This window comes from Gasterosteus aculeatus, chromosome 12 (assembly GCF_964276395.1).
Source record: "Gasterosteus aculeatus chromosome 12, fGasAcu3.hap1.1, whole genome shotgun sequence".
Taxonomy (NCBI): Eukaryota; Metazoa; Chordata; class Actinopteri; order Perciformes; family Gasterosteidae; genus Gasterosteus; species Gasterosteus aculeatus.
The window spans coordinates 22,301,269-22,373,357 of record NC_135700.1 but is presented as its reverse complement, the minus strand read 5'-3'; the positions used below and the strand labels follow the sequence as shown (position 1 = coordinate 22,373,357).

Below are 72,089 nucleotides of genomic sequence, written 5' to 3'. Positions count from 1 at the left end.
GGAACATAATATTTCAAGAAGGTCAACATTTTCCTGTTTTCAGCTTTGCGGCGCTATCATCCAACAGGTGCAGCCGATAACATCGTCCTGCCGGGCAGCACATCGCTCGCCCCCCCCCGGTTCCCCCTCCGGTAAACACGGTTAGCTCTGCCAGCACTTTTACTGTTGTCTCCCTTCAGGAACTTGTCTTAGGCTCTTTCCCTTCTCTCATCCTACCTTGATGGCCACACCTACCGGGTAACCTGGATCTGTGTCGGAACCATGTCCTCCTACTACTGTAGTTCCTCAGGGTTCCGTCCTGGGTCCCCTCCTCTTCTGGCTCTACACCGACTCTCTCGGCTTTGTCATTCGCTCGCATGGCTTCTCCTACCACAGCTACGCCGATGACACCCAACTACTCGCTCTGCATCTGATAAACTGCTTGTTCCTCCCTCACTGAGAGCAAAACACTCGACTAGATCACGACTCTTTGCTGTCCTTGCTCCTAAATGGTGGAACGAGCTCTCTGATGGAGTCGCAGAGAGTCTTCACATCTTCCGCCGCAAACTAAAGACACACCTCTTCAGACTCTACCTCGACTAAAAACACACACAAATACACAACACAACAAATTATACCACTTAAATTGTACTTATAACGCCACTTATCTATAGCAAGTTGTAAATTGGCTTACTTGATGAAATTGCACTTTCTTGTTTCTTGCTCTTCTGAGTTTGTATCCCTATGGTTGAATGCACTTATTGTAAGTCACTTTGGATAAAAGCGTCAGCTAAATGACATGTAATGTAATGTCTGCGCTGTTAGCACTGCAAGCATCTCCAGCTACATTGAGGGGGGGAATGGAAAAGCATTGAGCATTTCTCTCTGTGCCGTGTCGTTTTCTCTCTGCTCTTTCTCTCATTCACGGCCGGGCTCATTTGCTGATTGGCGGCTGTGAGGTCCAGACGGACCACCTCGGGGGCCGAGCGGCAGCGACGAGCTGTGTTTGTTGGCGTGGTGATCTCCTCTGATCACCATCTCACCTTTCGTTGTGTTTCCTAGGGTGGTGTTTTGAGTCAACCTATTACTGCCGTCAATTAGTGTTGCATTCCTGCGTGCAAAAGCTTTCAGTTGTTGCCTCGCGAGCAGTTCCAGTTTACCAATAAAACATCCCTTTTGTTCATTTATCCGTTTCACACGATTGTTCACAGTGTGGTTTGTACACAATGTTGCTTCCTTCATCCCGTGGACCCTAATTGGGGAACGTAACAATCTCCTTTAAAGTTATTTTTCAAACAAAGAATAAAAGGCCCAATTGATCGCTGCATGGTTCCAGCTTCTCCAATTTCATCTTTAGCTGCGTCTAAATTGTTGACTGTGAATAATACGGCAAAACAAAACATCGGGTGACGTCACACTTGGTCTAAGATTTGTTTGTTTTTTAAATGATTTTTACGCATATTGATCATTTAATAAAACAATCGGCAGATTAATTGATACAAGCAGTAGCACGTTGCTGCAAATGTCCTGCATATCTTGTAACGGTAGTAATTGTGATCATATAGCACAAAAAGAACCGCAGTAAAGGCCTGCTGTGGCGGCCCAAATTGAAAGAAAGGAGAAAGAATGAATCCTGGCAGGCGAATTTCCTTCCGTGTGGGTCTGCCTGTGAGGAAGGAGGTGGACACGTATTAGGACTCAGCAGTAAATTAAGCCGATTCTACTTACTCTTGGTTCTTCCTACACTCGGCTTACTCCTCTTTCTCACGAGATCAAACTGTAGTAGTTTGTCCCTGACACTTTCTCCGCTCACCTCTCATTCCGTTGCAGGAAGGCATCGCCGCTGTTCATCAAGGGCACCGTGAGCGTTCATCAGACGGCTGATTATTCCTCTATTCTCCCATTCCTGTCCTTCTCATTTGATTTCCATCAGTGAGGTCTTGTTCTCCCGCTCTCTCTGTCCCCCTCTTAATTAGCCTCCAAAAGCAGACACAAAGACAGAGCTGTGATAATGAAGCAAGGAGAAGAGAGATGCAGCTAAACCTCCAGAGACTCACTATTCCTAAATCATCCTCCCAAGGCCACGCTGGAAGTTTCCCTTCAACCACCTTCAGGCGTACGCATTCAAAATCTAAAGGCCTATGGTATCATTTTCATAAAGGTTATTATTATATTAAATTTCTGAAAAAAACTCATATGCAAGTACACCTGTTTTACGGTATAATGCTGGAAGAATAAGTTGATTGACAGAAATATTTAATGCTCTGTCTTCTCATACGTGCAGATGTGATGCTTTTCTCTGTATTAGTGATTCAACAAAAACTACTTGAAAAGATCTTCAGTTGGCCCTTTCTGAAAAAAAGGTAAACTTAGTAGTGACGGGGCGAAAATGAAATGTCATGCCAGTCCTAAGGGAGCGGACAGGAAGCTGCTCGTGCTAATGCTAATGCTAACACTACTCTAACAGGATTTGTTCTATTCAAATTAAATGATTTCTCGACAATAACATGATGGACGAAAATGACACTAAAATGATGCGTACAGAAAAACAAGACCGAAACGTTTTTCTTATCTAAAACTTGGTAACACTCAGATGTATACAAACATCAACCAATTAATTGTAGTAATTGTTGGTTAAAGCAGTAAAAGATCCGGAATCACGACATTCTGGTCCCACAATTTAAGAATGTCTGATTTGATAAAAAATATTGTCTCGTCTATCAACCCTTTGAACGGCTTTTTTGTAATCGTCTTCGGGCCTTTCCAATACTGCAGAATATCTTCATCAACTAGATTAATATGTCTCCAAACATGCTGCATGGATTAGCCAGAGCACTTCCATTCACTTCGGGCAAGGCAGTGAATGGGTGATTGCAATCCCTGGGGAGACAAAAGGATAAGAGGATTGATTGACAGTTCAGTGGGTGCTGCTACGGCATAATTTGTCTCCCAAAGGGAGTTCAGATTGAGGGGAGATAATGTCATTTTGCGCTTAATAAGCTAATGGATCCCAAATCCATTTTGTAGCGCCCATATGAGCTGAACGCCATTACCCTAATAGTGATGCACAGACTAGGAGATGGAGAGGACGGCAGTGAATGTTATTTGAGTTTAAATCCACTCCAACATGTGGTGGACGGATTATCACGGCCGTGGTATTCAGAGGGATTAGATCATATTTACTGGAATTAAGACACTAAGTAGTTGAATAACAAATAAACATATACATATGTAAATATATATATATATATAAAGATATATATATATATCTTTTCATATATATATATATCTTTTCATACAAGCCCTGTGTACAATTTTGTGGTTGCTAGTTTAAAAACACATTATATAATAGCAACATTTCTTCAAGTACTTGTTAGATTCCCAACAGCAGCTGGCAAAAATGTATGTTAATGACTTCCCGAGGGCCCAGCAGGGTCTAGCTGGCTCTGCAAAGGTGTTAATGGGGTCAATGACCAGCTTTCTCATGTGGACAATGTGTACGGGCAAAGACGAGGTGGCACACAGGGGTTTCTCTGTCAATACAAAGGGACGGATTTTATAAACAGACCTGGTGGGCGAAAGTGGGAATTTTTGCACCTCTTACCATTAATTATCAATACAAACACTTTCATTTTTAGATTTTTAAAACTAGCTGAGCTCATTATTGCACGTGCTGCCCCCTTATAGCCGCTTAGTCAACTTATCGGTCATTTCGGTCCTTAAGTTTCTTTCGTCAAATCTTATTTTGAATGCTACTTTTTATGCTAAAAGAATTTTGTAAATCAGCTTGTTTGATGAAAAAAATGACGTGTAATAAGAAAAGTATGAGCACACCTCTGTTGAATACTGTTTATTTACTATGGTGTTTTCGTGTACTTCACTGCGGAGAAACCCCGTTTCACAGATGTGTCGTCCGTTAAATCATCTAATGGATTGGTCGACAACAAAACATTAATCTAAAGAATGTATTAGGTCAAGGGCAGCCCTAATGAACCCTGACCATTAATGCCCCCGACACCTCCTGCATCGTGTCAGCAAGAGTATTCAGGAAAATACATTTCTAAAAAATAATTCATATAATACTCTCTCACATAAACCAACGGTTATGGTTATGTCCCAACCAGCAGATGTTCCGATGAGACGTGTTGTTCCGGTCCTTTTCCAGTTGGCACCTTTTTGAGACAGCCGTCTTTTGAAGAAGCGATTCGTCTTGGCGTTGCCCGTTGTCCCCCCCGCCCCGATGCCCAACGTCACGACGCGGCCCTTCACGAAGCCCATCTGCTGATGCTCACCTGTGCTTGTTGTGACGCTAGTGCCGCGACAAACACACAAGAGCTCCACTCGGCATGTGAAACACAGTGCGGAGAACGACTATTTGATACACTGCCGGTTTTGCGGGTTTTCCCACTTACAAAGCATGTAGCATTTTCTCATTTTTATCACATCAACTGTGAGTGACGCAATCTAAAACAAATCCAGAAAATCATATCGTATGAATTAAAATATATACATTTTGCAGTTTATTGCGTGACATCAGTATTTGATCACCTACCAACCAGTAAGAATTGCGGCTCTCACAGACCTGTTGGTTTGACTTTAGGAAGCTCTCCTGTTCCCCACTCATTACCTGTATTAACTGCACCTCTAAAAGACACCTGTCCACACACGCAATCAAACAGACTCCAACTGCGCTACGATGGCCAAGAGAGAGCTGTGTAAGGACATCGGGGACAGAATTGTAGACCTGCACAAGGCTGGGATGGGCTACAGTATGCAAGCAGCTTGGTGAGAAGGCAACAACTGTTGGCTCAATTATTGGAAAATGGAAGAAGTTCAAGATTACCGTCAATCTCTCTCGGTCTGGGGAAAGATCTCACCTCGTGGAGCATCAATGATCATGAGGAAGGTGAGGGTCCAGAACTGCATGGCAGGACCTGGTCAATGACCTGAAGAGAGCTGGGACCACAGTCTCAAAGAAAACCATTAGTGACACCAACGCTGGCATGGATTAAGATTTTGCAGCGCACGCAAGGTCCCTCTGCTGAAGCCAGCGCATGTCCAGGCCCGTCTGAAGTTTGCCAATAACCATCTGGATGATACAGAGGAGCTACGGGAGAAGGTCATGTGGTCTGATGAGACGAAAATAGAGCTCGCCCAGTGGAGTGGACCAGCCAGTCTCCAGACCTAAACCCAATAGAACATCTTTGGAGGGAGCTGAAAGTCTGTGTTGCCCACAACCGCCCCGAAACCTGTAGGATCTGGAGAAGATGGAGGAGTTGGCCAAAATCCCTGCTTAATGTCATTTTCTGGTTTTGTTTTAGATTCAGTCGCTCAGTTGAAAAGTACCTATGATTTTAAAAAAAATAGACTCCTACGTGCTTTGTAAGTGGGGAAAACGTGCAAAAATGGCAGTGTATCAAATACTTCTACTTCTAATACTTACGGAGTGGCAGGAAAGGGTGGTGGTACGCAGAGGTATCGCAGAGGGAGCGTTTATTTTGGCATGGTGTAAAACAGGTTTGGGTCTTTTTGTTCCTGGTGTTGTTGGAGGGCTTCATGGGGAGTTCGCACATCCAGTCCACCAGTGTTTGGGGGACCCGGAGACGGCTCGCAGCCAGGCCCCGCGGGTAGTCCTGAGGATATTCGTATACCAAGTTCATTAATACGATACTTCTCGAGGGAAGGGATCTAGCCACGACCTCCGCCCGCTGAGGGCGGGATGACCTTCTGAGGTGGATTGGCTGACGCGACGGTACGTTGAGACGTCTGCGCTCAGTGCTGAGCCACATGAAGTGGAGGCGATGATGATCCAATCAGCCCTTTGAAGGTTAGACCGGATCAGCAAGTCAATGGTGAGCGTGTTTTCGTCTCTGACCGCGCAATCACTGCTCAGAGCGGTGCTGTTGATGTCCTATTAAACGGGCGGTTTCTATAGGGTCGAGTAGATTCAACGGCGCCTTGTCGAGCACCCTCCGCGGTGCACATCTGAATTCAGAGCACAGAGGTGCAGAGACGAGGGGCTGGAACCTCATCCATATTCTATATGAAAAAGAATATTTTAAATTAGCTTTATACGCTGTTTAAACATTCATCAAGAGGAGGCTAGCTGCTTCTTTCTATCCCTGGATTTAATCAGTCAGTCATTTGTTGTTTTTTAAAGGCAGCGGCTCTAATGTTAGTTGATTTGGTTTTTTATAAAGGAAGCTATAGGAGATGGAAGCTGCGAACGGAGGTCAAGAGGCGCTGTGCACTTTGAAAAGAAAATCTCCCAGGATTTCTTGGAAGCGGTACGCACACACATGGAATGTAAGAGAGAAACAGATTTTACAATGAAGTTTGAGACGTTTTATCTTGACAGGAAAAATGAAAATCTGTGGAACAGTGACTCAATTGCTACTTCATTCCATCACAATACATTCTCCAAACCTTTTAAGATGAATCATGTGGCTTTGAAATAATAAAAGTATTGTGATGTCATGGTTCAGGAGAGGCTGTTTTTCATAAATTCTTTATTCTATTTCTTTTCAGGAGAGGCTGAACACTCTTCAAATAATCAGGAATGCTGTCACAATAGAGACCAAGCAAAGCCCAAAGCCACTACAACCGCTTTGAGGAACTCTGTGTGAAATGATTCTGAAGGGAATTCGGGTGGGTTGGAAGATAACCGCAGAGCGCGGGTTCAGCAGGGATCATTTTCCGCATGAGCACCTTAAGGCCACAACGTTCAGCAGCAGAAATAGATCCACCGTGCTGAAAACAGATCCAAATAAATCTGTTCTAAACGAGGTTTCATTTGAGCATGAGATTGGGAATGAATTCACATCAAAGTTTTGTGAATGGACTCAAACCAAGTACGTGTTCACATGTAAGTCTTTCATATGATAAAATCAGGTATTCAACATTCCTTCAAAGGGCCAGTGTGTAGCGTTTAAGGAGATCTATTAGCAGCAATGGAATATACTACTGATAACTGCACGGGCGGGACTTCACCCTGATTGCACTTCAACATCTGCCCAGTGTGCACAGCTGCCTTCCATCAGATCATCTATATCGTTGTAAAAGCCGCCGTATTCCTGGATGAGTTTATTTCGGCTGCGCTGCATTAATTATATTATAAAGTATAACTCGACAAGCGATTTAGTTCATTGGTGTAGTTTTCTGGCCCAAGACCTTGACGTGTTGATTCAGCTTTCTCTGCATTGTTTCCAAACACTAAACGGCGTCCAGTCGGTGACCAGCCAGTGAAGCGTAGAGCGGCTATAAAGACAAATATACATTTCTCAGGACCCACAGATGGGTCGAGAAAACTTTTTGGCTGTTTCATTTAATGAGAACTTAAACCAGTTAAGATAAGAGGTGACCCGGCATCGGTGTAATTAAGGGAAAAGACAGTTATTCAATCAATGTTGAGCCAGAATGCTGTTAAAATCTCTCACTTGATGCAACAAACACTGATGGGGCGTCTCTCTGCGCCTCGTTCTCTCTCCCACCCACACACAAAGTTCCACGTTAGGTGGAGCTTAATTACCTCATCTATACACCTCATTAACGCGGCATTCATAAATTATCATTTGCAAACGGAAATTTAATTTCCTCGTGCTGCTCAGGTCCAAATTTCTCTGTAGGCTTTACTCTGATTGCGAATCGTTTTAAACTGGAAATTGTTCTTCCCATGACTCGATAACATGAGTCATTTAATTTCGACGCTGGTATTGCACCTCGCAGCCGTCACTGCACGATTTGGGCTTTTATGTTTACTTTTGAAACTAATTCAACTGCCAAACGATTCATTATATGTGAGATTAAGATACCAGCAGTCATTGTATATTAAACTGGCGTCCCAGCTGTGATTCATGAACTTGAACTTGTCGGCGACCTCACTCGATGACTTTGAAGGCCTCTTAACTCTCCCCACTGGCGGTAAGTGTTCTTTGTGTGCCAAAAATATAAACTTCGCTTTCAAAGAAGTGAGTCATAGCTATAGGAGAACTCATTTGTAACGTAGATTTCCGTTGGGTTTTCCGGGTTCTGATTCAAGGTTGTAATGCATCAAAATAGGAAGAAGGAGAAGTTTGCAGTAAAGTTGCAAAGAGGTGAAACGTGCAAGTAATATTCAGCAGAGATTTTTGGGTCAACATCACCCGGCCCTTTTTCCCTCTTTCGCCCCCTTTCCGGTCATGCTGTAGCTTTATTAATCACACCATTAACATATCATGGTAATAATAGTGAGAAAATCACTACATTATTAATCACATTTATCAGATGACAACTGAGCGCTTTGAGTCAGTAAATGCACATCTACTTTTAATGCACATCAACACAAGACTAGAATAATAATAAACGCAATTTCCTAAATATAAAAGCTTGTAAAAGAGATGTAGTTTAACTCACAGGGGGAAGGGCTGGTCGAGACGTTTCTATCCAATGAGGTAAAACATCATAATATTGAGACCAATACCTATATATATATATATCTTCACTACTGGTAAGTAGGATGTCAAATGCAGCGTGTCAAAGCAAAAATAGGATGTCTCACTGCATCTGGTTTCAGTTCATAGAACGCACGCTAGCATGCTATAATGGCCTCGGTTGCTGGTCAGATTTCAGGGTTTAATCCCATGAGATGGTAATGAATCAATCTTTTGGTCATGATTTACGTCTGATGCCAATTTGAAAGGCTGTCGATGATGTTCCGATATCTAAATGTATCCATGGCCCTCACGGCCGTCCAATCGAGCGGCTGTGGACGTATGGATTGGATTTAGAAGCATTGTTGTCATTGAGGTTTAGACAATGTCAGCTATTCTGAATCAGTCCCTTGATTTCACCATGCGTCTCAAACCTGTCGCACCAGGCTGGAAGACGGAGCTGCACAGGAATTCCCATTTTGCAGTCGTCACGCATGTAGACAGGCATCACTTGAATTGGAGGCCAGAAACGACCCAATTAGCAGTTGTCACAAATTTATTTAATACATTGGTAATAAATTAATTAGAAAATGCAGAGCGCGGGGGGGGCATCTGTCACTTTCCAAAATCATCATCATGCTCATCGACATTACACAGTGATAACTTTTGTCATGAATTATACAAAGTAAAATTACATTAAGCCATCAAGACTCAGTCACATTCATTCCGAATAATGTTCAGGGGCCATGAAGCAGACATTTCCAAATGTTCTATGCCTATAGGTCATAACAAATTAGGAATGCTGTCATTCACTAAGCAAACTTTATTTACAGCTTTTCCCTCTGGAAATAAATCATGGTGTAATTAATTGTGCTCCCGAGCTAGTGCATGTTGTCTTTACCAGACAGCACAGCGGTAGAATGAGATAGATGCACTTGGTGGCAGACTCTCTTCATTCCAGTAGATTCTTTATTAGATTGTATACTTTCATTTCCTCTGTTGAAGCAAGAGTGGACAGCATCAGTGGTTTCTTACCAGTGAGTGCAGCATAGTATTGTATTTGTAGACGTTTGTGCACAAAAATTTTAATGCAGCAGATGATTAAAATGATGAGACTGTGTTGAATCTGGTAACCACATAGCGATATGCATCACAATATTGTCATGAGATTGCATGCTCCTGCACTGCTCTTTGAGATTCATGCACAATCATCTGCGAGATATGAGCCATGTTTACTAAACAAGATGTAACTCAATTTGAGTTTACATAAGAGTCAGGAAATCGGGAGAAAATCAAATATCACAATGCTTTAACCAAATAGCTCGATGTAGGGCTAATTATTGGTGCTGTCACGTATCTACGCGTTTACACTAAAGTATGTTGGATCAATTGCTACAGAAACGTGGAAACAATGATATAGTCGAGGAAATTAACAGAACAGCTTGTTACTTTGCTATAATACCGTGTAAAAATGTACAGGATGAAATTCTGGTTTACATGAATCCAGAGCAATAATAGAGCAGCAAACTACCATTTAAAAAAAGTAAGGATATCAAAGAGTAATTCACCGCACCGTTAGCGCCATTAGCTGCTGGATTAGCCGCTGCCATGTTGAGAGCCGCGTGGACGCACTGCACGTGACTTTAGGCCCTTTTGACGGGTGAAACAAGGATTGAAGGGATAACGCGCATCGAGCATCTTTGTATTTCATTCTGTTTAGTGAGCAGCGAAGCCAGCTGTGAAACCTCAGCCTGTCGTTCCTTTGAAGAGGTCAGGGTTCATTGTTTAGCGACTTAATGGATGATAGCGCGCTCTACCCATTCTTCTTTGGTTGATTGTCGGTGGGACATTGGCTTCCAAGATGTACTGACATTTTATTTAGAATCCATTCTCAGCCTCTAACCATGTAAGATTTGGTAAGACGTGTTCTTCTAAATGTTCCCAACACTGTGGTAAACTGGTGTGTTCAATCCCACAGCACCTACGAGGTTCATGCTGGTGGAGAGTAATGTCACTGTTGTATTTTCTGCGGCTTTCCGAGGCTTTTCCAGTTCATTTCACAACAAGACTCATCACTTCTCTCGCAATAATTCCCAAAATGGGTGTTGATTAATCCATCAGCGATACCGCAATTACTATATTACCTGTAGTTATTAGTGTGAAATCCTCCCTCAGAGGCCACGGCAGATATCATCGCTTTCGAGATATATTCACTGACGTTTAGGAGTTATTTCGCGACGAACTGATTTATTTAAATTGAGTAATTTAATTTTGTGGTACACCCCCTTCCCCTCGACCCGGCAGACGAACTGCTTCTTCATTTTGTGATTTCCTTTGTCACCCGCAACGACCGAACAACCTGCAGAGAAAGGGTGCATGAACCCATTACTTTTGATCAAAGGTGGGCGTAAAAGAATATAAATGTCTCGCCAATGAGGTCTCGAACAGAGGGGCGAGTCTGTGATTGCGGTTGAGCCCCTCACTGAAACGTCTAGTGGCTGCATTGCCCCAGCTCTGCTGGGGCTCCTGTCGGTGGAGGAATGACTCTTCCTACCAGGTCCCATGTGGATATTTTGTGTTGGCCTCACAAAGAGTCAGCCTAAAAACTAATTACAATTTCGGCAAGAAGCATTTTCTTATAATATGCTTTGATTTCATCAGTCGGCTACTTATCACTGTCAAGCAGATGTAGAAATACATCCGTTTATGTACTTTCTCCATACTGCAGACATTAACCCTGGACCCAGAGCTGTCTTTTGTCATCATAATTTGATGGCTGTTACGTGACTGTCTGCGCCGATTTCAATCTGTGGCCGATCAATCATTCCATCTCTTTTTAATTCACACAGGGATTAGACCATTTTTTTTTATTATCGACATATATTAAATTACTTATTTGGGGATGGAAGGCTTCGACCATATCGCCTCATCATAATAGTGATACCTTGTTTAATGAGCACAGGTGGTATGGAGTTTTTACTTTTGTTTGGATGGGAAAAGGCTCCTGCTTCGCTGCCGTTTCACAAAACCTTTGTTTGGTGAAATTTGGTGTCATCAGCACACAAAGCTCGGGGAAAAGAATAGCGATACCCGCGGGGTTGCTTATGTCTCACATTCACCGCACACAGATATATTAAACTGTGAGGGCTTTTTAGAAAGCAGGCACGCTCCCCCATGTGCAACACAATCAAATACACCCTTGACGCGTGTGCTCAGACACACACACACACACACACACGGCTTCTTTTCCTGACGAAGGAGCACTCACTTAGCGTAGCGGTGGAGTGCAAAGATTGAAAACCCAGCAAGTGGTAGGAAACCCGTCGTATGGAATGAGAAGACGTTTGATGTTAACAGAAAACTCCGTCTGCACAGTACAGGCACTTTGCTGTTAAGACTGATTGGCACTCGAGAGATTGCATCAAATTAGATTCTATTTTGGGGCAGCTGGTTCCCACATAGTATTTACCCTGCGCGTGTATTTTGGGGGATTATGTTTTGTGTGTCTGAAGGAAGTGGTGTGTACTAAACCTCTTCAGTTCTGCTGGACCCACCACTGGTTGCATTGCATAAAGCTTCTCAAATGTAGGATATTAGCCTGTGCTTAAATTACATTCTTGATATATATAATTTACTACATATAGAGGAAGTAAGTATGGTGGTTTCTCCAGAGTCATCGGAAGAAAGGCTCTTTTATGTTATTTCATTTCAAGCCACCTAGTGCCAACACTTACCATTAAAACATGAGGAAACATAACATATTTTATAATATTTTGACTTTTTTTTCCATGACATTTTTGACCTAATTTATTTTCACTTTCACTGTTTTATTCCATTTTTTTAAAAAACATTTGTGATACAATTTTATTTAATTTCCATAATTTTACTGTTTGACAATTTTTGTCATGACATTATTCGACTTAATACTTTTTAGACACCCGGTTCAAAATTGGTAAAGAGATTAAATCAACATATTGTTGAGTATTCCAGAATAATAATAAGAAGCCATTTTACACATACAAGAAATGCATTTAACCCACCGCCGTAAAGGCGCCCAGGCAGCATTTAGGGGTCTTGCTCAGGGACACTTCAACGTGGGTTCGAACCACCAACCCTGCGGTTCCTGGCCCACTCATTCTACTCCATGCGCCACGGTCGCCCCAGTAGCGTCTGGAACGTAACTAAACTATTTCTTTAGTTGAGGACATCATTGCATTTGGACTTATTTGTCTCAACGTTTTGGCTTCTCAGTACAGTTGTCATGAAAAAACAGCTATTGGGCGCCACCCGAGCCCCGCCCCCGGCGAGTCGCCTCCGCGCTGAGCAGACGGGCTTGACAGAAGCAGCAGGATGAGAAATGACAGCAGAACGTGTCCAGGCCGAGGCTTTTCATTTTGGTTCAGTGGCCCTAGGCGGCAGGGAAAAACACGGCTCAGGTGCTGTGCACAAGCCTTTATGATGGTATGAAAATCTGTCATCACGTTAGCTGAAACGTTGGCGACAGTCCAATGCAAACAGACACAGGCATGCGATCGCAAGGGGCAACATCGAAGTCAATGAAAAACGATGTGTGATGCTCGTACGATTTAAGACAAAACCTTCACTATTGTCACGCGCAACTTGTTTGTACGTTGACTTGGAGTTCATTTGGACCAACAGACACACAGTTCAATCCCGCTGGTCAGATTTCAGGGTATAATGCGATGAGGTGGTGATAAATGATTCTATTGGTCACGTAGATTTACGGCTGATGCCAATTTGAAAGCCTTTCCAGGCTGTCGATGATGTTCCGATTTCTAAATGTACCCATGGCCCTCACGACGGTCCCATTGAGCGGCTGTGGACGTATGGATTGGATTTAGAAGCATTGTTGTCATTGTGGTTTAGACATGTCAGCTATTCTGAATTAGTCCCTTGATTTCACCATGCGTCTCAAACCTGTCGCATCAGGCTGGAAGACGGAGCTGCACAGGAATTCCCATTTTGCAGTCGTCACGCATGTAGACAGGCATCACTTGAATTGGAGGCCAGAAACGACCCAATTAGCAGTTGTCACTAATTAATTTAATACATTGGTAATAAATTAATTAGAAAATGCAGAGTGCAATCATCATCATGCTCATCGACATTACACAGTGCTAACTTTTGGAGAATATCGACAATGCCGCGGTGAAGACCTAAAACAAGACAATAACTGTTGGACGCCGATGGGACGGGAATAACTAGCCGTCCTTTTCTCTCCCCTGTGCTGTCTTTTGTCCTCTGGACATTGTGTGCTATTGGACCTGAGCCTCGGCACTCGATAAAAAAAAACAACGGCCCCAAACGTTGATGGTCATATCTGTTACATCCAGTTACACAAAAAATCTTTGAACTAATATTTGGTTCTGAGTATCATTTTTTAAAAAAACGTTTTCACCTGAAGTGCGATCTGTGGGATCCACTGTACATTTTTTTACGTTTTACAAGGAGTGACCTCTTAAATTAACTCTGTTTTACCTCATCGTGTTCAAGCTGCGACAAATTGGGTGAACTTTTAGGCGACCGTTCACGTTTTCTCTCTTCAGCTGACATCCTGTTCACTTGTACAAGAGAAAGAAAGAAAATGAGCATAATTAACTTTTTTTTCACAAGCCAGTCAGTTTTCCGGGTTACACCCGAGGAACCGCTATTACTATTCCATAAGCCCTCTGTGTAATGTAAATGTTGCTCACTTCTACAGTAATTGGCAAATGTTAGGTATGATTTCGCGAGATGTTTCTACTCATTTCAGCCCGCAGATGCGTTAAGTGCCAGAAAGCTGCCATTACTCTCGCGAAAGTTGAAAAAGGGTAGATGGAATTTCACCGTATTTTTAACAACAAAAAAAAGATGCTATGCAGTAATCTCACTGCCAAATAGGAATTAGCGAAACCAGCATGAAGCTACAAATTCCTTGCCAGGGTGTTAAATGATACGTGGTATGGTTGATAAACAGTAAATATAATTCTTCAGCAATGAGACCAGCCATCCACTCAGACATATCATTGGAAACGATTGCATTGTCAATATTTGAATGACCTATTTATCTCCTATTTAGCGCAAGGCTAGCGTTAAGCTAACGTTACGCTAGCAAGATACTGCAATCACACTAAGTCGGATAGATCTTACGTTTAAGTAAAGGTGTTTGTATTTTTCATTTAATGTTGTCCATTGTTGTGTTTTCAGAATGGATTTCGATGACATTCCTAAGGGAATGCTGTTAAAAGACAGTATGTCATGTCAAACTAAAATGTCAGGCAACGGTATGATCATATCATTTCAAACCAGCCGTACTCATCATATCACCGGTCATCTGTTTTAGTACAAGCTGGCGTTGTGATGCAATTTGTCCCCCTCGGTGCTGCAGCTCTGCAGCAGTGAGTCAGCAGTCGTGTGGTGATGTGGTCCGCTTGTGCTCTTCGGGGGAGCAGCTGTGCGTTAGACGCCGCAGTTGACTCACGCTTTTTGGGAGTGCAGTTCGGAGTTTCGTTTGGTTCCAAGAAATCCGGCCCGAACCCACATGGACTCAAGTCCTCACCGCTTCACCATCTGATGAGCTGGAAACAGATCTTTTGTGTGAGTCGGATCCTGGAAGAGACTCTTCATGCATCTTACTGTCAAAACTCTTGAGTCTTATAGTGAGTCAAATATCTGAGGATGTTTTTGCTCTGTCGATGTCGAACAAAAGAAACGGATATGTTGTCAAAGCTGAAAATAACCTTAAATGAGTGTGACACATACTGCATCTTCATGATTTCAACTTCACTTTTGTCCATGAGTTGATATGCATATCAATAGGGCTGCTGATGGTGGCAATAAGTTAATTGACTATTTCTTTATTCAATTAGACTTTTTAATTAGATTTTGTATTGATTTTAAATTATTATCTTATTATTGTTATTATTATAAATTTGTTGATGTCAATATGTAGATCCTTATTATAAATCGTAATTGAAAGTGAGATTTAATGAATTGCCTCATAACCAAGTAGCCGAGAAGCACCTTAATATCACAGAGCGTCTCGGCAGGGCAGGCGGTGGAGGACAGATGTGCACATCACATTGTTTCACGCTCTGTGACCTTAGAAAAAAAAAGAAAAACAACCAACGCAAACACAATCAATTTGAAATGTGATTAATCCTGAGAAAAGTCGGGGAGCCCGACCTCACATGAACCTTGCGGGTCAGCACTGACTGAAAAAGAGAAAAGGAAATCAATAAAAAGTGGAAAAAACAGGGCACGAAAGGCTTTGCGATGAGCTCCTACTCCCGAACAGTCACAGGGAAGCAGCTCAGGGGAAAAGACTGGAGCTCTGCTGCGAAGCCGTGTCTTCCCGGCTCCTCTTACTTGCATTTAAAAAAAAAAAAAAAAGGAATTCAAATAAAGTCCCCCTGCACACAGTGATTATGGATTCATGTTTTAAGTACAGAGAAACGGCAAAGGCTTTCTTTAATGAAGGAATATATCTCTCCTTTTAAGAAAATATATCTGAATCAAAGGTGTTTCAAGTATTAAACCTGCGCGGTCGATAACCGCGAGTTCACGTTTACTCTTTTTTGAAAAACTTCAAGCCTGAATGTGTTGACCGCTGAACTTTTAGTCTTTGAGAGTAACTTCAGTGTTTGCATGTATAGGCTCTGTTTTTTACTGCATCGTGACAAAACAATTTGTTCCCCCTAATGTCTCGTGTTTACAACTCTCATGTTTAGTCAAATGCAGTCAATTAATTACTTATTAATTCAGCTGTTTCCATTTTTTCATTATTACTATTTTTTTTACCCCCCGGCCGTCCTTGACATCTTTCAAAAGGACGTTATCTACATGTAAAGCCCTACCGGCGGTCTGCGCGCTGCATGTGTGCTTTGGTAATTGCTCATTGCGAAGCTTCGTGTGGAACGTTTACAACCAAGGAAACGTTGTGCATGAGCGAGAGGTTGCCGGCAATTAAATCCTACTGTGCCAAGTCTTGCGGTTTGGCGGCGTTGTTCCACGTTTAGTAGTTTCTGCCTACGAGGTATTTTTTTTCATCCTCCCCTGTCACTCAAGTGATAATGTTGATCTTTTTTTTTATCTTCACAGTGTAAAACGCTGCTCTGGCCGCCGTTGCGTGGGTGCGTCCTTTGCATATCTGCAGGGCCGTTGATCCGTTTTACCTCACACTTGGCGGTTGCATTGCTCGGGACCACGACGCAAAGCTGCTTCGAATGCGGTGCAGTTTGTACACCGCTGCTTGCATCGCTGGGAGAGGAGCCTGGGGGCTTTGTGGCTGCATGTTGTCTGCACAGGCCTGCAGGTCACTTTTGCTGCTGGTCCGTACGGGTGAGTCTCAAAACAGGCACCAAACCGATCATCATCTGACTCTCTGCATGTGTTGGGTTTCAGTGAACAATACATGAACAGTTTTGACTTCAAACCAGTAACAAAACAAATATCTGCTATTGTGCAATAATCTCCATATGCAAGAGAACGGTCCTTCTCAAGATTTTAGGTATCCGTCAAAAAGTTACTTGTATCCCTCAGGAATTTGCCATAAAGGTGGTTGCTGCTGTTGTTGTTTTGACGAAGAGGTATGACTCATTTTTGGGAAACAATCTGTGCAGACGAAACCCCTACGCATACAGTTAAATAGAGGTTATGGAGGGAGTGGGGGAACAGAGGACAACCCATCACTGAGATATGAAACATAAACCAATTAACAGCTGTGTCTGCGATTTCCACAAAATCTGTAATAGAATTAAGAATGAGCGATAACAATGCCAAAGGCCGCACTTCTGGTGGGACTATAACCCATATTCGCTCGTCTGCTGAAAGGTCATTTGTGACTAAATAAAAATGAAAAATTGAGTTTGTAGAGTAGGTAGAAGTGCAGCATTTAGCAGCTTTCAGAGCTTTGAAAGTAAATCAAGTTGAATGTTGAGTGTTTTAAGTTTGCATTTGTGGGTCAAGGACTCGTACCTTGCAGTGAAAGATGTTCTGAGTGTGATTATGAAACAATCTCTTGTATTGCGCTGCAACACTACGTGTTTTGCATTGAAATCATTGTCCCTGAGCCAGAGAAATGAAACGTCACATAGCCATTCGCTGCCCGTCTTCTGCTGCCAGTTCAACTCCGCTAACGATGGCGTAAAACGTGTAGAAGTGGTGGCTTTGTTTGTGTGCCCGTCTCGGTTCCGGGCGGGAAACACAAACACGCCGCTGCTTAGCAAAACGTTTCCCGCTAACGCCACGGTGCCGCAACGGGAGATTATGCACGGCGCCATCCAATCATCCGCCCCAAATTAAGGGTTCGGTGAATGCGCATCCGGCCCTCCGTTTCGATCGGAGGCGCACTGAGCTGCACGAGCTCAAAGAGACGAGACCCGAGCGGCGCACTGACTGCACGGGGATGAATCATGGCGACGGTAAATAAATCAGACCCAAGTGACTAACAACGTCGCAGATGCATTCATCACGGCATGTCACGTCGTGCACTTTGTTGCATCCTCATCCCCCCTTTTCCCCTCCTGCATGTGTACAGTGTTTGCACATGTGCAGTGACAGAGGGAGAGAGAGAGAAGTAAATAGAAAATAGGGTATCCCCGGGGACAACGCTTACTCCCGGTGGAGCGACCTGTCTTAAATAAATCATTCCCTTTCCATGGCCAACTTCCCTATCTGCCTTTAATTCAGTGTGGGAGAGAGTGGAGAGAGATAGGGGGAGTAAGCTGTTTGCCTTCCTCCTCTGCCTGCGTGTCGCTTTAAGCCTTTGGTAACTTAAGTTGCCCAACTTTTTTATTAATTTATTTACCATAATTCTTTTTGTGTTGACCCACTTAAATGTAACAGTCAACCCACAGACCGGGTTGTACAGTAGAGGGACGTGCCGGGGGCGGGAGGCGAGGAGGGGACGGCGGTGGATTCATGGATTCCAAGTCCCACCCGTGTCAATTTCACAAACTCTAGTCAATATCGGAAGGTATAAAAGGCAGAAGTAAGTATCGCCCCTGGAAAAATATCATCGTCAGCAATCTGCCGCTTGATGAAAGGCAGAAACATTGTTGTCATCCATCCAGAAAAGCAGCCCGCTTGCTTTCGCTGACTCCAGGTGAAAGCTAAACAGCTCAGAGATGGAGTCCTCGAGGACCAGCCGATTAGATTCGGAGGTCATCGGCGGGCCCTGCGAGCGCCGACGCCGGTTCTCCAGCTGCCCTCGGCGCGGTCCCGCGGGTCCGCCCTGGAAAGTGCACATACGGCACAACGCGTCCGTCGACCCCCTGTCGGCCGCGTCCGCGCGGTGATTGACACAGCTCTCCTGCAAAAGCTGCGGCCTCTAACTAGTGCTGACAAGACAAGCGCCCCCCCCCCCCTCAGGAGACCCTTCAGTCTTTACATGTAGCGGGGGGGGGGGGGGAATGTTTTTGAGCCCTGATAAGTCCTCCGTTCCTCGGTGAGCACCGAGGAAACAAAGTATACAGGGTGTAAACATCCATTTTCATTTCTAGATAATAGAAAACTCCATGAACACGGGAGCACAGGATGATATCAGCCTTCCTGTTAGGAGATGTATGAAAAGCCTTTATCTGTCCCCCTCGTTTATTAATCGTCGAAATATTGAGGACAAATTCGTGACCTTATCCGCATGCCTTTTAAATCACGTCGAATAGGTAAAGCAGCCGTTTATGATGAATGTACCTTTCATTAATCGTAACCCGGCCCAGGTTAATGAGAACGTATGCAGGTGACCTACTTTATAATCCAGACCAAATAAATGCAGGCAGGCAGCAGAAACAGGCTGGCAAACTGTGGAAACGGACAAAGCTGTAAACGCGTCAGTGGGTTCAGACATACGAGTCAAAGCGAAATGTGATTTTAAAAACTCATCTCCATTCCTCAAGCGCTCGCTCGCAGAAGCGGCGCTCCTGGCGGCGGCGGCGTCCTGCGGCATCGCGTTCCGGCTCAGTCAAGTGAGAGTTTTTTTTTTTTTAACACACAAACAGCAAAACGTTGTTTTGTTCAGCACGTGACCAAGAGGAGCTGCACCGCGTTGCAGCGTCTTGCGTGAACGACGAAATGAAACACAAGTACAGACAATTTCCAGAGCCCCAACAGGCCGAGCGTCTCTGCGGAGTCCTTTTCCCACAACATGCCGTTGGGTCCCAACTGTATTTAAAAAAAAAAAAACCACACAACACTGCCCACGGATAAATGTTAATGAAAATGCCCGCGTATTCCCCGGTGACAACCAGGCAAAATGGAACGTTATAAATGACCTGTTTTTTGTAACACATGAGGCTGCTTTTTTCCAAAGAAATCAAGTCCGACCGCCCCGCAAGAACTTTAATGCCATGCAAATTGTCAAAGCGCGTCTACACCCCGTCGCGTGGCGGAAAAAAAAAGAATAAAAGTCTCTCCAGTTCCCTTTGCCCTCCGAGTGCATCGGTGCGAGGCAGCCGAGCGACTCCCCGAGTGTCACACTTAGCCGTTAAATCACATCTTCCGGCTCGCAGCTTACTCCGCTCATCTCCTGGAGGTTTGCCACTTCCAACATTATATCCTTATCTTCGTTAGCGGAACCCACCAGGAAAAGCTAAAAAAAAAAAAAAAAAAGGCTTTTTTTTTTTTTTTTTGGCCATGGAGACTTCTGCAGCGGGATGTAAAGTCCCCACCAGAACATCTTCTAGCTCCCCAAAAAAAAAAGTGTATTATATTTTGCGACGCTCTCCGAAACACCTCGAGCCTCGTGTCCCTTCAGCCTTTTGTTTCCTCAGCGCTCATAAGTTCAGTAACAAGCTGTTCCAATATGATGTCAGCACGTGTCCCCCGCGGCACACGAAAGGCACAAAAAATACAGAATCTGAGGGACGAAATGACTACGAGCAGTGAGGCTCAACGCGGCCTTTGTATCGCTCTTAAACGACGACGGCATAATTGTTTCACTTTAATGGCGACAAGTGAAAGGCAGCGGCGTTGGCTTTCTCCCCGAGAGGACGTCAAACAGAAGATTCTCTGTGTTGCCGTACCAAATATTAACATCGCTTTGCTCCCAGACAAGCCGTGCGGCGCTGAATTCGCAGTGCGTTGACGAGACGGACGTCAATATCCGCAAAAAGACTCAACGACCGCACGAAATCAAAGCGAGTATTTTCTCTCCAGCTTTTATCCAACAGTGAGTTGTATCCTGAAAGGTGTTTTGTGATGCTACATCGTATCTGTTCCCCCCCCCAGAAAGATAAGCTGGCAGACTAAAACTACCGTTTAAATTGAATATTGCCCTGACTGGGCTGCTGTTGCCTGCGTAGGAGGTTATCAATAATAACCCATGTTGCACTCATTTGGCAGAGGGCCCCACCCGGCCCCTAGAGAACAAGGGCCACAAGGTCGTGACCTTAGATAGAGATGACAAATAGTCAGACACCATAGACACATATTAGGATGTTTACTTCCGTGTTTTTACTCGTTTGAATGTTTTAGATATTGATACTTTTGAGGAAATGACTTCTGATGAAATTGATTTGCATCAATTGGGGACACTTGCTTTGTATTTAGACACCAAACAGAATAAAATATAAACGTAGGGGGTTTAAACTACATAAAATCGGGGGGGGGTGTCACTCTTTGTATTCCAAAATAAAGGTCTTCATCTTTCCCACACGCCTTGGAGATGATGAACAACAAACGTCGTCCTTCTTCCTCGATGTAAGAACTGAATTTTAACTTCCTCTGGGAGCCTGCAGAGACCGGACGTTGGACTCTTAATGCATATAATATATATATTTATACAACCCCCCCCCCCCCCCCCCCCCCCCTCGTTTGATCCCTGCCAACTGGAACTTAACTTATTGTCTTAAACATTTATGTTCTTTTAGATTTAAAAGCCATAACTCTAGCTGACGCTATGAAAGCAAATAGGATTTTGAAACATTACCTTTGTTCTAACTGATTAATGGCTCTGTGAATCCCCCACACACAAAACAAAAAGGGCGTACTGTATTTGTCAGACGACCTCTGGAGGCTTTTAATGGCGAAGCGTAACAAAAAGGGAACCCGGGAAAAAAAGGCACATAAATGACAGTGTTTGCACAGAAGTGATGGCGGTAACGCCGGCGTCGCTGTAATTAGTGTTCAGCGGCGCAGCAGGTACGTCTGCCTCTTCAAATGACAGCTGTCCCGTCCTGCCGGCCGTAAGCGTCTCCTGCATCACGGCCGCTGTGTCTCGGAGGCACAGTAAAAAGTGTTAAAATCGTCTCCTTGAAGGGCGTTCGGAACTGTTAACCGACAACGAAACGCGGCTCTTTGTTCCTGAACCTGAACGTACGCTTTGGCTTTTATATGAATTGTATTTCAGCGATTCAAGAAATATGATAAGCATTATTTAATCAGGCAAGGTCTCTTTTGCGAGGGAGCATACGGGGGGGGGGGGAGTAAAAACCCCCCCCACAATCACATGGCGTCTATAAATAAGTCAACAGTTCAGCTCCCCATGGGTAAGCACAGATGTCACACGTCACAGTGTGCTTACAGTTAACTCGTCTCGACGTCGGCTCTGGCAAATAGTGGCTTTAACAGACACGGCTGGCAGTGTTCTCTCTTTTTCTTATTACGACAAACAATAAAGCGTGTTCATGCGTGTTCGGCGCCACGGACCTTCTGCACGTCGGCCACACCGCCCGAGTCCTGCTCACTGCTCTGAATATTCTGTAGGTCACGCGATTTGCGTTAATCCGAGGCTAATAGTCCACAACAAATGCAATATTTACTCCTAAATGAGTAGCGTTTGCTCAAAGCTAAAGTGTCCAGCTGTTATTTACATCTTGAGGAGGAAAGAAGGCGCTGGGGGCTGAAGTCTGGAAGCGCTCGGAGACGGAATAAACACAGTTGGTTTAAGACTTTTTTAGTGTTGGCGAAGAGAGATCTGCAAACAAACTGACAAGAGACAAACCGGCGTCTTCAGCAGGAGACGTTAAAAGCGAGAAAATAAGACAAGATCACGCTGCGTCTCCAACGGTAGGTTGAAGTGTAACACATGTCTGATCTCTATTAGGCTCATTTCATTTGGTTTGATGCATCATTTTTTTTCATTTTGAAAACGAAAGAAAACACATTTTTGTTCTTTCCTTCGGTTCAGTGTTCTCACGCCCGCTGTTCTTCGCGCCATCTCCAGAGGAAGGACCGCAGGTTCTCCGGTTCTTTCTCTCCTGAATCCTTCTTTTATCTGGGAGGGGTGGACGCTGCTGGGGGGGGGGGGGTTGTTTCACCCAGAGAAATGCGTCCGTGTGGCGTTTGGACTTAAGATTTCCCCTCCAGTCTGAGTGCAGCCACCCGGGAGGACGCCGCTAACCTCTAATCGCTATTAGCTTTCCTCCTCTGTCCGAGCGTCCCATTAAACATACAGTCGGCGTACTGCTCGCTTTTGCATATTTAATGAACAATCTGCTTCGAAATTCTCTTCATTTCTGACTTATCTATGAGCAAACACATTTTTAATCACTACAAAAAAAAAAATCCTTTATCCACACTCAATGTTCCCATCCTCCCACGTAAATGTCAACATCCACAGTCTGCATCTCTGCTCGGGGAATGAAGAAAGAATCAGTGAACGATGCACGATTACAGAACTGTATTTATCAAAAACAACAATAATTAAGTAATCGGAAATACACTTAATCAGGGGTCAGTGGAGATCTCCCGTATGCTCTTCCTCTTTCAGCGGAGGCATCCACCGCCGGATCTCCTTGCTTTGGGAAGGCAATGGCTGCACTCATGGGGTATTTGTGTGGTATAATGCAGAGAGGTGTGAGGTGTGTCGCATTTGTGTTTGAATCCGCTACCGAATGTGCTCATTAGACCTGATCAGACCTGATTCAAAGCGTATTGTTGCTGAACTCCGTCCTCCTTGGGATTCTTTGCAACGCTGCGAGGGAGCAGTATTGAACGGGGATAACCTTCTCGCTTAAAATGAGTTATACGCCCGTGCAGAGGGACCGCGAGGCCTGTTTCTCTCCCATGATCAATTACATGTACTCTGAGTATGAATCAGGCTGCTAAGTGATGGAAATGAAGCTGAGAAAATCACTCCTTTTCTTGGCTTTGTGTCATGAAACAGTTCGGACTCTAAATTGGAAAGTTTATTTGCGGCACGGCGAGAATATAGTTTATTTTATCTTTACTCTGCTCAAACCCCTTCAGACATTTACATGTAAAGAAATGACAATTACAATGACCACACAGGAGAGCAGGTGACATATTTGGAAGGGCATCCATTAACCTTTTATTATTTGTGCTGCCTCTGATGACCTTTTCCAGCGCCGTCCCACCCAAAGTCCAGCAACGCGAGGTAATTCTATTCTATGCTTATAGCACAAACACAGAGGCTGCAAACACGAGACGAAAAACAAAATATAAGGTATAAAAGAAGCATATAAACATATTTTAGTGGACAGTCGGAAATAGAGTTGAGTAGGTAGGACTGAGTTGATTGGACCAATATCATGGCGGCTGAAGTCGGAGAAAGAACTCATGACTTTGAGCTGCGACTTTGGCACTTTGATGTAATATAAAGCAAAGAGTGCCAAATTGCTGTGTCTTATTAAAGGAGACTTTCCACAATCATATTTGACCTCCATGAAATTCAAGGCAATATTTCGCAACCTCTGGAAATGAGAAAAATGTCCTCCCCATCCCGAAGCCCTCCGTCGGAGGCGCTTTTTATCTTTTGTTGGACTTTGTCCTCCTCAAAGTCTGCACGGCAACACGCTGATGATCAGCTCGTATCTCTTGTCTCGTGCAGGTGTTGCTCGAGTGGCCCACCCTCTTATAAAACCGGAGCGTCCGTACTTTACCGTCCACACTGTGTGCTAATTAAAAGGTCTTGCATTTGCAATGCAGGCGCCCATCGTTAGTCGGAGCTCTCCCGAGAGCACGAAGATCGGACCGGAGGTGATGAAGGCTGCTGAAGACCTTTCAAGGACCCTCGTGGCAGATGCTGCACCTGTTACACGGCACGTTGCATATTCAGAAGGTCCTGTCTCATCCGGTTTTTTCCTCAATCTGTGACACGTCCTAAATCATCGTTTAGTCAGACATGACATCAGGACAGCAGAGAGCGTAGACGCGGTGCAAACTGAAGTTTAGCACTTTATTAGCACTTCATTATAGGACTTTGTAGTTTGGCTTTCATGAAGAATTTGTACTTTCCCGATTCTTGTGGTTCTGGTTCTGTTCCCTCTTGATTGAATGCACTTATTGCAAGTCGCTTTGGGTAGAAGCGTCAGCTAAATGATGAATGTAAATGTGAGTCAAGTGAAGTGCTTGTTACCCGGTTCAAACTGGCTGCTTTATTTGCATATGAGCGCTTTGGCAACGGCAACATGACATTTAATTAATTCTATGGAGAAATCCTTCACCTAAAGCATGAGACAGAAAGGGAAAATGCTGCCATGCAGTCAGATAAAGTGGTGTCACATGCAGAGCGACAGCAATAGGAGATGCCAAGTTGCCATTGGCAACCTTTGAGAAAATAGCCACCAATTTTCGGCTTTTGGTCGCAATCAGTGGCAGCTAGAGCAAGACAATAGATCAATATTATATTGATATTTTTATCTGCGGCAGGATGAGTATTAGATTTTATATGAAGGAATTAAGCATTAATGTCTTGACGCTGCATTAAAGTGAATAATTAGAAAAAAACAAAAAACTTTTATCCACATTTCTGAGTGTTATTTATTTTGAAATGTTGTCATTTTAACACACTTTACCGCCATATTTTAGCTTGAAATTGTACTGCCATCGTACTAAAGCACAGAGATGGATACGCAAATAGAGTTTGGAGCAAATGACAAGGAAGCTCATGACATAATGAAGTCTGCAAGAGCTGCCTCACCCATTGACGGGCTGATGGACACCGGCATTCACAGGAAAAGCCTCCGAATTACCCCAAATGGGTTAAAGGGGATAAAGTCTGTAAAATGGAAAACAACAACAGAAAACTGCAAGGGTTGTCATGAATGACAGCATCATTACTTAGATATTACACAGCACCAAACAAACAAACATCAAAATAGGAAAGAAATGCATGATTACCAGCCACTTAACCGGTCTGGCTGCCAAAAAATCGACAATGCCAAACATAATAATTATTGTCTCTATGGTTAATCATCTCATTGCTTAGCACATCAGCAGTAAAAGCAGCATGCCAGGTTGTTTTAGTTACACTAACTGCGTGCCTCCTAATGTGTTCACCACGCGACGACAAACAGTCAACAATTGGTGAACGACAATTATCTCACTAACAATGCCTCCCTCTCCCTCCATCTCTCTCTCTCTCTCTCTCTCTCTCTCCACCCCCCAGGATTTCCTCCGTCCCTTTGGGGAGGAAAAAGAGGCAACCAGACAAAGCCCTTCAGAATAAAAGCCACACGCGATGACTGCACCGTGTACTTAAGAGCCGTATGAACGGCAGCGACCTTTTCCAAGCGTGGAGCTCCTCACAAGCCACATTTCCTCCTGCTGCACGTCCCACGGGGGATGCTTGATTGGTTTTCACAAAAATGTGCAGCCTGTTGGGGGGAACGTATCAAACATACAAGCAGATCCCGAATATGATATTTTTATGTTGCGCTATACATGCTCGGTGGTGTTGTGCTTTTTCTGCACATACTTTCTCAATGTCAGACAATATAGTTTTATTTCTCTTAGTTTCATTCATAAAAGTGTTACGATCACTTGACGGCAAGGTTCCATTTGTTACATGCACGCGTATGTCATCAAGGTATGACAACATCAGCAGCGTTTGTGAATATTTGGGTCATATGTTAATAATAAGTTGCAATTGCAATAGTCACAATCATATTTCTTGTAAGCCAAATAAAATTCTGAAAGCTGAAATAAATCAATTTCTTTTTCTGCTCTGTTATGTGACACATTAGAACACGTGTGAATGTGAAATGTGAATGTTGTACAAAATTTGAAGAAATTGGCCAGAATTCTTTTTTCATGTTTCAGGATGCAGCCAAACACCAAAAAGGTGGTCAGGTGACCAAAAACCCAATATCCTAAGAATGAGCAAGAACACCGTTACTGTACTGCACAGTCCGTCATGGGCCGCCGTTATTCACGCCAGCTGCTTGTCAGAGGGCCACACTTGGGTTTCCGGGCCCTTGGATGCTTTCTCAAGGTGAACAGAGCTCCGCTTGTGCGGAGGGCAGAAATGAAAGACAAAAAAACAGTTAGAAAGAAAGGGAAATGTAATTTGTATGTATACAAATGTCAAAATGTCAAGGCATGTAATCCTTTTCAAGGGGTGAGGAGGTCTTTGGTTGAAGCTTGGCTCCGCTCCAGGCTTCATAACAACAAAAGTGCTTACTCCGGGTTCTGGAGGTGAGCGCTGAGTTCTGATCTCTCTCTCTCTCTCTCTCTTGCTGTTAAGGGATTATTTTGATATCAGCAGCCTACATGTGGGTTTTACAGTAGCGGTGTACAGTATATCCTGAGTGACACGCTGCATTTTTATTTAACACCGGCAAACTTTAAAAAAACGCCTGTTTTTCCAGGGATGTCTGTGGCGGTGAGTGTGCAAAGTTAGCATTCAGATCATTCAGTTTGAGGTCGTATCGCAACGAATCTGTGACGCATTGGCTCACTGATAAGAGCTGCATCGCTCGCAGAGACACTGTCAAAACGCTTTTAAAGCACGGATCGACGCGTCGGGCCGGATGAGCCAGTTGAATCAGCGCTGAGTGATTGTGAGACTGTTTGTGCTGCAGACACTACGTGCGATTCTTTTGTGAAAACCTTAAAAAAAAGAATTAGAAGTTTAATAACTGTTAATTACATCGGATAGAAGGAAATACAAGCTTATATATTTAGTTTTATTAACCGCTAAATGAAAGTGGGTGAGACTGTCTGCTTTTATATTGGATGTATTCTATAATTCCAGTTCTTTTGACAGGCTCTGTTTTCTACCATCTACCCATCCTTTTGTTAAACGATTTCAGAATCCACTGCAGTAATTCCCTCTGTTCTTTTACCCCCTTTTGCTCTTATTATTATAAATTCTTGATAACAACTGCACACTTTATTTGATATTCTTTGCGATCCTCCGCTGCTTTTAAGAGAATTCTGTCCGACGTCTGTCCTCCCACCACACATCTGTCTTCTTCCACTTACAGCAACGGTTGCTAGGCAACAGCTCATGGCTCCATTAGAATATCAATATTTACATATAAACAATATTAGATTGTTTGGTGAATGGGGTGTTGTGTATAAGTCGAACTTCAGCGTGTGGTGCATTCAAGGACGTTTACACCAGTGCAGCAACTGTAATCAGGGAAATGTAGTGTGATTACATTTATATATGTGTGTTACTCTGTTGCTCTAAATTCTGATTGTAGAAATTGGATTATCTTGCAGGATTACAGCACTTAGTATTGATTAGGCAAATACCATACACTGCTATCAGACTGCTCCCAAATCCCAAATGGGATTAAAGTTTAATGCAGGACCCAGCATTTGGGTTGAAGTAGAACATTATTTAGTTTAATTTTAGCAGGTCAACCTGCTGAAAAGCTGATGCAGCCATGTTTCTTTCAACAGCCGAGGAAGATTGCAAAGATGAGGTTTTTATCAAAGATGAGGTTTTTATCAAAGATGAGGTTTTTATCAAAGATGAGGTTTTTATCAAAGATAAGGTTTTTATCAAAGATAAGGTTTTTATCAAAGATGAGGTTTTTTATCAAAGATGAGGTTTTTATCAAAGATGAGGTTTTTAATCAAACATGAGGTTTTTATCAAAGATGAGGTTTTTATCAAAGATGAGGTTTTTATCAAAGATGAGGTTTTTATTAAAGATGAAGTTTTTATCAAAGATGAGGTTTTTATCAAAGATAAGGTTTTTATCAAAGAGGAGGTTTTTCATCAAAGATGAGGTTTTTATCAAACAGCCGAGGAAGATTGCAAAGATGAGGTTTTTATCAAAGATGAGGTTTTTATCAAAGATGAGGTTTTTATCAAAGATGAGGTTTTTATCAAAGATAAGGTTTTTATCAAAGATGAGGTTTTTTATCAAAGATGAGGTTTTTATCAAAGATGAGGTTTTTAATCAAACATGAGGTTTTTATCAAAGATGAGGTTTTTATCAAAGATGAGGTTTTTATCAAAGATGAGGTTTTTATTAAAGATGAAGTTTTTATCAAAGATGAGGTTTTTTTATCAAAGATGAGGTTTTTATCAAAGATGAAGTTTTTATCAAAGATGAGGTTTTTATCAAAGATCCATCCAATGTGTCCTTTTTTTCAATTGTGTAGTACAAGTTGCCGTCGTATAATTGTGCAGCATCATATTACAGGTATTTTACGTCTGAGACGGGCTGCCTGTCACCGTTTCTTGTTTATTTTTAATTTGACGGAAATCTCGACGAGCTGGGCCGTTTTAATTCCGTTAATTCTTGCGTTACGAGATTCTCAAGCAGAGCCTTCCACCCCTGAATGTCCAAACATATTCCCTCTTTTGCATCTAAAAGAATTGATCTGAATCATCGCGTGTTTTTTGCCTTTACATTTTCAATCGTAGCCGTTTTATTTGAATCGTTGGGGGGCAAAAGGCACCTTTTCAACGCTGAGGTTCTGTTCCACCATCTCATCTCTGTTACTGGGGGAAGAAATGGAAACGCACCCAGACCGTCGGTGTGACAAATGGATGAAGCTCATTGTTTGAGCCGTCAGTCGAGCCTTCACGTTCTCCTGAACACAGAAATGAGGCTCACAGGGAAACGCAGATGGCGTCGTTATTCCACCGCCATTACTTTGTGCAAACCGCATTCGCATCATAATCATATGTCACAGCAAATATATTGTCTATTGCCGCTTTAGTACTTTTCGTCTGGTTTATGTGATTCCCGTGGAATCAGGTGATCCACGGCTGATTATTATTTTGGCACAACGAATATTATTGGTGATATTGATAAGTAGCCTGCATGCAGCTAATGTGGAGCACGGGGGAGGACGGATACTCAGGGCTTCCATCGCTCTGTCGCTAACCCCGACATGTGACCTGTTGTTGAACAGTTGATTAAACCAACAGTTTGAGCACCACCTCCCGTATGTGCTCCCCGCAGGGCTGATCGATATTTCATTTTGCCTCCGCCGTCATAAGGACACAAGCCATCGGGGACCCGGAGCTCGTCGCTGCTGGAACGCAGCTCGAGGGTAGGGGGGGGGGGGGGGGGGGGGGGGTTGTTTCCCCGGCCCAGCGGTCAAAGAGCATGAAGAAGGGGCAGAGAATAATAACGCTGCCACTGCCAACTGCGTGTGTGCGCACGCGGGTAAACACGTGTTCAGCATAAACAGCACGCTGGTGCATCCGAGCTCGCGGCGGCCCGCTGACAACATACTGCTGTCCCGAGCAGCTGCAAATATCTGGCGGGGAATCGATGAATCGATGAATCTCCCAACTTACTCAAATATTACGTTTGCGCTGATATGACATGTGAGTGAAGAAGGATATTTGGACTTTTTCAAAACTTTTTGTCTGAACGGCAGCACGGCGAGGCTCATCTCAGGCCTCAACGCGCCTCTCGGTGTGTTTAAAATGCGTAATCTGCCACTTGTCTGCGCCACGCGTGAGGTCCCGTCACGGCTTTCCCTCCACCGGATGTGTCGAGCTCGTCTTGCGTTGGACTCGCTTCCAATTTGTCAGCACCAATTAGCCGATCGGCGTTGCCTCCGCTTCCTCGCACTCCTAGATAGAGCCATTTTGATTTTGATACAAGCCCCGGTAAGTAAATGCCAGTGTGTGCTCTAAAGGCCATTTAGCAATATTCGTTGCTTTTGTTGTTTGTTTACAGGTAAACACCGCTGAGGAGCAGCTCAGATATGAAAAGAAGCGCAGCACAATATGAAATATTGGAATTCAAGTCTGGAAATATTCTTATTTTTTTTCTCCTTTGAAAATGCACTTCGTGTTTATCCCTTGAAAGGTCCTAAATAAACAAAAGCGCTTATTTTTTTCCCTCATCAGTTGATGCTCACCCTGTCAGATTTAGCCGCTTGAGGTTTTTGTAGCAGCATTCACGCACACTAGTACAGATTAAGGCGAGCAGATGTCTTCTCCACCCCAAAGAGCATCATCGGCTGACACCGGCAGCCTGTTTTTAAGCTCTCGCTCTCTCAAGGAGGGCTCATTTCTGGAGCTGCAACACGCGGTTTAGATTCTCAGCCCACCTGAGTCGCAGAGGCCCGTTGAGCGCGTATCACATTCAGACGGAGGCGCTGCCGCTGCCGGCGGCGGCGTGCTCGAACCCGCCCCCGGATCGTTGGCTGCAGCGTTGGATGGTGTTGTAGGTGGAAGTGGGATTGGCTGCTGTCAAGGAAACACGCGGCGGCCGCTTGTGCCTCCTAATTGCAGCGCCGTGTGGACGACAGCCATCCGTCCCCGTCCTATCTGGCAGCAGAGGTTCCAATGTCGAGGCGTCTGAGCTGCTTTCGCCGCGGGGCGTCTGCGATAACAGGAAACATCCAGCGCCTGTTCAGCTGTGACTGAACAAAACTCCGTAAAAACTGTACAAGTGGGTATCTGTGCCGCGACATAAGCCTTCAAAGTCGGAATGATGTTACCTTCTGAATCGCTTTTTTTTCAGGTTTTTGCTTCGGCTGGATGTTGTGATGAATTATCCATTAACTAGCATATTAATCAAACCACATACGCAAACGTTTGGCAGCTCACACACTCGAGTATTGAGGCCACGTGAACATTTTTTTCCCCATAAAATCCTCATGCACTTGGCTCGCTGTCCCATCCAGTCTGTGCAGACAAATGTCTATTGCTACTTCACACTGCGAGAGATGCCAAAATATATAGCGAGGCACCTATTGGAGCCTGGAAACACAACGTTGGTCCTTGGCCCTCATTTGTTCCACATTGACTTACTCTTACCGGTAGAAATGTGGCCGCTTCAGTCACTGAATACGAAACTAGATTTTGACGTTTCTTATCCAATTTTCTCTTTGCATCTCATTTACTAATATCAGTCGAAGGTCAAGCTTCCCGCGCCGGATAACAACCGGCGATGATGCACTTACACGGTTTGGTGCCTGAGGGATGTGGGCCAGCAGCACAGCACGAAATGGACTCGTCTATCACATCTCATTCTCTCTCTTTGCCTTTCTGTTCGACTGTGTTCTGCGTAACAGGTGTTATTACATTCCTGATTACAGACAACAGCACTTGAGTGGATAACCATCTGTTTACACACCTTGCCGTGGGTCCGTTTAACCCGGCTGTCTTCTCTTAGAACTAGACCTCCTGAACGCAGCCCTCCTGAAAGGGGACATTAGCGGTGAAAAAAGGGCCGCAAATCAGCGCTTTCCCCCCCGTTTTGGGCGTCGCGAACCGCAGTAGAATATATTATAACACAAAAGCGTGCTTTTTAATTTCCCACAGTGGAGGCGGAGTGAGTGCCAAAAAAAATGAAGTAATCACGGCCTGCGGGTCACGCACCCGGATTACTTTGTATCCGGGCGTTCCCCGAAGCCCGTTCTCGCCTGGCACAGCCTTTCACAAAGAACCACCACAAAAAGCTCATCCTTCTACAAAAGCCAACGTGTTAGAATGAAAGTCTTTGAAGATCTACATTTGGGAGGACATTTTGCCAGCCAAATCCAATCGTTTACGGGACATCGACTTTTGTTTCTTTCGTAACGCATGTTGTACTTTCTCGACAGGGCTTCTCTGACGGCATTAAAGACCACGCATCTGAGATACGAGTTCCCAGATAGACACAATCCCTCCTCTGCATTGCGTCTTCTTTATCCTTCGCGGCGCGCTTTGTTTTGCGAGCCCCGTGGGCCTTCGGAGAATCGTCCAACGCCCCGCTCGAGCCCCGCTCGTAGGTAGCGGGCCATCTGCGGAGGCCCGCGCGGTGCCGCGAGCGAGCGAATGCAGAGGAGCGGCAGGACAAAATCGCATTTGCATACTGTGGGAGGAGGCGTGCGGCACCGCGAGCCACAGAGGGAGGCGTTTTTTTTCCCGTTCAGCGATCGCCGTGTCGGTCGGCAGCCGGACGTACGGCTACCTGATAGAAAGGACTTGCGTGAACCGTCGTCTCCAGATGGACACTCAGCCTGCAAGGAACTGCTGTGTGGGGTGTTGATGACCCTTCAAGCCTTGGATGCACCAGTGGCTGTCGAATCCTTCCGATATTCTGAGCCGCGTTGCAATGATGCATTGGTTGCTTTGTTTTTAGCCTGACTGACACATTCCTGTTATTGACCTAATATTACTCATCAAACCGAAAGCTCCTCAAGGCAAAAAAAAGAGAAGACATCATTACCTTTTTTTCTTCCTCAGGATGTCAACGTCGTCTTTGAGCGTCTCTCTCACTGACGGTGCAGAAGAAAAGTCAGCGCTGCTGATAATGTTGCTGATGGCTTATTGGTTTTCAGGCCTTGAGTGAACCTGTAGTGGACTCGCTGTCTCGTATTTCAGATGATGTTTTTTTTAAACTACTCCCCGTAGCAACCCTCCGGTGGTGCTTTCTCCTTGAAGGCAGTTTTTTGCCTCAATGCCACGGCTTTCTTTATCCGGTTAAAAAGAGTCCTCTCCGGGGAAGCTGTGTGCCTCGCTTGTTGTGTTGTTGTATATTTATGTGCCACACAGGTACCTCCGACATCTGAGACTTCGCTGTGTTTTTAATAAGAAAAAAAACTGCGAATATCCTGCGAGCAAGTGGCTGCACCGCCTGTCTTTCTGCAGCGAATGCAGCGTAGTCACCGAAGTGTAGATGTCCAGTTTCTCCGCACCAGCACACGAACGCACCGCACAAAGCCTCAAAGCCACAAAGGAGCAGCCTGGGCTCTTTATTTTCAGCCCCTTTCTTCTGTCCTTGTCAGATTATGCTCACAAGTACTGGGACTCTGCCCTCGCCGCGACACACTGGAAATGGAATGGAATAAAATGGAGGCTCTGCCAAACAAAGGAGTGCGTAAAAAAAAAGACATCCGCCTCTAAACCCACAGAAATTGGATGATCATCTGATTCGCGGCTTGTGAATATACTTCCATCTCGCACGTACAGTAGGCCCACTCACACTGTCTGGGAAGGGATGAGACCATCGCTCAGTTCGGGGATCGGGTGCGGCGTCATCTCGCCGAGGCTGAGGGTGTCATCTCCTGAATAAATACTAATCAGTTAGCGGATGAATTAATGATCCCTTTGTTTGAGGCTGACCGTAGTAGGTGTCTGAACGGAGCCGGCACCCTCCTCCCCCCTCGCCCAATCTTTGCGCGGCAGCCCATCGAGCACAGGGCGAGTGGAGCCATTGTGATTTAGAGACATTTTGTGCTATTTGGATCGCGGAGGTGTCGTAATGCAAAGCAAAAGTGCGATATCTCGTCTTTATATCTTTTTTTGCTCAAATCGTCATTGCTTCCTGCAGACATTCAGTTTAATTGATTGTTGTTTTTTTGGTCGGACGCCTTAACTAAGCTGGTTAACACAGGATTGAAAGACTTTATTGTTTTGTTTAACGACGTGAAATACTTCAGTGGAACTCTCTTGTACTTTTAAGCTGTCTGAAAAAGGCGGTTGCTAAAATGTGGTTAATTGAGACTTGTTACGTAATCGTGCCCACTAGTCGGCCTCTCCATTAGCTTTTTACGGCTGCCCACCCTCTTAAAAAATCCTAAAGGAGGTTTTCATTTGTGAAGATTAATAAAAACTGTTAATATCATAACGTGTTTGTCACAGACAGCTGTTTTTTGTTGATGTTGTTGATGCAATAATCCAAAGTCCCATCGGTTCTTGTCTGAGAATCCAGTTTGACACTAACTTGACCTGCAAAAGCCTGTTATCTCTTCAGCACACTATGCTGCTGTCGGTTATAAAATTCACAAATTTGCCCGCTTGAATCAAATGATTCTGTCAGACAGAGTGATTGGAATTGGATAAAAGAATCCGACTCCCCATGTGTGATCACCCAGAGAGATCAGTTCCTTTCTCTCTCAGAGATCCACTTCCCTCCTCTGACCTCCATAAAATAAGCTCGCACATTTCTTCACGGCACATCCTTCGCACTTCGGCATTCCGGGAGCAGCTCAGTAATCCGCCTTTGTTTGAATATTTTAGCACAAGTTTTCATGTGCAAATGAGAAAGAAGGGATGACGACATCGCTGTCAATAACAAGCTCTATGGAATCTATTGGAAAAAGAATTGCAATTTTATTTGTATTCATGTACAGTATGAACTACAATCTCAGGTATCAATAATTGAACATCATCCTCAGAGAAATTAGTTGGACTTCTTACAAGCACAGTCTCTTATTTTTTTTTCTTGTTTTTCTTTAGCTTTTTTGTCTTTTTTTTAACAATTGAAGCACATGTAAAATTATGATCTGAAGATCTTTTTTTTTTTGCGTTATGTTTTTGAAAATATTTTTTTTTTCGTATAAATGTAACCATTTGATGATTATTCTCTCCAAAAATGAGAGGGAATATTACCACATACAGTAATCCTCCCTATACATAGACAGTTGGCAGATAACACACAATAATTTGATCACCTTGGCTTGGGCGGGGTTTTGCACACAAAAAAATCAAGCTCACTCTGCTGGTATTTCAAGTCCAACATTCTGCGGGTCAGAGGCTTAATTTCATTCTGGCATTCAAATATCTCTCCACATAGAGCCATCCGGCTCCAGCAAAAACCAATACTGATATATCCCATTCATTATGAACAGCTCACAACCCTCATCCCCAAATATATATTAAAAAAAAATCAACCTTTTTTTTATTTTTTCACTGTAGCCAGCGTCAACATTGAATCATTAAGCCACCGAAAGCATCGAAAAGGATTTGAGCATTGAAAAAAGAAAACAGTGGAAAGGGAAAGAATGGTTCACTCCACGACGTGACCAATGACTGCGCCTCCTTTCATCTCTCGCAGCGCTCGGTGAAAGGCTGAATGAAGGATGAATAGGTTTGTGTTTGCCTTGTTCCTGCTCCACTTTCCCCCACCTCAGCACACATGACCTGCCTTTTGAATGTATAATTCACCTCCACCGGCTCTGCTCGCCATTCCTCCATGGTATAGCATCAAAAATACATTTAAGAGACTGAGTGATTACAGGCGGCATGATTTTCGCGTGAGCGACGGTGCTTTCTACGGCAAGCTGTCTTCACCGGGGTGAAAATCAATAACGCGAGAGGAGCTCCCGGACGGCGGCGTCACATTCTTCACACCGTTGCCGGGCGATATTCAATCAATTGAAAACCTGAAACGACGCGCCGCTCTGATAAAAAAGCTGACGTCACGCAACTTGTCGAATCTCATCGAGTCCATTTGTAAATGCACACGCCGTCGACTAATCTGTCGCATTTGTGAAATCGACCAGTGGGAAATTCAAATACGCTCGTTGCGCAGAGACCAAAGCGAGAGGAATCTACCTCTTCTTACTTTCTGCACAGGGTCACTGTTTCCATGACGACAGTCTGATGGCTAGTTTTGCCTCCTTATTTCTTATCTTCTTCCCCCCCCCCCCCCCTCCCCTTCATATCTGTCATATATCTGTTTGAAGACCCCTCATGGCCATCGTGAGTCTGCCCCCCCCCCCCCCCCCCCCCCACACACACACACACACACTTCCCCACCCACCGTTCTTCACTTTTCATCCCTGCGTCCTTCTTCCCTGAGCCCCCCTCTTTGAAAGAGTAAATGAAAAAAAAAGCAAAGCGTAAACAGACTACAGGAGAGACAATGTTCTGATGGTCTATAAATGATCAGCGACATCAAAGCGGGCACATTTCTCTCAGACAAAAATGAGACTGAGCGAGGGTTGCTTTTTCGATATCAAAGGCCTCTACCCCCGGTTAGATGTTGGGCACGGGGAGAGTGGAAAAGTCTCCCGCTGCTCTGTTATCAGCTTTCCTCTGTTCGTCTGCAAATTAACTGCTGATACAGATTAATGAGCTATAACCCAGCTCCCCTTATTTTGTTGCAGGTTCCCTAACTGCCTCGCTGCCTGCGTTAGCCCCAGTCTGCGTCAGTCTGACAGGGTCACACTACATTACAAAGCAGCCTCATTTGCCTCTTTATCTCCGTAACAGATGGACCATCAGCGGCTGAGCTTGGCGTGACCCCCGGGGGGCGATGGCAAGGTAACGCGACGCTGAGTGGACGTAGATCATTACTGGGTTAACACGGAGGCTACAGACTGCAGCCTTATGCTCCCCCCCCTTCATTTTAGCCGGGCAAATATTCCGCCGCCGTGCGGCACGCGCCAGACCGGGCGGAGCGAGACAAATGAGACACGGCGAAGGGGGGGGGGGAGGGAGGCGGGACGTGCCTCAGCCAGGTGACGGAGAGACAATCAAAGAAAACCAGAGGACGCGGAGGGAAGGAGAGAGGGTGGGTGGGGTGGGCGAAGCACTCAGAGGAGAGGAGCAGTGGAAAAGAGAGGGAAGTAGTAAAGGTTGACGTGTAAAAGAGAAACGGTGGGAAGGAGGAGAGGGAGCGAAAACCTAATCTTAATTAAAGTGAAGGACGTATGGCTGTTGTTTAGGAGCCACGGGGGAAATGCACAGTTACTAATTTGGCTGCTGTGCTCCTCAGGCATGCTGGCTTCACTGTGATATCATCCGGAGCTGTGTCATTAAAAGAACCCATTTTGCATTGAGTGACAGCTTGAATATGACGGCAATGAACATGACCCCATTCTGGGTTTTTGTCTCTCTCTCTTAAACCTCTGCCGACATTGGACGTGGTAGGCTGAGCAGCTGAAACGCACATGGATGCTTTTAGATACTGAAGCAACGCACTTTTTTATCAGGTCAAATCACAGGATGAAATCAATGGCCTCTCTGTTCAAGGCCAAATCGTACCGCGGTTTCACACGAGCTGCATTTGATAGATTACACGTTCACATTTTGCAAACCATTCCTTCCCTTGTGCAGTATTACACACACACACACACACAGAAAGAGAGAGAGAGAGAGACATAGAGAGAGAGAGAGAGAGAGAGAGAGCGAGGGAAATAAAATGAGCTAAAAAGCTATCACAAAAGTTTTTTCTTCATTTAGCCACTAGACGTACTTATAATAAATAATCTTTGTTTTTGTAAAGACACTCGTTAAAGTATCACATGTTGTCCCTTTGCCAAATGCTGATTCATCGCCATCGCTTTTGTGATCAAAGTCAATGTAATTTTGACTCCTTTTTATCTCCAGCTTTTGGTCCATTGTACTCCTAGTATGAAACTGCTGATACTGGATGCTTAGTCAAATTCAAGATCAGATCTGGGTCTCTTGTACATTGTCTTTTGAGCAGGCTTGGATCAGTAAAGGTTCCTGTGTGACCGAGCTGTGTATGGTACTGAGCATAGGACCGTGGTGGTAGGAGCTCTTGTAGGTGTTGTAGTGGTTGTAGTGCTCCAGGGGGGGCATCGATAGGTGCCTCTCCATGGCAGCGACACCTGCGAGCTCTTCTTCAACTGTTATGACCTCCATGGAGGAGGCGGGGCCATCGGGATCCTGCTGGTTGTGCTGCTTCCTCATCTTGTAGAAAATGACCAGAAGCACAGCAGCCATGAGCGTGATGGCCACGAAGCAGCCGATGATAATCTTGGTGGTTTTCATCACCTCATCCAGACCGTTGAGGGGACCCTCTCCATCTGGGTCGAGAACTGGAATTGTGTAAGTCCGCTCTGTGGTCTTTGTTGAAACGGGAGTACCTCTCGTCGTGGAGGATGACACCCAGCCAAATGGGGGAAGCGGCGTTTGGCTATCGTCCCCCGGGGTCTCAATGGTCTCCACGGTGACTGTGGTAAAATAGGTCACCCCACTGTTTTCCACAGAAGTGACATTAAGCACAGCGGAGGCAGAAATGTTGCCCGCTGTGTTGCTAACCATACAGGTGTAAGTCCCAGTGTCCTGCATCGTGACGCTAGTAAAGTTCAGCGTCCCGTCATTGAGTACAGAGAGACGCACCTTGTAAGCCCCGTGGGTCACCAACGAGCCGTTTGGCGTGAGCCAGCTGATGGACGTCAGCGAGCTTGTACGACATTTAAGCTCGGCGCCCATGCCCTCTGTCACGTTCAAGTCGCTGGGTGGCTCCACGATGACGGGAACATCGCACTGGAAGTAGCTGTGGTCCAATTCCCCAATGTAGCGACCTTTAAAGACCGCAGGAGAATGGCAACGGGCGCAGCAGCTGGTGTTGGCAGGTACCGTCTCCTTCAGCCACCAGCTGAGCCACAGGATATCACAGTTGCAGTTCCAGGGGTTGTGGTGGAGGTGGACCCGCTCCAAGCGATGCAGTGGCGTGAAGAGGTCGTGTGGTAGAAAGGTGAGGTTGTTGTGAGCCAGGTTGAGCTCCACCATTGACTGAAGGTCGTCGAAGGAGTTCCTCTCGATAGTTTGGACCTGGGCGTGCATCATCCACAGCTTCTGGAGGTTCACCAATCCTAAAAATGAGCTGGGCTTCACAACGGACAGCTGGTTTCCAGACATTTCCAGCTCCTCGAGCCTGACCAAGGGTGAGATGTTGGGAATCTCCTTGAGGTTGCACATTCCCAGATTTAGGTAGCGCAGGTTGCTCAAGTCCTTGAAGGCTCCTTCAGAAATGTAGGAGAGACGTTTGAGCTCGCCTAGATCCAGCCTTCGGAGCGAGGGGACCCGGTTGAAGGCATAAGATGGTATACTTTCGATGGGGTTGTTCCGTAGCCACAATTCCTTCAGCTTGGACAAGTACTCAAATGCTCCATTGGGGATTGTCGTAAGCCGATTATCAAAGAGCTCCAAGGTGTTGAGGCTGGCCAGTCCATTGAAGGCGCCAATTTCAATGTTACGAATGTGGTTTTTGCTCAACTGCAGGATCTCCAGATGGCGCAGGTGTTTAAAACTGTCCACCTTGATGACCTGGATTAGGTTGTCCTGGAGGTTCAGGTAGCGAGTGTTTGTCGAAATGCCATCTGGGACGTCCCGCAGGCTGCGGCGGGTGCATATGACTTTGCTGAACTGATTGCTGCATGAGCAGACGGAAGGACAAGTCTGCGCTCTGACCAGCCCGGCCACCACCAGGATCTGGAGGGCCAGAAGCAGCACAAAGAGGGGGTTGGACAGCGCCCCCTTCAGCCTACGACCTCTCATTGTCTGGCGCTGGAGGGAGGAGATCATTTTGTTCACCATTCATAGTTCATCTGCTGTTTGTGTTCTCTGTGGAAACAAGAAAAGAGAGGATTACATTTAGTAAACCACACAAAGAAGGCAGAGAATGAACTGACAGAAAACAAATAAATGGAAGATGCAACTTGAAGCTGTGGGAAATTATAATAGGTATTTTTGTCCATTTCTTTTCCTGCACATAGTCCAAACAATTCATCAAAATCTGGTCAACAGAATCTAATTAAAATGCTAAAATGCTCATTGAATGTAGAAGAAATAAGAGCAAGATGAATTAACGGCTTCAATTGTCACGCACAATGTAGAATATCATTTTGTCTTTGTTAGCTTTTGTTGTTTTTGTTAACACTGGATTGTCCCAGATTTACATACTTCAGAGAAGCTCATGCATCTGCACTAACAAAGACAACTTTAAGCATTAGATCAATTCTTTGCAAGCCCCTTACTCATTGGGCTCCTGGAATTATTTAATACCCCAAAAGCGACGTTAAATAATAATTTAACATTGGCATTTCAGCACCATGCTCAATGAACTCAATATGTCCATGCTAACAACAATATAAAAACAAACAAATGCAACCTGTAAAATGCATGAATGCAAAGAATAAGGAGATCCAGCTGCTCTTGTCGCTTTACAGCTCGCATCCTGATGTAAAACTTACACAAAGCCATTGATAAATACATGCTATCCAATGACAAAACAATGATGGGCATTTTTCTCTACTTTGACATTTTTCTGCAATATTCTACATCCTTTTTATTGCCTTTGTAATTATTTATCTGCAATTCATATCCTGGGGTTACAAAAACAACTCTTTCATTGATTCATGATTAATGGCTTTTTCTTTACTTGACATTATTCGCCGTGAGGACAAAATGTCCCACGAACAGCGTGATTTAACGGTGGAGAGGCCCAACATTGCCTTTAAATAACTACAGCAGGATTTATCATTTCCCAAATCAAGTGACTGACAAGAAACTCGTTACTCGGTTATCTTAGATTAGATTAAATCAGATTAGATTAGTCCATTCAGCCTGAGTGTGCTCGTGGTAAAAATAGACCCAGACGTTCATACACAAACGGTACAGCACGTACCTGCCACTTCCACACAGCAATGTTAATACGCTGCTGTCGCCCCTCATTATCTCCTGCCCACGAGCATGGTACCCAACAAATAAATCAATACGCACCGTACCCCGAACATATCATGCATGCCGGGGAAAATATAAAACGCGACGGCATTGTGTCGCGCCGTTCAATCTAACGGCACGGCGTCCGTCCTCCAGTCAGCGTCTTCCCACGAGAGCCATTAACCGAGGCCGCGTGGTCCTCACGTAGGAGTATTTACCCCCTGTCTCCTTCCCACTCCTCCCGGTTATCTGTTAACCTCCTCTTCCCATCCAGCCGCCATCGCGAGGAAACGAGTCTATCACGACAGGTGTTTTCTAAACTGTAAATATTGTTGAGTGAGGTGGAAATGTTCTCCGGTGAGGATGACCGGCCGGCTTAATCGGTAGAAACGAGCCCCGCGTGTGGAATTCAGCGGGACCAGCCAGGCCAATGCCAGGCCGTGCCAAGCCGAGGTGTTGGGAGGGGAAACGGATCGAATGACGCCTCCCGCTGGCAGGGGCTCGTTTTTTTTTGTGTCTGGCTGGAATTACAGCAACTCTGTGCCGCCACCTGAAAGAACAAAATGTCACACATGGCTAAAAAACACGCGCGCGTCGGGGGAATGTGAGCCGTCAATAACACATCTCTCGTGGCATTTCCGCCTGAGCGCTTAAAGATTAATAGAAAATTCAGCAACGCGCGCGTTGAACAATCACTCACGGAGTAATTGTAGCCTTGTGCGAACGCCGTCTCCGCGAAACATTCGATCTGAATACGTTTAATCGGAACGGAATGCCTCATGAAATAAAGGGATTGCAGAAGGAAGAAAAAAAAAAAATGGCTCCAAACATATTTCCTCCCTTTGTCGGTGGAACACTGAGTGGATTAATTCCATCTAGGCACACTCAACATGTATTCACAGCCTCTGAAAGCAGTGCTGCTTACATCTAAAATCCTGCCAGCAACATAAAAAACACTCCCACCCGCACTTTTCTGCTCAGTGCACCAGCAGCCACTGGCATTATCTGCGACACCACTGTGATTTGCCCAATCTGTTTGTTCTAATGAGTTTGTTGGGAAAGTGTGGGGGTAACTTATGCCTCAATCAGGGCGTGCATAGCAAGGAGGCTTACATAAAGTCTGTGAGAGCGCTTAGACCCACGACGTCAGGCCGTCGCAGTCTTGTCGGAGTCGTGGAAACAGGCGGACAGCGACGTTTCACTCCAACCGGCCGGATGCGATCGCTCAGCAGGGGGGGGGAAGCGAGCTCGTGGGTTTTTAATGCACGTGACCGAATGTCTACAACTCCAGCGCGCCGCTGACGGAAGAAGCAGAAGAAAGGAGTCCCACGGCGCGAAGACAAGAAGAGATGTGTTAACACTGCTCCGCACAAGTCAAATTGACAAAGATTTTACATTTACGAGGATCAAACGTAAGAAGAAATGTTGCATTATTGAGCAACTTGCTTTGCAGGCACTTTTTTTTTTGATTTTGGATGTTTGTCTTTGCTTGTTGGCATATTAAACATTTCCCCTCAGAGTTCTACGTGGGGGAATTTGGACTGATCCATGTACAAAATCATTATTCCCCCCCTGCGCGACAAAAATGACAAACGTCCCAATTTGTATTTCTACAATCTGGAACAAGACTTCCAGAAAAAGGCCAAATTGTTTAAGTGACATTTTATTATGCAACTTACTGATCAGTCATTTGCAATTGATCCAAGTGGGTGTTGAAGGAACGAAATGTGGCACGTCCCTGGTTGTGAGGGAGAAAGAAGCCCGCGGCCACTCGGTGGGCCGTCCGGCTCACTCAATGTCTGTTAATTCAGTCGCCACTGATTCATCACATTTGCATACGTTCGCTGCTCTTCTCGCCGCGTGACCTCCCCGTAACCTCCCCCGGCCATCTGGGTCTCTACAAAACACACGTTCAGGATTGAGAACATACAAATGAGCGGCGTAAACGGTTTGTTTCATGAGGACTGAGGATTGGCTGCATTCACGCGCCATTAACACCACGTAAGGCGACGCGTCCCGGCCCACGTGTGTCTCACGTCAATGTCCTGCCTTCCATCCATAAAGGACTCAAACGGCGTTAGCAAGGGGAGCGAAGGAACCTGCTAAAAACACATCACCAGCGATGTTAATGTGTCACCTGAGGGTCGGACTGACCGTTATATAATGTTGGGCTAATTGCATTTTGTATACATGCATTACATTTTGAATGATGTAATGATTATTGTTCTTATGTCATTTAAGTAAGTTTCTCAAAATTGCTTCAAAGTAAGGTAATTACAACGTATTAGTTTAAAAAAAAACTAATTACACAAGTGAGGGACCATTCAAATTAAGATAAAAATGCATCTACTTCCTCTAAAACACTTAAGAATGAATGTGTGTGTGGGAGTGGTTCTCGCATAAGGAGCAATGTGCATGTGAGGTAAATTCCTAACATGTTAACATCTTCCAACATCTTTATTATTGTCTACAAATCCCACGCTGAGTTTGTCCGTCCGTCAATACCTGCCGACTCTCGCCTGTGGCGCTCAGAAGCTTATCTGTTGCTATTGAAGAGCTACATTTTTGGAAACGGGTCAGAAATGCACACTTTTGTTCTGCTCCAAAGGGTCATTAGTATCCTACAAAGGCTGGCAGCGGTAGTGCGGCCTTTCAGCACCAAGCGGATTAATAGGAGAGTATTTCTGGCTGTGGATAAATACACATTTGGTGAATCCGTAGAAGCGACTCATAATAAGTACCAATGTTTGCTGCAATGAAGGAATATGCAGCCGCTGCAACAATTATTCATTTTCTTGTAGTTTTTGGACTTTAGTGGAGATCTTTGGAACAAAGGGGATAAATCACACTTTGCTCACACAGAAAATACTTATTAGTAGAATAAATTCAAAATAAATATAGAATACTGTTAGCATGATCTTTTTAAATGGCTTTTTGTCAACAAATTGATCTACATAAAATGAATATGCATCGACTATGTTCTCCTCGTTGATTGAGTATTTCTTTTGAGCAAGAAGAGGATTTTATTTTTGTCTCATGTGATAGTTAGCTGATGTAAGACGCACGTTTACACATTGGACTCTATAATGGTTGCAGATAAACGGACTAATTAAGAAAACAATTGGTGGATTAATTGGCAATGAAAATTACACATCAAATGTAGTAATATTGCACAAACCATCAAGAGTGCACTAGATCTGGAATAATCCAGTGTTGCCAACACACACCAAAGGTCGACGAGATCCAGTGAGAAAAAGACGCCTCAGCCTCCAACCAAAGCCACTCACCCCAAAAATAGCATTATGGGCACAAACATTTCATATAGTAGAGACCTAACCCAGTAAATTGTGTCAAATTAAAAAACAATTCTCCTTTTCCCCTCATTTTCTTCATATTTCTTGATTCCTGCCGGGGGTGAAGAGAAGAAGAGAATTCAACAATTATCTAAAAAACAACCCTCTCTGGCTTCATGCTAACAAATGAACTGTGTTTCAGTTTTCTTACGAGCTAACAATGTTCTCACACTTATGAAACCGCTAAATGTGGCCCAGCACGACAAAGGCTCTTTGACGATTTTCTTGCCATGACAGATTAATACGCCATAATTATTAAGATTAACCCGAATCCAGTAATAATCGCACGAAGGGAAGACAGCGGCAGCGTCGCTGTGAGCTTCCAGCACAATCTGCGCTGCGGCTCGCAGTCAGCTTTTTATATGCCACGTTGGGGGGGGGTCTGAGCCCGTCGTGGAGGCCACCTCTGCTGCTGCTGCTGCCGCCTCCTTCTCCTTCAGCCTGAAGAGCACTTCACTCTCTGCTCCACCTGCAGCAGAGTGTGGGGGGGGGGGAGGGAAACAAGGCCGTCCCCCCCCCCCTCCCCCATCCCGGCCTCGGCACGCTGCGTGCTGGTGTTGGGGAAATAAATCTAGCATGCTGCTGTTGGGTGCTGCTGACTTATCAGCCGAACTCGACTCTTTTTAACGGGGGGGGGGGGACAGAAATAACGGCTCCTTCGCCGACCGCACGGGGCTCAGAACAGCTTAAACCGCTGTATTTCCTCAGACGTTTCTCTCTCTCTCTCTCTCTCTCTCTCTTGCGGTGGTGTTATCTAACAAATATAAAAATACGAATGCATATTTAAAGAGTTGTCGCCAGCTTGCTTGCAGCAGCCAATTTTAAACTGCGCCTGTAAGTGGGCTGAGCCCGGGCTGTTTTAGTCTACGGACCAGACGCTGTCACGCGCGTCACATTCCTTCGTGTATCGGCGAGTTTGGTGCTAAAATTGCGTCCTGTCGATTCACAGTATACATATAATATATACAAATGTCTCCATTACTGGTCTCATTTAGTGCGCATCGCTCTGCTTTGTCAAAAGATTTCCGGGCCGCTGCTGCGGCGCAATTTGGTCGACACAAATAAGGAAGGCGCAACCCAGATTTCAGCGTTGTTAATTTCTTTATCTGTATAAACCCGATACGGAAGATTACTCTCCCGCCTATTGCCCCGAAGAGGAATGAAAAAAATCGTTATTTCAGCTCCGGATGGAACGGAGCATAAATGACTTTCTGTGCATTCAAACAGATGATTCAAAGTACAACTGACGGCAACCACAATATTTCATTTTCAAGGTAATGAAAGTAACAATCCATCCTGATGAGAGTACCCAAGTCCAACTATCCGGAGGCACAAGGTAACGTCGTCCTGATTGTATGGGGGGCTCGAACGCATGAAACATAAAGTCCTCTTGAAAGACGGCTGCAGACATGAAAAGGAGGGAAAACACAAGCAAGGTCACATTGATGTTATGCTGAAGCTTTTCTCTCTCTCTCTCATCTCTGTGGAGATAAAGTGCTTTGTGAATGGACGGCTGCCAAGCAAGTCAGTGAGAGGTGGAATGCTAAGCTATGGGGCTGCTATGGAGACCGCGGCCACGCTCAAAACTTAATAAAGCTGACCAAACCAAAGGTGTTTACTCAGTCGCCCCCCCCCCCCCCACAGACAGGGTGTGTTTGAGTCCCTTCTCAGTCATTGTGAACGGGTCAATAGAAAAACGTAATTGGATTTTCGAGCACTTCCACATAAAAGCTCCTTTTAATTTTAAAGCTGCTCCGATTGATTATCTGACCCAAGGGAGGAGGGGGGGGGGGCGAAAACATGAAAACTATAGCTCGCTGATACATTGATTTGACCCTACAGCAAATACCGCCTGCTGTGCCACATTATTCTAAACAATGAGCCAAAAGAGGATTAAAAGCTTCAGAAAAATGCAGCTTTAGATCATTTTTAGATCGTTTCATTTCACCACATTCTCCCATCCGTGTTTCACAAACGCAAGGTCCCGAGCTCACTTGATGGAAGACCCCCGCGCGTTTTTTCCGGCTACTTGGCGACGCCGCCGAGGGCCGGAAGCCAGAGTGCTCGACGGGCTCAAAGCGCCTTCACCGGGTTTTTCAAGGCGCATTTCATTCGGCACCGGAATCAAACGCTTCGCAGCTTCGAAACACCAGAACAGACAACAGAGGAGATTAGAAAATAACAAATGACGATCTTGGCGGGTTTGAGGAACAGCTGTCTGTTTTTAGTGGGAAGCTGAGAGATCAGCGAAGCGTCACCGGCTGTTCTTCATCTGTTTTGTAAATGAATTGTTTGTTAAATGTGAACAAAATTAACTTTACTGCTGTTTGACGACAAGAAGGGAACCATTGGAACTGGGCTGCACGTGGCCCACGACAGAGAAGGAGTTTTGTTACTTCTGCACCGGAGGCTACGCTACCCGCATATCCGTCCCGGACGTGATGTTTAAAAAAGGACTTTGGTTTCCATCTTTTTTTTGTCTCTTCATTCCATGAGGCAAAAAAAAAGCGGCGCGTTGACCCTCTGGACGCGAACCTCCACCGTCCCCCTCGGGGCCGCGGCGCGTCCAGATGGCACTCTCGCATTATAGAAAATCATCACAATTTTAGATGATCAGGCTCATTTGCTCCCGTCCGCGATGGAGCGAGATTAAATTAAAAGAAAGGCAAAATCGAGAGCAATCCAGCTGCCCTCTGGAATTACGGTCAGGCGGACAATCACTGTGAGAACAAAAACCTATAGACTCATTTTAATTTGCTATTAGGCAATATGCTAGGCTATTTTGTCGGAAGAATGGTACAAAAGTAATTTGTTTTAAAATGAGTCTCTTGTTTTTGATGAGAAATGTCATTATCAGCCATCGTGCCCATAGAGTGATGATTGCAGCTCACCCCCAAACAGGCAGTTTAGGGTGTATATTTTTGTAATGGGACACATTTCAAACTTTGTGGAAGAGACGGAAAAGCAAAAGGCCTTTTCGTATATAACTTCTGGTCCTACAACAGGGAGGTATGTAAGACGTTTAACAAGCGTGTAGAGTAGGAACCGCCTGTGTCAACCATGAATACTCGATCCACTGACATGTGACAGTTTGACCGACTCTTATTGTGCAAACAGAGTCCCGTTAAGCTCTGAGTTATTTCGTGTGGTTTAATCTCAGGCAAGTAGGGAACGGTTGCCTTCTTGTGCCAATACTGGAAAGAGGGAGGGTGAAGAGGCACGTTTAAAAGAGATCATTCAATTCCTGTTCACGTGTAACCGTACGCTGCCTCCATTATGCTAATTGCATGGGCAAAATAATCAGCAGGGACCTCCATGTTGGAACGCACTCTGCCAGGCCTGCGTCTGGTCTCTGCAGCGGGATTAGGACGGGACGGCCGACTGAATGCGAGGGGAAGAGGGGGGGGGGGGGGGGGGGGTGGCGCCTCTCAGTATTCGCGTCACTCCACCGGTCGCCCACCAACCGGCTCCCCGCTTCCCTTAAAAGCAGATCTGCCGCGCCGGAGGGGCATCGAGGGGCGTCGAGGGGCCGAGGGGGAGGAAGAGGAAGCGCGGCGAAGCACGTTGGCGTGACTCGCGGCGAGCGGGGGACAATCTTTGTAATTGGTTACACAGGTTTAGACTAATGCTCGCCAGGGGGCATGTGGAGGGAGGGGGGGGGGGGGGGATGCGAGGAAAGCAGGTGGCAGCCGGAGGTCCGGGGAGGTCGGGACACACAGCCGGCGGCGGTGGCACAATAACGAGCAGCACGGACGCCCATAAGCTGCCTTTCTCGCGGCGGCGGAACGGACCGCTGCGTCGACGGTTTCTGCTGCGACCGGTGAGATAAAACGACGTAGCAGCGGCGCGCTTCTACGCCGAAGGATGAAACCTTGAATTCCTTGAATCATCAGTGGAACTCTGGCTCTCTCCAAATGTGTTAATAATATATTGAACGTGAATTCTCTCGGGTTCGGCGCGTGTTTACATCTCCCTCATATCCAGGTATGAGAACCCTTTTCGGGAGGAATCGGCGCAGTCATTTCGGTCTCAGTCTCCCCGCCCGTGGTGCACTGGAAACACCTCCAAGAGGCCGACGCGCCGTGAGTCATGAAGACAACAGTGTCGCATAAAAAAAAATACGACAACAACAACAACAACAACAACAACACAACAGCGGTGCGGCTTCAATGGCCATCTTGGCAGGTCGCCGCTCCCTACAGAATGCAGCGTGCTCACTGAAGTGTCCCCTGGTTCAGTTCACGGCCGTCGGCCGTTGAATTCCGGCCGTTCTAGTTTGCAATCCGGCCCGAATGGCAAACGTTGGGAGGCGGGTTTTTGTCTCCGGAGGTCTTTGTGCTCACGGGACGCCTGCCGACAGACGGCACCCGTACCTGCTGCCCACCGACCTGCCGTCGCGTGCCTGCTTAGGGAATCCCTCCCGCGGATTCTGCCCTATAGTTATCCGTACGTGAGAAGTCATTCACACGTCTCTAATAAGCGCAGCGCCGGGACGGAGTGTGCCGCGTGCGCCCCCCCATGCCGGCGACGCCGTCGGAGCGGAGATTGGTGTCGGCGCGGCCTCGCCAAGAATTTCACACAATTTCTGAATCACGGATTAGAAGTGTGAATCTGAATAAATGTTTAGGACACGTCTGTGTTGTGTAATCACAGTACATCAAAAGTGTCTTGTAAAGAAGTAGGTGATGGTGAACCGGCTCGGTGGTTCAGGCTACGAACGCCATCGTTATTAATACAAAATAAGGCTCGGTTTCAGTCTGTAAAGCTGTAAATCATGTACTTCTCAACTATTGCCATGAGAATTTGTCCCTTTCTTGTTGTTTTGGAAATGTAGGTTATTATTATTATATATGTATGATATTATTGGTTATTATTTTACAATACTTGTAGCTCTTATTTGATTATACCTCATTTGCATGGTCCTTGAACAGGTATAGCAAAGCCGAAAAAGTGCAAATTATTCGGTTTTCTTTCCTCTCCTAATTCAAAATGAAACTTCCGTTTGTTGCTTTGCTTGTTGGCTTGAGCGGCTTCTTCACTTGACTGGTTCAAATGTCACGGCGAGCAGCCAAAAAACCAATGATGTGTCGTGCGACGTGTATTTGGGAGAGAACAAAAAATTGGAAATCCCAGAAATGAGTCTTTTGTTTGCCTGCTTGGCGGTAACGTGTCGTTGAGCGGACGTCACCGCTCTGGCGCGACAGGCGGTGGATCACTGGCACGGAGATGTCCCGTTGGGTGAATCCACCCTGAGGCGCCGGGCGTGAAAAAAAAGAGGAAAGATAGTTTCTGTTTAGTTCATGAGCGTCACCACAGGAACTCATTTGAAGCGTAGAGAGCAATTACACTATACTAATTCTGCTCTCAAATTAAACACTTCATTCGTAACGTCTCGACATAGATTTCCTATAAACTAAATCTTGTGTTATCTGCATGCAAAATGGAGGCATTCTTCCATACTTCTGATTGAAAGTTACTACATGGCCGCTTCCCGAAAGAGCAAGCAGGCAAAACAGGAAAACCAGCACCACCGATCTGCTTTTACCAAAAAAGTCATCAGGTGCGCTTCAGTGTGTGAACTCCGCCGCATGAAACACCGCGCCAACACCGGAATGGATACCCACAATTCATAGAGAATGAAGGTCCGGGTTCCTTTGTGGGTTCTACCGGCCAACCCCGCCCCCAAAACACGAATGTTTTCCAAATGGAACTAGTTACCCACCTTGGCGTGATCACACTCCATCTGGCCATCGGGTGCACACAGACTGCGAGTGCAGCGTTGAGGATTATATCCCCCGTGCGCACAGTGGAGGCATTCATATCTTGGTCAGGGATTAAACGCGAGTTTAAACCCTTCGCCCCCCCCCCCCCAAATTGCCTGAATAACGTGACAGGGGTGTGATACTCAAATCCCCCCCCCCCGGCAGTGCAATTTCTCTTTTCACTTGGCTCCCTCCAGGGAGGTCAGAGTCGCGGGGTCATCTTCACACGGAGAGCCCCCGGAGCTGGCAGCGAGTCAGTGGGGAATCGCTGTCTTGCTCAAGGGCAGGGCAAGAGCGCCGTTTGCATTACACGCTCGGTCCTGTGTGGCAACAATGGGGGGATCTTAAAGCTCTCTCCTACTTAAGAGCGTCTTCAAAAGAACTTCCCGACGTGAGGCGCGGAGCTTCCGGAAATCTTTTTTCATTTGAAGTGGATATTAGGAGAGGGCCATTAGGCCGTCCTACTTCGAAAGGCCGTCTTTTCACCTCGACATTGAACAAAAAGAACAATCACGTACTTCTCAAGAGGTAGATCCCGTGTTGTATTACACGGCTGCCACTGGTGCTAATTAATATCTCAGAATTGGATCCTGAGCACTTCTCCGCGTGGCGCACGTGTCGCCGTCTAACGTCAAACGTGTCGCCGCCAGCGTTCGCAGGACCCTCTAAACGCCGCTCACAGAGCGAGGCGTCGATCCCCGCTGCGAGGATTCACGTCTTGGAAAATGAAATTCCCTTCGACCAGATTACTATAATTATCTGCCTGGCGGTGAAGGGTGAACAGAGGATTAAGGTTTATTTAAAAATAACCACCATCGAATATATTTGGACTCAATAAATGAAAGCTGCAGAGCCGACATTTTCTCAGCGGTGTGATTTCGATTTTTTTCTTCTCCATCTCTCTCTCCGTGCTCTTCTCCCTCCTCTTTTCTCTTCTTTCTGTTAATCTGCTTTCGATAATTCGGCGGCGGATGCGCGACGCTCGCCGGGACGGCGTCTTGAAGTCAGTCGCAAAATCGAAAGCGGGGGGAAATCGCAATTATTCAAAAGGGCAGTCAACAGTTTTTGTAAAAAAGACAGACGCCCGCTTGAGAAACAGCCTCTCGCCGAGGCTCAGATCCACCAAGAGGATCACAAGTCATCACCGGGGAGCCTGGGCGAGGTCGTCGGGCACATCTCGGATTTGTGGTTTCTGTCGCGACACTTTCTGTCTCTTTAACTCTGGACTGTTACTGATGGCGATGATCATTACCGCACATTATCACGTTTTGATCATCCAGCAGACCAGCCGCTGAAGCAGCTCGCCGTGGTTGCGCGGGGCAACGCGTCCTCTTGGTTTGCTCGCTGCTGACGGCTGATTGATGGCGTGTGGCCAGCGCTGACAGCATACAGTAGGTAGTCCATCTTGTTTTGCCTTCATTACTCGTGCGTGGAGGGAACCCTCAGCCGGCATGCTAATAAGATGTCCACGATTGGTGTTGTGCCAGAATTTGCACCCCGCCCACCCGACCCCCCCCCACACCAAAATGTGCCTCCTTGTTGGTTTGCCCTTGCATGCCCTTGCTGCGTGCTGGTTTCTGTCTTGTGTGTTTTGTGTGTTCGTTTGTAACGCTTCACATCTCGTTATAATACGAGTAGAAGAATGTCCTGTATACCAGAATATGTCGCATGACGTCAGTGGGCGTCAATGGGCCACTTTCCTTCCGTTAGATTCAATCAAATGTTGTCATTTAAAGTGAATTTAATCCATGAGACACTACAAAAAAAATCTTGCCAAATTGTGCATGCAACCACAATGCTTTAGATATTGTGAATTATTACATAGTTATTATGCAAAGTTAATATATAGAACTCTGATGAAGTTGGTGATTGTACAGGAAAATTAAAACTAAGTCATTTTCCCTTTGACATTAGCGTCCCCTTTGTGAACCGCTTGGTGCTTGTTAATGGTCGTGCCGGGGCTCTTTGGTCTGGACCTCGTCTTGCACTGCACGTCTCTTCAGCCGGTTGACCTTGGCGTTTAATACCGGGTTAACATTACCCCGGGTTATCTCCACACGTTTGACGCTGTTTATGTTTAATCACAGTTTGCCTACGGCGAAGCCGTCCTGCTGATCGCCGTTCCTCTGAGGAAGCTGTCTGCGTGAGCCCAAGCTGCGCGTTTGTATTTGCTCACCAATGTGCAATTTGTAATGTCAATTATTTCATGTTTTTAGAAAAGCATGAACGTGTTTTATGGCCTGACATGATCCCTGATCCCTTTAGCGTGACGCAGCGGGGCTTGTAACCAAACACACGGATCGGTCCGACGAACCCAGAAACCCGTCCAGTATGCAGCTCTCCTTCCAGCAGGTTGTTGACTCCAGCGACAACTGAGAGAAATACAGTAGCTCCCTTTTTAGCCGCTAAATGCTCCTCAGACGTGTACGGCATTCCTAGCAATAGCGACGGAAAATATTTAAACCACGTAATCTGGTGCGACCGCTAAATTGGAGATGGATGGGTCCCAATAATGGCCATTGTTCGTCCCCCATGTGAGTCCAAGTCAATGTTCATTTATTTGTTACGTGACCTTCCACACGTCCGTGGTTTCACCCCAAACAACAATACCTTTCTAAATGCAACTGAGCCGTTGCGTTGCTCAAACCCTCCCTGGGTCGTTTGTATTTTTAACGAGGGGTAAAAACACGGGGTTGCAGGAGAAAAATGCATACAAAAGGAGGATACCGACCGACCTCGGCGGCGTTCACCATCTCCGTGCAAAGAGCTGAAAGAGGCTGAAATTCTCCAGAAGCCGACAGGAAGCGCACGGTGCGATTGGACTTCTCTGACGGTTCATATAAAGCCAGAGTTCTAAACTCCTACATCCATTTTCTGCATCACTTGTTGCGCTCATGCCTCCGGGGGCTGCAGGCTATCCCATCATGCACTGGGGGGAGAACCACCATTGGCAGCCTATCACAGTGCTAACACATAGAGGCAGACAAACACGTTCACACCAACACAGCCTTTGCTTCTTGCACACGTCTCAGCGCTGCGGGAGGAAACCGCAGCACAAAGTGACGCAGACGTGGGGATGTGATCTGTTTCTACGTTTATAAATATCTTATAATATAAGACACGCACGCTAAGCACATGGATCACATTGTCTTTCCCGGTCCCACTCTGCATGTCTGCACCTTAATCCCCCGGCTTTTTCGCTCTCTTTCCTCGAAGTACCTATTCCCCCCCCCCCCTCTCCCCTGAGAACCACTATCTGTCTCCGTTCTATCCGGGGGACTCGGTCTCGTTCTCTACTCTCATCACTAAATAATTCCTTACAGAGGGAAAATCTAATCAAATCTGAATGAGTGTGGAAAAAAAAAGAAGAGCAGAGGTGGGAAGAAATAGTGTGTGTGATTTAGACTTGGAGAGAAGGGGACCTTAGAAAAAAGACGGAATCCGAAAAGCAACTTCGGCGCGGTGTGAGGGGGTAGTGAGAGAATCGCAAGTGCATTAGCAGTCAGAGCACTTAGTGTGAGGAATCCATTCATTATTCATTAGCTAATTCACCATGTATAGTAATTAAAATCAGGGCCCGCTCCGAAATGGAAAGAGCTCTGATATGTTGCTGTTCTATGTACAATATACAAGAGGTCTGTTCTTCAGCTCCTTGCTTTTCTGAACCACGTGTTTCTGTTTGAATGGTGTAAATCGTACGGTGCGAGAACATGGAACACATGTTGAAGTACACATGCGTGATTATCGCGCAATGAAGGTATTTGAACTGTTTGGTTGCATTTCTTATTTACAGATCACACACGTCTGCATACAAACTTACACTCATCATGCACGTGTTGATATGCATTACGTCCGGCCCCCCGTTTTGCGCTATATTCGAACAACAAGTTTAGTGTTGGTCTTCAGTGCACTGTTAAAAGGTTGCAGTGAAAATAATCCTACAGCTCGTGTGCCGAGTGGGATGTGCTTGCTTCTTCTAAACCGGTAGACTAATTGTCTCTGGCAGATGGCTCAGATCAATGGATATGACCTCCAGCTTCATTTTTTTTTTGTCGGGGGGGGGAGTCAAAACTCTTCCTCTGTGTTGCTTGTGTGGGAAGCACATATTACTCACGCTCCTTTAAACGAGACCGAGTGTGTACGAGAATCGATCCACAGTCCCCCCAGAATACAGATGTGCAACAAGCCCCCTAAAGGTACTGCAATCATATCTATATGCTAATCTCGACTTTAATCACCTTTTAATACACGGCGAAGAAAACAAGCAGTTTGGATCACATCCAAGGCCCGAAGTAACAAACACAGAGCCATATTGTGTTGACATTTTCTACCACACAGTAGTGGTTCAACATACATATCCAGGTCATGAAAACTTTAACATCTGCTGTGCAAGCACTCGGTGTCTCGTAGGTCTCCTCGAAAAGGAAAAGTCTTGTTCAGCAAAGGAAACGATGCTCCTGCTTTTCTTTGAGCGGCAACAGCGGCGTTTCGGAAGGGGGGGGGAGCGAAAAGCCACGTGACTGAACGAACCCGACAACAAGAACGCCACCTGGTGACATTCAACTCACAGGAAATGTGAGGGGAGGGACGCACACGTGGAAACGACTTGGGATCGCCTCGCAAAAGAGGGAAAAGCACATCAAGGAGAAAAGGGGACAATGACGAACGGAGCAGACGTGTCCTTTTTCTGGGACCGAGCGATGATGATTTATCACCACAGCCACGGCAAAATAAAGGACAAAACAATCTGATCACATTCAGACGCAGGAGGCGTCTCGCGACGGCGGGAGGAAGGGAAAAGCTGCATTCACGTTACCTTTTTTCCCCCCGTTAAGCATCAATAACAGACAAACCACCAGCGGTTCCTGTAGGATCAGGTGATGCTACTCTGTGCACGGCGGCATTATGGAGATGTGCATCATGGGGTGTTTACTGTTACAGTGATGTCAGGTGTCACGTCTTCTCTCGTCTCCACGGCGCTGAGGAAGGATCCACTCTGATAAGCGGGGAGGGAGAAAACTCCACTCTGGCTCGGTCGTATTTCGGGCGGCGCTAAACAGAAGATGCAGCGAATGTGACCTTGCAAAGGAGATTGGATGATGCCGGCTTAAATAGGCGGCCAATGTGAGCCGGAGCATCCTGATCTTGTATCTGATGGCGTGTAAAAAGAGAAGGTCAAGACAAAACCAAACATGGTGGGGGGGGGTCCTGTTATACATGAATATCGCTTTTCATCCGATTTCTGTTGCTCTACGTGTTGATCTTGATTCAATTATTTTTCTTAGAAAAATACATACAATGCATCCAACAGGTTCATGTGAGCATGGTCAAAAGCTGCTTTGGGACCTTCAAGGTATTAAGTAGAGATGAATGGCTCAGTTGTGGGGAGCCAAGTTCACTGGATACACAGAGGAACTGATTTATGAGAATAGCTGAAAAACGATTCGTACCCATTTGAACCAATTGAATTTCATTTGAATGTGATATGATATTAACATCAACAAAGGAACGTGATGAACAGGATCACGTGATCTCCTTTTTAAGATAGATTCTAGGAGCCAATGGTGGTTCTGCGTTTTGAAGGGACATAAAAATGTGTTTTCAGCCAAGTTGCAAAGATTCATGACTTCATTCAAAACGTTCTGCAACTAACGATTATTTCAATCAGATTCAAATTCAATTTAAATTTACCTATTTTTTTATTTTCTATTGTAAAAAATCACAGCTGTTCTTCTACCCTCTGAAGCTTAAAGACGTTCAGCTTAGGACTACAAGACAAACTGAGCAACACAATCCACACATTTGACTAGCTGAATAATGAAGCGCAACATTTTTTAAAGACATTTTGATTTGTTCTTATCAAAAAATTAGTAGCGTTTCAACTCCAGTTTGCCCCTTTTTAACGGAAACCTCTGAACAAAGAGTTCTATCTCAAAGGCCTTTACACAGCAGGGACATCGGGAATAAAGAGCTGAGATGAGTAAAGGCTTTCAGGTGTCATCGTTGGATCTCTATTCCTACATTATTTACATTTTTGTAGAGCGGATTTCTAAACCAGAGAACTCACCCCACAAACGAGGGAGAATAAATGATTTATTAAATCGGAATCCAGTCACCGTCCTGTTTTGTAGCAGTTCATGTTACATATTCCCCAACGCTTTTATCCCTCACATCCCTTTTTATTCGGAGTGAATTATTCCTTACAATTAACATATCCGGTCTCGTGTCACGATTTTAAGTGGATGAAAGCGCCTGGCGGATGAGTGAATGGGAGATAGAGGCGAAGCGACAGATGTTGGCTGAAGTCACTGTTGCTCCTCTCTCTCCGCCCGGGTGTAAAAGTGGGTGTTCATCCCGTGAATACAGATGGCATTACACAAGCAATCCTCTAAACGGCAGAGACACGCTAACGCGCCGCCGTCTGGAATGGCCCGCGTCTATCCGCAGCGCCTTTTGGAAAAAGCCAAGCACCTCAGTTAATCTCAAAGCCGGGAGCCTCGCTTCAGGACACGCTGCACGAGACATTTCATATTACCTTCTTGGTCCCCCTTCCCCCCCCACCGGTAAATGTCTGCATGCGTGTTTTTTTGGGGTCTGATTTTTTGTTGTTGTGATGTCCGCGAGAGGAAGGCACAAGCGGTGGGTTACGTAAAGGAAGCGCCGGGTCGGTAGTCTGCGCTAAAGAATCAACGCTTGAATGCACAATCACCTTAATAAAATTTAATTTGAGTGCGGCGCCTTCGCCGTGGTCCCCTCCCTCGTGCCTCGGCGGTGGATTGGCCTGAACTTAAGATAATTAACCTTGAACGCCGTAGGGGGAAAGTAAGGGATAGAGACTGCACGATTTTCAATAATTAAATTATCCCTCATGTTGCACATCTTCAAGTCCACCGCCTCATCCTCTGCCTCTGATGGATCAGGGCTTTGTTGTGCAAATTCCCCCGTCGTCGTGCCGTATCGCGCCATTCACACAGAGTTACCCTACATGAGTACGCGGCCCGCTTACGGTTTAATGCCTTTGACATGCTAAATGCTTTACATTGCTTGGCTGTGCAAGAAAAGGGGACTTGCGTGTGTTTCTATGATTCAAATGAGCGACGTTGCGTGCAGGCCGCCCAGTAAGCTGCTCGGGCACAAAGCGGGGCGCCGTGTCCCCAGTTAACCCGCCCGGGAGAGTTATCGGGCCACAAAGTACCGCGGACGCTTTAGCGGCGAGTCTCCACTGCGTCTGTTCGTTTTGTCGAGCATCTTGTGAAGAGAAAGAGGGAGCAGGTCGGGTCTCAAGTCGTGCCTCTCGGTGATTTATTCGACCATCTGTTTATTCGGTTTCCACCTCAATGTTCCACCTCAAAGCGTGCAAGAGTAAGCTAGGGGGAAGCTTTTCATCTGTAGTCCCTGGGCAGGACATTACAAGCCAAATAGGTCACTATATACTGATATATATACTGATACTAGATCACTGCAATGCTCCAGCAAACACTATTATACAGCAAAATGCATCACGGTGCGATGCAATTAAATTAAATGAACAAACACCTGTTGAGTACAGGTATCGGTGTTGGCCCTGATAGCCTGAACTTTAGCTCAGGTTAAGGTGGCCTAGAAAAACGGCTCTTAAATTATGCTCAGATTGGGTTCGTCTGTTAATCATCGGCACGTCTGATCAGCTGGAGGTTGGTTCGAGATTAGATGGTACATTTATATATGAACGTAATTTCCTTTTTCTTGCAAAATCCCTTTGATATCCGTATCATTTCAATTAACTCTCAATTCTGAATTGCAATGTATTGCACGCGCCAGGTGGGGGCAGATTAAGCGGCCCACTGCACATTACCGAAGCCTCGTATGGAGGACCAGTTGACAATCGGAGCCCCCTGGAAGGGGCGGTCGGGTGTTGCTGCCAGTGAAAGAGTGAGCCTCGCACTGCGAATGGATCATAAGCGCGTGCCAGTGGGAGCCCGGTGGGTGGAATTCGTCGTTCATCCTGGTTGGCTCCGTCAGGTGCAGGAAGGCTTCACGCACCACGTCGAGCAAAGTTAAGCAAAGAGCCGCCAATCATCCGCCAAACAGCCTTCTTGACAAAGCACTTTGTCTCAAGGTAATGCCTATTGATCAGCGGGAGCGGGGCGAAACTGTGTGCCATGCTGGCACCGATCCACTCGGAGGAAAACAAACCATTATAGGAAAACAACAGAAAAACATCCAAAGAGTTGGCTGACTCAAAGTGTGCATCTAGCTGACATTCCTGTTGTACCATTGGGGTAATTGCTTCCTGTTGAGCAGGTCTGGGAATTAGCTTCTCGAAGAATTGAAGAGATGTGCGTAATTATGTGAGGTAGAAGCATTTCTGAAGAAAGATTTCCACTTCGGGTGAGTAGTTATATTTAGTACCGTCACAGCACAATTTCTACTGGCCAATGTTTAATATTGTGCTATTAGACTCACCAGGAATTTCATATTTTTTGGCCGTAACCGGAACCAATCTATTTAACTCACAGTCAATTTGAGAAAACAGGTCTGCTGGAATACACTTCAGGCTCACAAAGTCATTGGATTGCGATGGTGACCTTCAGTTTAGGGATCAACCCCGGACGAGATGAGGCCCACTGTGGTGTGAAGCATCTGATCACCTAATGCGCTATAAATCCAACCCATTACAGTAATTGACCGGCCAGATTGTGATCACAAACAATACTGTACTTTCTCATTTGGATAATGTGAATGAAGTGCTTTTAAGACTTGACTTTGCCCAAGGTAATTTCCAGCAACCCTGAGCCGCCTGTAATTTTTTTTTATGGCTGACAATATTCTTTTTTTCTTTACTATTTCTTCAGCTGTGATGCAATTCCCACAGTGCATCTAATGATGTTGTTGCATTGTCCCTCAAACGTAGACAAATAAATCAGCGCAGGTTTGAAGGTTAACAATGTTTCCTTCCACCCTAAACACACACACACACACACACACACACACAGAGTGGGTTACACGTGTACAGGTGTCTCGTGGGGCCTCCCTCGCAGCGCTGCCCTTTCCTCTGGATGTGCTCAAACAGACGACTCGAGCTCGAGGGCTTGGAGGAGGGCCAGGCTCGTCTCCTCGATTCCGGGTCATAAACGCGGCCTCTGCCTGAGGACCGCGGGGCCTTTTTAAAAAAAAGACGGGCTCAGCTTGATTGGACACCCTTCCGTTGCTCCGTCCCGACCGCTGGCGAGCCAGGCTGATCAGAGAGGCAGAACAAAGCCGGTCGGCTCTCGACCTCGTACAATAAACAGGATGCAGGTGAAAAGAGCCACGGCTGCTTCTAGATGCCGGAGGCTCCCGGCAGCGACGGTACCAGAATAAAGGGGGAGACGGTGACTAATGTGCACTGTCCCATGTAAATACCAATAAATAAATTTAAAAAAATAAATAGTAAAGAACCCATTCAAACAAACTATTTGGATGCTAAATCAGGCGGACATTTTTCTGTGTGCAGTGGCCTTTAAACCGACTTAAGGCAACTCGCAGACTCACTGAGGGGAGTTTTTTCGCGGCCTAACGAGTTGTTGGAATGTGAAATTAAAAACCTTAATGCCCACACTGCCGCCTGCTACTGCCGCACCAACTAACAACAATTGCCAATTTCTTTTGTACTTTTCAAATGGCCGCGGCAACAACTCGATGCCCTTTTTCACCCGCAGCCGCTTCCTCTGAAGATGGACGGAGCAACGGCAGCTCGGGCCTCGAGGACGCATCCCGCACACAGTCCTGCTCACGCTGGTGTTTTTTGACGTTTAATTTCTTCATGAATAATGCTCATGAATATGAAATAGATGGAACCAGAAGCTAACCCCCCCCCCCTGTAATCAACAGTCGACGCACACGGGCCGCGGTCAGCTCTGCATCCCCGCGGCCCTGCAGCAGCAGCGTCTCCTCTCGTGCGTTTCGCCGGCCCGTGCAGAGTGACGGCGTCGGCACAAACCGTCCTCCGTCCGCCAAGGATATTTGATTGGAGCGCAGAGGTTCTCCTTCTGGCTCTCGCTCGTTTCTCTCGCTCATCTTTATGCACAGGCAAACAGTATTTACGACGTGACAGCCCCTGATTCCCAAGAAAACCAACTTCTTATAACATGCAGCAAGAAAACTGACTGTAATGTTTTATTCAGCTCTGTTGGATAAACAGTGGGCTCTCTGCAGAAACAACAGTGGAACGCGGTGCAAAGCGGAACTGCTAACGCACCAACTATCTCTGCCCATCCGTTTAACCCGCTTCGAGCCACATGGCCGTGCTCCATGTGCCCCTTAGCCGAGCTGCTCCACGTTATGTTAAATGACTCATGGTACGGAGATGTCATCTCCGCCCGAGTATGAGAAAACACGACTGGGGGATACATTCTGCCGAGTAGAGATATGGACGCCTGCTTGAGTCGTGGTTTTGCTTAAACGATGAGTCAAATCGACGGCAGTCATTTTCAGGGCTGCTTTCGGTGATTTGTGCCGTTTTGTAAGAGAATACCAGAGAACTCTCAACCACCAGATATTGTATTAGAACTGACACGTAACAAGCTGAGATCAAAACATCTTAAGCTTTTTTTTTGTGTGGAAGCATCACTCATTGATTAATTATTAATCAATTAGCTGAAACAATCACTCAATCGAGACCCAGTAATCTTTTGAGCAAAATATCAAACATTGTATTGTTTTGACTTCTTATATTTGAGAAGGTTATGCTTTTTTTTGTCTCGTATGAGTAAACAGAAAGACACTTTAATGGCGTCGGTTTTGGGTTTGGGAAAATTAAGAATAAATAAAAACTCATGATCCAAAAATAAAAATCAGTTACAATCCTCGCTGCAAAATGATGCATTTTCCTCTTTGGATTTTGTATGAAATCGTTCCCTTTCAGAAGCACAAGACATTAACACAACAATAGAAGGCTTTCAGGCTAGGAAATTAGTCTTTTCAGCGCGGGAGAAGTTCGAGGCAAAGCCCTTCCAAAGCCTCTCTCTTACCTACACTACATCTGAAATCGACTATCGACTGGAAAGATCCTCATGCGGCTCACTTCCTTTGCTGTAGGTTGGATTGTGCTCTGCAACACAAGTAGATGCTGTGCACGCTATATATATATATATATACATTCAGAGCGTCCCACATATAAGCTGCTTTGCAGGGTATGAACGTGTCCTCTGCTGTTTGCACTGTGAGTCAAACCAGAAACATTTCAGAGAGGTGAAGAGCGTTTAGTCGCCCCGCTGGCACGACTGACCATCAGGCGTCTCGCAATCATGAGATTGACTTGTGTGGTTCGGATTGAAATGTCTCGACAACTATTAGATTAATTGCGACGGAATGCTGACATTACTGTTCTCACCAGGGGGGCAACGTGTAATTTGTTGAATCAAGTAGTTGGCGACTAAATACCTGTAAATATCACGACATTTCAACAACCTGAGCTGTTCTTTGTGTTTGGTGCAGATAATGAAATGTCACAGATTTAACATATTAAACTAAAATATGTAGCATGGTAACGAAGTATTGTCCCCGCTAAACATCAGCATGTGGATTTGAGGGCCGACTTTGATGTTTTCAAATGTAAACTCATAGAATGTAGTGATCCAAGGACACAGTGACATCAGTGGATGTTACACATGAACATATTTACAAAGTAAAAAGATAGCATTTCAATTTTTTTTTAACACTGCAGGACTGTTGAAAATGTGTTTGAGTATTCTAGATCAACTTCTATGATCCATAGAAGAGAGATATCCGTATCTCACCAATGCTCTGCAGTTAGCATCAATGGCCCAAAACATGTTACTGGGATCTCCAAAAGTGATATTTGCTTCCTTTTTGTGTTTGTGTGATTTGATTTTTGCTCAAATGCATGGATCTGATCTGTGAAACAATATTAACAATACATGGCTGTATTGAGATGAAGACAAATCTCCTTTCTTTTCAGTGCCTGAAAAGTGGACATTTAGGCAAGCAAACAAGGTTGTATTCTTTAGTACAACCACAAACCGGATACGCACACACTTGTTTTTCTGCATCCAGGACAATGATGCATCCCATTCTAACCAGACGACATGTCCGGCTAATTAAAAACACTGCTTCACAAGTGGTGCGCAGGTTAGTCAAGCAGTGCTCCCGTCTGTAACATTATTAAATGGCTCTTATTGTTCCTCGTCTTCATTACCAAAAGGTGTGAATGAGATAAAGACTCGGGACTTCCCCTCAGCTGGTGACCGTATTCCCTACCTAGTTAATTAAAGTCCAGACAGCAGGTGTTAGTTGGAAAAGCTTGCAAAATATAACTTATGCCGTGGATTCACCACACAAATGACCAGGAAAACGCTGACCAAGCTTCAGGTGTGAGAAATAATTAGGCTGTGAGTAATGATTTTTTCTATTGTTGATTAATCTGCTGATTACGCCCTTTATTAATTAAGGCGAGAAGCTACAGGCAAAAGCATTGTTTTTACATGAACTGGGCAATTTTGAGAATTTGGGCTATTCTGTCTCACCCTGTTAAAAAGTGTGTGTCTGTGTGTGTGTGTGGGGGGGAGGAGGGGGCGGCATCCCAGATTCTAGAAGAGTTGTTTGTTCTGTTCCACATTGTCTATATATAGAATTTGCCTAAATTCACCGGAAGTCGACATTAGATAATGCCTCATTTGCATATTTGAATACCAATTCCGAAGACGTGTAATAACAAAGTAAAAGGTGACCTTTCATGGGGATATTTATCAGGTATATTTATTCTGAAAGCTTTCACTCAGAGGTCTCTCTCACCATTATGTCCAGATGTGCACACACGTGGATTCTCAATCTTTTTTAAAGGCGTCCTAACCTGACAAAAGATGGTTTGGTTGACTCTGTGATGCAAAAGAGTTTCAAGATTCATTAAAAAGTGAAATAATTAAGCTGCATTTGATAGTTATTTTAAGGGCTTAATGCATCACAAAACAAATAAGACTTCTTTTGTCAATGCAAGACACAAAGAAATGCATCGCCGGAGCTTTACTCTTTCTTTGGCTTTGAATCTGAAGGACAAAATGCCATTGTGGCAAAGAATGAGGTCCCCCAATTATGTATTAGCACATGCCAACAAGGGAACAAGATGTTCGAACAACCTTGTTCAAGCCCAGACGACACTGTGGTTGCAGAGAAATGTTGTCATAAAAGGGGGGAAATGTAGCAGCGGCGACTCTCAGCCTCCATTCTTGTCAGACTTACAGGATTCCCTTCTCGGTTTAGTAGTGTTTGACTTGGCGCCAGTTACTGGGGTTTTTATCTTTGCCAATTAAGCCAATCTAATGTATTCCAGCAACTGGAAACTAAGCTGTTTGCCAGAGCATTAATGAACGAGAAATATTCGTTTCATTCTTACACTGATTTGGTCATTTCTGTCAATGCACCATGAATCACTTTCTGCTCCTAGTGAGTTGCAACATGAAAGTCCTCCAAGTAATGTCAAGATATTGTCATCAATTACATCTGAGCTAAATGAACTGGTGGGAGATAAAAATGTATATCTATATGTGGGGGAATTAGATAAAGAGGGTAAAGTTAGAGAGAGGGAGGAAGGGGAGGGCGGGCATTAAACATGAGAGAGATAGACACTCATCACGACCGTCATCACTTTAGCTATTATCCCTAATTCTCTAAGGGAATATCTCAGTAAGGCGGAGTAAATTTGCGGCTGATAAGCTGAGACAATGAGATTCTGTGTCTGTGTCAAAAGCCCTCAAAGCCCTTCGAAATGCTCGCTTCCACCCCCCCCAGGTTGAAAGTTGATCCATCAAATGACAGAACACATTTATTTATATTAGGGATTTCAACATTGACGCATTAATCTATGCGATTAATGTGGTCGCGATTAATGCGATAAAATATTTTAACACAGTTAACGCAACTTTACTGTTTACTCGCGGCCATCCGGTGTGGCGAAAGTAAACAGGTTGAACCCGGAAACGAAACCGCCGTTAGCTGCAGTCAGTTAGATCAGAGACAGAAGGACGATAGCTGAAGATGCAGAGAGCTTTCTGCGTCTGGAGTAAAACAAACAGTCGCGACATACAGCGCAGAACTGTGCAAAGGAATTACGCCACTTGTCAAACAGAACTGCTAGGCTAAGCTAGCTGCTAGGCTACATCCATCTCACCATACTGTGTGTGTCGAAACCTTTTTTTGAATGGCGCGTAATGTATTTCAAAATGTGCGATTAATTAGTTGATTGTTTTTAATCTATTTACAGCTCTAATTTATATTTATCTTTTGGTGTGGATTTTTTTTCTGTATAAGTTTCCCATTCGTCGCAGTGTAATTCTTTCCTCTGGAAAGGGTTAGGGTTAGGGTTATGAACATACAAAGCATTGTTTCTGCATCCACACGTGCATCGTCATCGTGAGCATGTCAGCAGCTTGTCTTTGCGTGGTGTCGAGGACAATGACTTGTTTTAGGTGATCTTCTGCCTTGGCGCAAAATACAATGGTGGTTGTTGTTATGGTGACTGCCCATGTAAGTGGGGCTGCAAATTGATTCTTATAACCGAACTCTCAATCCAGGTAGGGTTGAAAGTGTATTTGTAAATGAGCTCGGTACTGCGAAAAACTATTTGTGGCATTTTACATGTCAATTTGTACACAGGGACTCGCACAGACGGTCCCCCCGCAGAATCATATTCTTCTTTTCACTGTCCATCCATATCATCAGCATGTTCCAAACCCTCAATAGCTTTATGATTTGGCAAAGAATTGACAGGAACATACTGACTATACAGATGGACAGAGGAGAGGCAGATTATGCTGCAAGAGTTTTGAAGTTTCTATTGGCCTTTTGTTACTTTTTTGCCCCCCGCTCTCTGCTTCATTTTTTTATTTTATAATTCATTGTAACAGCTGTGAATCCCAGCTGTGGTCCTCGGTGAAGGAACAAGAGCCACCTTTCAGGCCTACACGCGAGTGCGTGACATTCGAAACATAGGTCTACAATTTCAGTTTCTCGTCCGTCTTGGTGAATTGCAACACATTTCCTCCTGATAGACATTTGTTTTGACCAATGCACGTCACGCAATTGGTCATGTCGTGCTTTCTTAACTGGACATTCCTGAAATTTGATTCAAAAGCTTGTTTTCTGAATCCAGTAGTGAATCCCATTTTGAAATCAGAATACAGTCAGCAGGTTTTAGCAACAGAAGCTTTTGATATATACCCTTCAATATACAATATATATATATACAAAAAACAATTAAAGCCTGATCCTGATAGTGTTATCCTCATGTCGGGGTCAGATGCTGTCATTGTTTCAAGGACTATACTTTACCTAGTGGTTACAATACTTTGCCATATAGCGATTTAAGTTGGAGTTGTGAGTCTTATATCTGTCTCTGTGTATTTCTACACGCTGGTATCTGAAGGCCGATGTATAAGCTCAGGTAGTGGTTAAAAAATCAATAGCTTTTAGCTCACATTTAACCTAGATGTCTAGACATCTTTTGACCTGCAAATCATTACCATACTTCGCGGGAGATGATAAACTTTGCTGAACGTTTTTGCTGTTCTTGCTAATAAAATAGAGGGGACAAAACAGATCCAATGACGGATTGGTTTGACTTTGAACTTGACTAGTCAGAGTGTTTTATCAGCTTGGGATCGCATCCAAAATGAAAGCGGCTATAAAAAAAACCACAGCCCAACACATTCCCAGGGAATGCTTCCCATGATGCACTGCTTCCATGTGATTTCCTGTAAGCTGGTGATACGCCTCGATTGTATTCACAACTTTTGAAATGGTACGAAATAAAAGCAGCGGAAGAGTCGTGTAAAAGCCCTAATTGGCTCCAGGACATTGTTGACTGTGATTACGCGTTCTTCAGAGCGGAGGGCGGCCCTCAGCTGCAATCACAGCAACGTACTGCTGACTCCAGCGTTATGGCGAAACTCCACGTATACGTGTGGGCTGCTGGGAATCTGTAGAGGAATCTATTACAGGAATTATGGCATTTGCAGAAAGTGGCTGGTTGCTGAAGAGGCAGAAACGCGGCACCCGTAGCCCGAGCGCCCTCTTCCCATCAGGCGCTCTCGCTGGAGTTGATGGCTGGTTGCCGCTGCAGGCCACGGCAGACACGTAGCACGCAGATGGTGAAATAAGGCACCAACGGCCACAGTCAAAACAGTCAATGTGTCATTCTGACGCGTGAGCCATAAGTTATGGTTTTTTAAATATATTGCAGGAATGAAAACACTGTCACTCCACATAAGGCACACTTAGCTGTAATGAACTATCGTAGGTTAGCAGGTGCACACGGGCAGATACAGCCTGTTCTCAGATCCCCACATTAATATTTGTTGATTTAGAAATGCAGACTTGTGAATGACACGGAGCAGGATTCGCTGAATAATCCCTCTTTGTGGTGCACAAAGGCAGAACTTAAGCTGCTACAGTGAATACTAAGTCTCTTCAGCCCGGCATGCGTTGGACTCCCTCGCACTCCTCGCATGCGTCGGCCTGTTTCCTGACTCGACACAAACCCACTGAGTGCTATCTGTGGGAATGGAGCAGACTGGAACTGGTCTTATCTCAAGCTGCATCCCCAATGGCTTATGCATATCACACCTACAATCGTACTGCACACATACATACAGAAATGTACTTGTGCATTGGTTAAGATGAAAGGCGCAGGGATGCTGTTGCTCACTTCATCCAGATGCCAATCCTCATCACTGGGAAGTACCCACAAGGCCACGGCGCCAATGTAAAGGGATGAAACAACAAAACAGTAAACCCACATGGTAAAGCATATCCCTCAAAAACAGTTACTAGAACCATCAATCACCAAAAGACAGTCATTTGAAAATTTATTGGCTTTTTGGCTGTTGACAGATGCTCACATTCCCAAAGCTTTCGGGTTGGGAATGTGAAGCCAACGTTGAAGGGCCTTAAACTTGCCTTTTTCTAAAGGACATTCCTCTAGCTGTAGAAATTAGTTGTTAATTGTAAAGAAGTCTATGTAAAAATGACTTATTAATGATTTATTCCCTCAGTAAACATTGTAAACACCAGTTTATGGCCTCAATCACTAGTTTAAAGTATTCTTCAATGCAGCATGATGATCATTTTGTGAATTATGGGCCATTTAGAGGCAATAAGATCATAAAGGAGAGTATGCTTTAGGGGTGGTCTTCCCTGTGGTTGACAGGTTGCTAACACGGCGTTGTGCAGTCGCTCTGTGTTGCTCATTTTAAAACATTAACCTTTTCACTGTGTGTTTTTCATGAAAGTTAATTATAACATTGTGGCTGTATTAGCTCCACCCTTTTAGTAGAATTTCGGTTCCAAAAAGCCAAGACGATGCCAGTCAGGTGACAGCTGAAATAACCCAGTAGAGGATTCAAATGTCCACAAACCGATGAGTGACATCACGGCGACTTACGTCCACCTCTCAGGTTCAATCTATGAGTTTCACCATTGTTATTGGACGACGGGTTTCAGGCTGTTCAGAAGGTCATTCGCAATATAAAAGGGAGAAGCTGGACAAAAGGGCATTATTTTCATCCTCACATCCGAGCAGTTGGATCCGGCATAATATTTGCTTGATAAATGACCCGTGTGAGATTCTTATTTTCATTAATCATTCATGTGCTAATTGCTATTGCAATGAGTTTTCAGAATTAATTAGGGAATCCTGGTTTGACTGGCAGGTTATTGACATATGAAACATTGAACAGCATTTAAAATGTATCCGTGATTAAGATCGCACCGTGCACCAAGCCCTGGGCGGACCGGTGGTTCATTATTTTGGTTGACGGCGGCTGGAAAACAACATCCGTAACTTTCACCGAGGGCTGATGGTTTTAGTACACTTTTTTCCTGGAGCCTCTGTGATGCTCATTGTCGGCATGATGACGGTTGAAAATTGAAAATCGAGGCTAAGTTGATGATGGCAGAAAAAACGTGTAAGCGGAATCACTACCTGAGAAGAGCGGGAGAAAGTGTTCCTCACCCTGTGACGTCAGTGCATTATCTCTAGATGCAAGAAAGAAAACGAGTAAGTGTGAAGCGCCATGAATCCATCTCTACAAATGTCTATCCGACGAGTAGGAAGGCTGCTTGTCAAAGAAATTTAGAGAGCAATATTATGTTGGAAAGTGCATCGCGTCTGGACCTTATTATACCTAAATACCTCTTTTACGCAGCCATTCGCGGCAGAAACAAACAGCGGTTTACTGAGGAGGACGGTTCGATGAGTCACCGTTCGCCCTGTTCCCGAAGCAGCGGTTGACTACATGTGTGTCACGCATGAAAAGAAATCTTTTCGCCCAAGTGCTTATTTCCCACAGCGAAGGCTTCCGTCAGACCTGTTCTGGGGAGCGATCCTGGCATGGTGCACATCCATTTTGGTCCCTTAACAGGTAGGCAAATGCCAAAACCGCGGCGGCTGTCAGGGCCAACACATTCATTATGCTTCACTGTTTCTGTCCGGAGGAATATTACAAGCCGACAAAGGCAGATCCACGGGCCGCGACGTGCCCCGGCGCTGCCACCCCGGCGGTAACGGTCACCGGCCTCTCAACCAGTCAGAACATTACCCGGATTGTATAAACAACATTTCTGACCCACTTTGATATCCACATGGTGGAACGTCTGAAAAGCTCAGTGTAGCAGCGCAGGTGGCTCATGCTGACCCAATGCCCCATTGAGACACTTATTGGAGTGTGGCCTTAATTTTCTTCGCAGTTGAGGGCATATTAGGGAGCAATGAAATAAGCCAGACCTGCAAGTGAATGTAAGGCCAATTTGAAGTGCGGCTGTAAAGGATCTCAGTTGAAAACACGACTGATTCAATTTTCAGACTTTAACTAATACATTTTCAGACATATTTAGAGGCCATTGACTCTAAGGAGTAAATTACCCACTCTGTAATCTAACCGAACCCTGTGCTGTGTTTAAGATGATTGAAAATAACCACTTAATCATCAAACTTCCAATTTCAACAGAAATGGGCATGAAAATATTATGGTATCCAAACCCAAAATTAAGTTGAATTCTGACCTAAATTTGAAACGTAGATTCTCACTTACAGGCAGGTTGTGAAATAGCCAGATGCTCATATGAGATAGTACACTCGAGGAAGAGCGGGTTCAGGTTTTTAAGTGCATTGCTTTTGCCTGCAGAAGCACTATGGCAATTTCAGATGTGATGTCTGCTCCAAATGCGGCTCCCTCTGCCCATTTCAGCCAACACACGAGTATTTTCAGCATCAAGGCTTTTCAGCACCTCCCACTGATGGACAGCTCCTTTTCGGATTCCCGAAAAAAGAAAAAAACGGGAGAAGAGAAGAAGATGTATCGCCTAAGCAACAACTTCAAATACACCTTGTACTTGTGGTTAACCTGTGGCAGGGACACATAACAACCTTGTCTGTATCACCCATGGGTGGCTTGGCCGGGGTTTTTGCAGACATACTGGGTCAACAAGCAGAACCACAGAGACGGAGGGGAAATGTGTGTGCATGAACGGATTCCGCAAAATAAAGCTTGACCTGAAGCCTTTCTGCTTCGCCACATACACCCACTCAGAGCGCCCTTTCCCTGGGGGGGGGCAGCCTGCCCACCTGGCCAATCCAGCGCTCTTGATGCTGCAAACGTGTATGCTGAGAATACCTGAACTGAATTTGAATTACCATATGACGTAGGCCCTTTTCTAGCTGTAATGTCCTGCTGGCAACAGGGGCTGCCACAAAAACCACAGGCTCCAGCCCTCAAACACACAATTTGTTGCACCAGCTACCCCCCCCTACACACACACTCACACACCTCCTCAACCCCCATCCAGCCCCGATCAATCTTTATCTCCATCTATATATATAACCCCCCCCCCCACACACACACACACACACACAATCGCTCCCGCTGGCACGAGGATGCGACAGCTACTTGTACAATTTGGGAAAACGACGCATCAAAAGATTAACGGGGAGGGAAAAAAAGTATCTTTCTTTCCCGTTCGAGCCGAGCAGAATTCGCCGGTTACACGGCGACGGATCGGTTCGCACGCGCACACACAACGGCACGCCGCGTTACAAACAGAACCACAACAATAAAGAAAAAATACTTACGCATTTTTCCGAATGAAGGAGATCGTGGCGGCGAGCGGCGGAGGAGAAGCCAGCAGGGCCCCGGTGCCCGTTGTCAGGTTTTGCAGCAGGAGCGCGGCACAGATCTCCATGTGAAAGAAGGGGGGGGGGGATTTTTTTATTTTTTTTCCGGAGGGCTGCTGCAGTCCGCGTCTCTCTCGATCACAAGTCAAGATGCTCGCCTGCGAAAAATGCCAAACACTGAGAAAGAGTTGCGTGGATCTGCGGCGCGGCCACCATCCTCCCCCCCCCCCCCACACCCGCCCGCCCCCCTCCCCGGATGAGAGCCGATCAGAGCCCGTCGGAGCAGCAGCAGTAACCCCCTTGGACTTGGAGATATTCCTCTGGACTGAGGAGGAGGAAACCCTGCAGAGTTTTTTTTTTTTGGGGATGGGGAGGGTGGGGGAGTCAGTGGGGGGGTGGGTGAAGTCTGTATAGGCCCTTCTTACCCCCCCCAAAAAAACAGTCACAGTTCAAAATTGACTCCCACCGGTGGTTTTCCTCTTTGGAAGATCGCTAAATCAAATCCCACTACAGCAAAAGATAAAGAAAAAAAAACGAAGCCAGCGTGGACTTATTCTTCTGGATCCGGATCATTTACTCAAGAGAAAAGAGCAAGATGTGGTAAATAATTACCACTGCTAAGGTCAGCGGGGAAAGGGGCGCAGAAGCGTCCTACAACAAATAAAAAAAGCCTCCTGGGTGGAATGAAGGACCGTCCGTCCCACTGCGACCATCACGCGCGTCGCATCGGGACAGATGAGAAAGACCGCACGCGGCGCGCAGCGTGTTTCTGTCAAGTGAAATGACAAAAAGCAAAAAGCTTCAAAGCAAGCCGGCGTATCGATTACATAAGCGCAGCTATTACTAATAATTCCGCTTGTCGGGGAGAGTGTGTCCGATCCGGGTGGTGTGGCAGCAGCAGCATCATCATCATCATCATCAGCATCAGCATCCGTGTGTTGCAAATCAAGCGTTTTTTAGGGGGGGGGGGGGGGGGGTTTGCCACCGGCTCTTAATGGTGCGCCCGCTCGCTGCAGCGCATGACTGGAATAGCGAGCACGTTGAGACCACGGTGTCCACGGCGCGCAGACCTGGCGGGTGCGCGAGTCACGTGTTGGTTTCCGCGTGCGCGTTAGTGCGCGTAGCGGGTAGGTTGCCTGGGTGGGCGCGAGCGTGTTCCCGTGTCGCCCCAAGGGAGCGCTTTAACTTTGACCACTTTGCCTGCGCGTTCACGTGCCCATTTGAAGTCACCCGGCGGTCGTTAATTATCAGGGATCGATCGCATTAACGCGCACTGCCCAGATCCGATCCCTCGCGCAGAGTGTGTCTGCGCGTGCGGGAGCGCGTGCGATTCAATTGTCGATGAGGTATGGTTGCCACCTACAGGCGTTAGACTCTATCCAATCATCCAAAACGCACCGTTTCCACAGACACAAAGAAATTCCCATTCAACACCATTCAACACGTAGGTCTAAGTAGTCCGCCTCCACATCTGAGTGCACAGCTGGAACACGTGCACGTGCCCGACATGTCGTCTTCAGCTACAAGAGAGACCACGAGCATCATCTAACCAACCGCGTGTTACCGCTGGACATGTTGACGTGCAAAACCAATATATTCCTTTTTACAAAAGCTTTCAGGCACACGCGTAACCCTGGCAACCCCAGCCTGGCTGCAACCCGCCAGTGCTAATTGCTGGGGATGGTCAGGTGCAGGAAAGACTTCATTTACTGCAGGTTGGCCCTTTCGGGGTAAGAAGGTAAGTCACTCGACGACCCGCCGACCTCCGGGCGGACAAGTGAGTGCGCATCCATTCCGTCCGAGGCGAACAGCGCGTCTCATTAGAAGACATAATGGGCCACAAGTCGGCAGCGCGACAGAGTGGATACTAGTCAGTGAGGCATCGCTGCTTTATGGGTTTCAGGGAGACAGAGAGCACAAAGATGAATATTAATCAGTCATGGTGAGATTGTATTACGTGTTGTTTTGAATGCACACAAACAATCTAATGGGAGCTCAAATAGAGCCGGTTAATTACCTTAAGTAAGTAATTACAGTTGAGGAAACTACAGGGTGAACCAGAATTAATAATTGGAGGAGAATGAAACAACAAAGGCAGATGCTTCCATTCGGGGCACGAGGGGTCAGTGAAGGCTTTGATTAGTGTGGA

The 72,089-nt window shown here is 45.5% G+C and overlaps 1 protein-coding gene and 1 long non-coding RNA gene across 2 annotated transcripts; one reads left to right on the top strand and one right to left on the bottom strand.

Annotated features, from left to right (window-relative positions):
* Positions 1 to 16,487: 16,487 nt before the first annotated feature.
* On the top strand, positions 16,488 to 26,274 carry LOC144385365 (uncharacterized). The gene is made up of 2 exons (XR_013451620.1): positions 16,488 to 16,727; positions 25,735 to 26,274. It is a non-coding gene; the product is annotated as an uncharacterized LOC144385365 (long non-coding RNA).
* Positions 26,275 to 34,575: 8,301 nt separating this feature from the next.
* lrrc4cb (leucine rich repeat containing 4C, genome duplicate b) lies at positions 34,576 to 71,018 on the bottom strand. Its single transcript, XM_040163726.2, has 2 exons — positions 69,899 to 71,018; positions 34,576 to 39,584 (listed from the first exon to the last, which is right to left on the bottom strand). The coding sequence occupies exon 2, from the start codon at positions 39,555 to 39,557 to the stop codon at positions 37,662 to 37,664; it is 1,896 nt and encodes a 631-aa protein (XP_040019660.1). The 5' UTR covers positions 39,558 to 39,584; positions 69,899 to 71,018; the 3' UTR covers positions 34,576 to 37,661.
* Between the last annotated feature and the right edge of the window lie 1,071 nt (positions 71,019 to 72,089).

Excerpts from the sequence above, each read along its gene's own strand:
- lrrc4cb (XM_040163726.2), bottom strand. The coding sequence starts at position 39,557 with ATGGTGAACAAAATGATCTCCTCCCTCCAGCGCCAGACAATGAGAGGT.